The 72,089-nt window shown below is 34.3% G+C and overlaps 2 protein-coding genes across 15 annotated transcripts; both read right to left on the bottom strand.

Moving 5' to 3' along the window:
* Window positions 1-3,454: 3,454 nt before the first annotated feature.
* LOC131644740 (uncharacterized) lies at window positions 3,455-9,024 on the bottom strand. Of its 9 annotated transcripts, none has more exons than XR_009296624.1 (10): window positions 8,726-9,024; window positions 8,443-8,582; window positions 8,079-8,351; window positions 7,819-7,986; window positions 7,681-7,723; window positions 7,270-7,333; window positions 6,082-6,726; window positions 5,738-5,944; window positions 5,487-5,594; window positions 3,455-3,898 (listed from the first exon to the last, which is right to left on the bottom strand). XR_009296624.1 is itself a non-coding variant. In XM_058915321.1 (3 exons), the coding sequence occupies exons 1-3, from the start codon at window positions 6,142-6,144 to the stop codon at window positions 5,457-5,459; spliced, it is 408 nt and encodes a 135-aa protein (XP_058771304.1). In that variant the 5' UTR covers window positions 6,145-7,233; the 3' UTR covers window positions 5,048-5,456. The 9 variants fall into 9 exon arrangements, 1 of the variants encoding a protein (XP_058771304.1); XR_009296625.1 differs by lacking the exon at window positions 3,455-3,898 and having other exon boundaries at window positions 5,048-5,594; window positions 6,082-6,335; window positions 6,417-6,726; XR_009296626.1 differs by lacking the exon at window positions 3,455-3,898 and having other exon boundaries at window positions 5,042-5,594; window positions 8,443-8,609.
* A 4,728-nt stretch (window positions 9,025-13,752) lies between these two features.
* LOC131644739 (E3 ubiquitin-protein ligase ORTHRUS 2-like) lies at window positions 13,753-23,220 on the bottom strand. 6 transcript variants are annotated; one of them, XM_058915318.1, is made up of 14 exons: window positions 22,928-23,220; window positions 22,726-22,828; window positions 21,265-21,405; window positions 21,014-21,135; window positions 20,349-20,526; window positions 19,078-19,198; window positions 16,857-17,279; window positions 16,044-16,594; window positions 15,797-15,896; window positions 15,617-15,678; window positions 15,407-15,509; window positions 14,915-15,065; window positions 14,577-14,794; window positions 13,753-14,087 (listed from the first exon to the last, which is right to left on the bottom strand). In XM_058915318.1, the coding sequence occupies exons 7-14, from the start codon at window positions 17,238-17,240 to the stop codon at window positions 14,037-14,039; spliced, it is 1,620 nt and encodes a 539-aa protein (XP_058771301.1). In that variant the 5' UTR covers window positions 17,241-17,279; window positions 19,078-19,198; window positions 20,349-20,526; window positions 21,014-21,135; window positions 21,265-21,405; window positions 22,726-22,828; window positions 22,928-23,220; the 3' UTR covers window positions 13,753-14,036. The 6 variants fall into 6 exon arrangements, with proteins under 6 accessions (XP_058771301.1, XP_058771302.1, XP_058771303.1 ...); XM_058915319.1 differs by having other exon boundaries at window positions 20,349-20,517; XM_058915320.1 differs by having other exon boundaries at window positions 20,349-21,135; window positions 22,928-22,987; window positions 23,082-23,195.
* Window positions 23,221-72,089: the final 48,869 nt, after the last annotated feature.

Genomic DNA, 72,089 nt, shown 5'->3' with positions numbered 1-72,089 from the left:
CAGAAGAGTTATCTAAACCTCCTTACACTAGGAGGAAGAGGAAGATTCCCCTTATAAGGAAACTTCGACAAGAAACCCCAACCAATGTTTTATCTGCGACACCTGGTATAAAGAAATTTCAACAAAAAACCCCAACCAATGTTTCATCTGCGACACCTGCTGAGAATAGCAACGGCAAGTCCATATGGAATGATAATTTTCCATTTGGAGACGTGATCGATAACAACTTCATAACTGAAAAGGATCGTAAAGAATTTGAGAAGTGGGGATTCGAAAAGTATTTTCATGTTTTAAAAGCAGGACCCATTCAGTTAGTCTCGATTGGTCGTTGTATGGAGCAAAAAGTGAATGATTTGGAAAAGAAAAATAAGTCTTACATTGAACAAGCACTACTAGAAATACACAGTTTACCTGCGGAATTTTCTGTGGAAAATTTTCCGCAGGAATACCTGCGGATTTTCCTGCGACTTCATTAAATAAAATAAATTCTCCTGCGGATATTTCTCACATTTTTCTCTCTTCTCTCACTCTCTCTTACCTACTTCTCTCTTCACAACTTCTCTTCTAAACCAAACACACCCTTAAGGATTGTTTATCCCTATAGAAAAACCTATCACATGTGTATGTTTTTCTCTTAATCACTCGTACATTAGAAAATATCAATTTACTGAAGTGTTAATCTTCTATCTTGTGGGCTAATCAAGAAATTCATAGTCGTTTTTTTCTTCACAGATACTTCTGCCCACCAAAATATATCAAATATGACATTCAAACTTATACTTATATTTAAATTCAGAAATTTCCTACCGTGAACCGTGTGTTTACTAAAGATATGCAAACATGTGTTACTGTTACGAACAAATAAGACACTCCTCATAAGTCTTGAATGATGGTGAAGTTTAATAAAATTATTTTAATAAATAAATTTTATTTTATCTTTAAAATCAATATTACTAATTAATATAGTTTGTGCCCCATTTAGTTGGATATACATATACTACTCTCTCCGTCTCATAATAAGTGTCCAATTTGAGTTCTGCACGGTTCTTAAGAAAATGATTAGATGTATTGGTTTTAATGAAAAGATTAACATCATTTATTAAAATACCCTCATTTATTATAGGTAGTAGAGTGGTTGGAAAACGTGAAAGTTAATAAATAGGGGTATAATAGTGGAAAAAATTAATAAATGTTGTATTGGTATTCTAAAGAGACATTTATTTTGAGACATAAAAAAAGTGCAAATGAGACACTTATTATGAGACGGATGGAGTAGTTATTAGAAAAAACATAGGGAGAACTAGTAATTGTTTTACATGGATGGATGTGACTTTGAATTTATCTCATAAAGCATTTTCAATTTTAAACCGTGGATTAATTATGTGTTTTAAGTTTTGACAAGACTTAAACAGTGTATTTATTTATGTCAGAATCCAACTAGTCACTTCATTTAGATATCCTTCTCCAACAAGCTTCCTTCACTTTCTATTTTTCATTTTATCTATTCTTCATCACTTTCTTCGGTAAGAATCGTTTCAGCTTTTTTCTAGGTTGATGTTGTGCATTTTACCTTTCTCATCATGTTGTGTGCTTATCACTCTCGCTTGTTGTTGCTTTTTTTTTTTCATTTCATCGCATTTTCAAAGCCAAATATTCTAACCTCATGGTTAAATTATTGTTTGATGCTATATCGAAACAGTATTGTTTTGGATGTATTACTTTTCATTTGGTTTGTGTTATATTACTCAAGTTTTAGTATCCATCACTTATTTTTATTGGATCTGTTGAGTTTTCCTGATTATAGGAAGAGTGACTAATATTGATGATTCTTTGTTACTAGTTAAGTTACCGCTTAGGCTCCTTTTGTTTAGTGGATACAAAAACTAATTTATTTTGAGTTTTATTAGATGTGTGATTCAGGTTTTGGCATGTGCTTATTATTAGTTCAGTATGTGTTTACGGATAGTTTATCAAATGGTTACTGTTAGTTCATCATGTTGTTATTGTTAGTTCAGGACGTGGTTAATGAAAGTTTAGCATATGGATACTGATGGTTCAGCACGTGGTTACTGATAGTTCAGTAAGTGGTTACTGATAGGTCAATATGTGATTACAAATTAGAAGTTAGTTAGTAGTATGTTTTTATACAAAAGATGTAAATCTATTAACTACATTCCAATAATATTCTATCTCATTTGCTCTTTATTTTTCTCAATTTCTCAATTTGCAAATAATTTGTAATTCAAATTATCTAACTAATTTGTGTATGACTTACCGTTTGAACTAATGCGGTGTTTTACAGGGAAAATGAATCCAGAGTTCGCAGAAGAGTTATCTAAACCTCCTTACACTAGGAGGAAGAGGAAGATTCCCCTTATAAGGAAACTTCGACAAGAAACCCCAACCAATGTTTTATCTGCGACACCTGGTATAAAGAAATTTCAACAAAAAACCCCAACCAATGTTTCATCTGCGACACCTGCTGAGAATAGCAACGGCAAGTCCATATGGAATGATAATTTTCCATTTGGAGACGTGATCGATAACAACTTCATAACTGAAAAGGATCGTAAAGAATTTGAGAAGTGGGGATTCGAAAAGTATTTTCATGTTTTAAAAGCAGGACCCATTCAGTTAGTCTCGATTGGTCGTTGTATGGAGCAAAAAGTGAATGATTTGGAAAAGAAAAATAAGTCTTACATTGAACAAGCACTACTAGAAATACACAGTTTACCTGCGGAATTTTCTGTGGAAAATTTTCCGCAGGAATACCTGCGGATTTTCCTGCGACTTCATTAAATAAAATAAATTCTCCTGCGGATCCGTAATTCGCAGAAAATTCCGCAGGAATAGCTGCGAATTTTGCTGCGGAATATATATTTCGAATAAAAATCAGATTATATTAAAAACTCCGCAGGTAATTTCGCAGAAAATCTTTCTGCGGAATTTGCTGCGGATTTTATTTTGAATAATAACCAAACTACATTACATATTCCGCAGGAAAGTTTTCTGCAGATTTTGCTGCAAATTTTATTTTGTATTATATTTTAATATTTTTTGAATTAAAAATAATGTAAAATATTTTTCTTTTAAATATAATGTAATGCTTGAATTTGTATTTTAATAAATGATATGGAAATTTTGAAAAATAAAATTAAAAAAGGTTTAGAAAAATTGAAAACTTTAAAATCTTAATAAAAATTTTAAAGTTGGAATTCAACCTACTATCTACCTTGGACCAAAAATATGACCATTTTCACCCAATAACTTGGTTTTTGCTTTCAATTCACTTTAGTAATATTAGCATGAATAGATACATAGAATATTGTTTATTAATTAATTGGTATAGAATATTGTTCATTAATTAATTGGTTTTGTAAATAATATTATAATAAACAAGTAAACTACACAATACATGTAATACTCTATAATGCTGGTTTTGTAACATGATATAATTCAAAATCCCTATACAAATGTCACTAATTATTAATATCATTTTAATTTAGAAAAGCTAATATATAACTAATAAGCTTCTCCAATCCTATCTTAATGCTTCAGCCATTAACCAAAAAAAATCATTTACACCGCCCAAAAAAATAGATACCCACTCAGACACAGCCACTCACCCAAACACCCTCACTCCCTTCTCTCCGTCCAAAAAAAATCAAACACGTAAAAAAAAATCAAACACTCTCACTACGATCCCGTTTCGCAAGTCGCCGGCAACAATGGACGGCGAAGAATAACAACATGAGCTTCCCGATCTAGTAAAAGCACTCGTCAGCCACCTCACTCCCTCTGTAACACCCGACGCTGCCGCCATCACCGAATTCATCAATCGTCATCTCGCCACTGAAGCTATATCCTCTATAGCCATCTCATTGCGAATCCATCAAACCTGAGTATGTGAAATTGGTTAAGAAAACCATGTAATGGAGGAGGATACGGTAACTGACGTGCTTTGTGCTTGTCAAGGAGTTGATGTAAGTATATGAAAGTGGATAACTGTTACTTTTTTTCGGATTCAATTAGAGTTTCTAGGAAACTACCGGATGGTTCATAGGTTTTGTGAGTTAGGAGTTTTATTGACTATTCTTGACGAGTTTTTGTTGATACTGTTGATGAGAATTACTCTTTTGGCATTGGCTTGAGTTTTGCAAACAAGGTGTTTGTTGAAACTCCACAGTGAGTATACGTATGTTGATTTTGAGTATAACTTGTTTATAATTGTTATAACATGTTTGAAAATAGATATTGTTTTCTGAGAATGCATTATTTCTTGTTTGGTTGAGTACAAGTTCATCTTAACAAGCCACAACTCTGAGTCAAGGTGCTTCAAGATTGGTTTATTATTCATTTAGATGTGTATGTAATGTTTGATCAATTTTAATTTGTAGAAGATTATCCTTAGTCTTGATGTGATTTGTGCATACTCTTTCTCAATTTTATTTTTATGTACTATATAGATATTGTAACAAATGTTGACGCAACTGCTAGACCGAGATATTGGCGCTCAAATTTCGAATATTCCGGTTGATGTGATGAACGTTGTAGGCGCTGAGTCGAAGTGTTGAGCCACCAAAGTATGCATAAACATAATGAGCTCTTATCAACAATTAATTCTTTAATAATTTTATGATTTAGTCCATCGTTTACATATTTTGTTACTCATAATACATAAACATAATGGCTATGAAAACTTTTTTAACAAAATGAAAACATATTCAACTAATGAGTATAACCAATACTTATTGCCTAATAAAATCGAGATGTGTGAAAAACCCATGTCTAATCCTTGGCTGAAATCCTTTGCAATGATCAATGCTATAAAACACCACACACACACACATACACACATAACTAATTGCAGAAAATTGAATTTGAAAACATGTAATTTAGGGAAAATTTCAGAACGCAAACAATATCGAAACAAAATCGAAAAAGAGTTGATAGCTAAAATTCAGTTCGATTCTGAACCAAATCGAAAAAGAGTTGATAGCTAAAATTCAGTTCGATTCTGAACCAAATCGAAACAATAACCTGAATCAAAAACTGAAGCAACGTCAGAATAATATTGTTTTATCGTTTCATCATGGAAATGAATGCCTACAGTGAGTTTCAACTTGATTGAAGGTCTTTCCATTGAACACGACAAGTTTAACAACAAAATCAGTAAAAACCTCAACAATTGAATTATCTCACAAAACTAACTATAGTCCTTCTAACTATGACTGAGGATTGAACTGTTCTCTATACTTTAACAACTACTCTACTTAAATCATACTAACAGATAATCAGCAATTATTTTAACTGACTGAATTAAATAATCTGAACTAAACTTAAACAAAAGATGTTTAATACAGTAATTAACTTTTCCTTTAATTGCTTTTCTCTCAACTTTAACTATCTTTTCTTTTTCTCATAATTCCTTTACCAATTACTATTAAATTCCATTACTAAAAACTAAGATAGAGATGGAAATGTACCTCAACCAATGCAGCTTCCTTCCTTGACAAAGATCCAACAATAGAAGGAGAAAGACCAACATCCTTCGCTCCAGCAATTAACGCAGCTTCTGTCCATCCCAGCTTCATCTGAAAATCCACAATTTGCAGAAATGAAACAATCAAGATGCAGAAAAATGGAATAATCATTAAATTGAAAATGGAATAATCAAGATGCAGAAAAATGAAGATTAAATCGAAAAGAATAAGAGAAATAGAATCGACGCACTAACCACATGAGTGAGTGAGGCGTGAAGCAAACGAGCATGTTCGTCCTCGTACTTGGCTCTCGATTTCGAACTCTCGCGCCGTGAATCTTCATCTGATGATGATGATGATGATGATGATGTTGAAGAAGTGGAATCATAGAAGCTAGGGTTTTCGATGGTGGAAACGGGTATTGCGTCATGGATAGAGTGTGGATTAAAAAAAGGTTGATTCTCCGTCGTGGAACAGCGGGAAGAGGTTATCAATGCAAGTTTAACAACAACAAAATCAGTAAAAACCTCAACAATTGAATTATCTCACAAAACTAACAGAGTTTGAAAATAGAAATTGAAATGAAAAAGCATCTAACCAAAATCCACATGTCTTCGTAGCATCCAATAGGTTGACCATCACCGATGAGACCGAAGTACATTGACGAATGCAGTTACATAGTCCCTTCTACTGCTCATATGCTTTTTGGCTAACTCCAAACAATGTTGATTACTATAACACCAATCTGAAAGGGTAAAGCTCTCAAACACTCCCATTGCATCAAATGAACTGAAACATTTAGCCCATCAAGCGAAATATTCGAAATAGCAGCTGCAATATCTTGGTGTAGCACTTGCATCAACATTTTTTACAAGATTAAAAATGGCAATTAGAGAAACCATATAAGTGTTGAAAAGTTGCTGACATGTTTACCGAATCTTTATTGGGTCCTAGGATAGCTTTCATATGTAATAAGTTGGATGCATCTAATATCTATGCATCAAGTTAAGGGGGAATGATGACTATGATTATGCCGTTATTCGTTCATCTTCATTAGCCTCTCATAGTTCCCTTGGCTTGGATGCCAATTTGATTCTGATATTATGGAATCATGTTTCTCTTGTATGTATACTTATAAATCTCTTGTGAATATGATTAACTGAAATCTCTAAAGATGTCTTTACTTCATCTTTGTATCACATTATGTGAACATTTGACCACTCACCATGGTATCATTCAGGAACTGCCAAACAGTTAAGAGTAACATTAAACTACAAATTAAGTACATTCATTAATTTACAAAACCAACTCATAAATCAAACTTTTTAAATTTATTATAGACAACTGGGTAATAACTACCTGTAAGTTGTAACTAGATGGTGAAGAAAAATAGAGAGCTCTAGCCTAGAGAGTTCTACCCCTGGACATAATCTTTGTCCACCACCAAATGGTGTAAAACAGTAGCTTCTAGTCCCAGCTTCAATTTTCGGCACTAAAAAATATATAGCTTTTACGATTTTTTAATAAAGTCGTGTTTTTAAATTGCGGGCGAATATTAATTTTTTCCAGATATTTATTTACCACAAACATGGCAATTTGAATAGCAGAGCCCAAAGTAACACCTAAGGAAATATCGTGTAGTTATGAAATTAATTCAGCTTCACTTGAATAATATTTTTTTTCTTTCAATTCATAACTTTATAGCTTAGAAAATATGAATTTAATTATATCTTAAGATGAAAGGATTAAGTATGGAATTGAGTAACACTATAATATAAATTCTTACCAACTATAGGTAGCAAGATTATGCTGAGGAAGCTCACAGATAAACCCCATGAATCTGATGCATCCTGTTAAGAATAGTTTATGAGACGCCTATAAGTTGTTTTAAGTGTATTATAGTAAAATCTCTCTATAATCATAGCAAAACGATTTATAACTAATATAAAAACAGTTTAAACACATTTTATATTTGAGTATAGAACCTTGTTTGGTAAATATTTTAACTAACCATTTAAAGCATAACTTCTTATTATATAAGTGTTTATGTATAAGTTACTTCTTCAACAAAAGATAAAATAACCAAACTGTTTTTGTATAAGCTATAAATTGTTTTTTTAAGCTATCATGAAGAGCTTATAAAAATAAGCTGAAAACAGCATGTTGACATATTGTAAGCTCTACCAAACAACCTTACCTTACAATAAGTCAATCCAAACATGCTCCTGACTTATGCATAACTGCTTATGTGATAATTAGTCATCCAATAAGTGCTTAATTGAGTTGTTTGTTCAAAAGAATTCCAAATTAGATCTAAACAATTTAGTTGAGTTACCTCAATTGTATCCACCACATATTCAGACAATATAGCAATGAGCACGGTCATTCCAGCCAACCAAGCAAATCCACTCCAAAATCCAATCACAACCACTTCTGCTTCATTGTAACTCACCGTATAAATAAGGTTCCCAACTGATCGGCTGCATCCGTCGGTAACACCGGCCTTAAAACAGCAAAGAAACACAAAAAATAATAAAAAGTTTGAAAGAGAGCTCAAAATTAGAAAGAAAATAGAATATAGAATGAAATGAATACCTCGTGGATAACAGCAGTGAGATTAGTAGTGACTTTGTTGTTGGCGATGGTGTTTCGAGCTGTGCGTTCGTCTAAGCCGATCTTCAGAAAGAGATCGAGAGACTTCTCCTTCTCCGAGCTATCTTCCTTCGCTTTCGTTCTGAGAAGGAACAGTAGGACCAAGTCCTTTATCATCATCCACAATACTCATACAATCAACATTCCTCGATTTCGTTGAGCCGTTAACATCAACTAAATCAAATTCCTCTCTCACCGCTAACTTCGCCACAAAAGCTGAAACAAGAGAAACAATATTTCAATTTTCGACAAATAAAAAAAATAATCCAAGGAATGAAAATGTTGAGAGCGGAAGAAGAAGACTGACGAATTCGGTTGGCACATTTCATCGAACACCTTGCGAGCGAGGACAAATTCTGCATTTTTCTTCATTTCAACCGGTAAGCTCTCATCCAATTTAGCTTTATTATGTTGTATACTCACTTTAATTTTAATTCAAACCAACAACTGCACCGAAATCGAATCACAATCAAACTGTAGTAGAACCCGTAATTGAGTCGTAAAAATGCAAGAATTCAAAACGCAACCAATTATGAACAGAAACTAAATCAAATTCTAAACTGAAAAAAAGATTTGAATTAGAAACAAACCTGTACCAAAAACTTGGCTCGGATACAAAATCTGTACTGTGAAAAAGCTCTGCTCGAATCCAAACTCTGCACTGAGTCGAAACCTCTAAACTAGAACCAAAACAAAACTGAGTAGCAATTCGATTCTGAACAGAAAACCTTTGCGAACACCAAACATAACCGTGAAACTCTTTATCTGAAAAATAGATGAAATGTTTGAGCGTATTGTTGTTGTTACGCGAGGAAGATGAGAGAAAAAATAGCTTTTAGGGCTCCCTGGAGTTTTTGGAAAAAGCCCTCAGCGTTATTGTTTGTCTCTTTTCCACTTCCTTTCCTTAGATTTTTTTTTGTTTTAATTTAAATTTAAATTAAGAGGTCATATTTTAAAAGAGAAATTAGTAAATGATAGATAATTTTTGTTTTAGAGAAATATCAATTGAAGGTATTGTTTTAGTGGTAGAAAATTGTTTTAAATTGAAATATATTACTAAAATTATATTAAATAATATAATATTCTAATATATTATTAATTCACGTTAATATATATAGCTGGCAGAATACATAGTTGTCATTAGTTGATAGTGTAAAAATAATTGACAATTTCAATGCACCATCCATTTTCTCATATATATATATATATATATATATATATATATATATATATATATATATATATATATATATATATATATATATATATATATATATATATATATATATATATATATATATATATATATATATATATATTAATTAAAATATATATATATATATATATATTAATTAATATATATATATATTAATTAATATATATATATATATATATATATTTTAATTAATACCGACGAAGTTTTTTTTAAAATGGGTGTTTCCGGAGATGCATCTACGGAAGTTGGGGGGCATAAAGGAAATTTTGTTTGGTGTCTAAAAGATCAATGGGATGCATTGAGAAATCGTCAACCATGTTTGGGGGTGTTTTTCACGTAGTCGCTATTCCATATGGTGCCACCTTCTTTGTAAAAAAAAAAATTAGTTACCTGCGGTAAAATATTTTAATGTCCGATCAGCAAGTAAATTCGCAGGTAAATCCGTAAGTAACAATAAATTCTATTGAAATTTTTTTTGAAAAAAAATAGGAGGTGCAATATAGAATGGCCAAACATGATTATTGAGGTAATATTTTTGAAACATGAGTTACTTATAGATTTTTAAAAAAAAATTGGTTATTATAAAAAATCTACAATACCCATTCTCAAAATTTTCAATACCTTTTATTAATTTTATTTTTCAAATTTTTTATACCTTTTACTTCATTAAAAAATTAAAATGAAAATTTAAAAATAACACAATTCACATTAAAACATTAATTAATATAATAATATTAAATAATTAATCATTAAATATAATAATTAATTATTTAAAAAAATTTAGACAAAAATTACTATTATTTTAAGAAAATAGTTAAATTTGCAGCAAAATCCGCAGGAAACTTTCCTGCGGAATTACCTGCGGATTCTGTATTATCGTTTGGTCTTAATAAAATAATATACCTGCGGAGTTACCTGCGGATTTTGCATTAGAGTTTCGTTTTCTATTTGAAATATACAAACCGAAGCAAAATCCGCAGGTATTCCTGCGGAATTTTCTGCCAATTCTTATTCCGCAGGAATATTTACTTTGTTTAAGAAAGTCCCAGGAAAATCCGCAGGTAAACCTGCGGAATATTTTCCGCAGCAAATTCCGCAGGTAATACGTGTATTTCTAGTAGTGAGTGGCAAGTGCAAGTTTTAACGGTGCTATGTATTAAAAGTCACTCTTCCATGTCAAATATTCTGATAACTCCTTTTCACAATACCTTATATGAAAGGGGTAAAATACCTATTAATCGTTCATTTAATAATTGATACATTAACTAAAACCACAAAAAAAAACCAAAATTTTAATAATTGATACATTAACTAAAACCCCAAAAAAAAACCAAAATTTTACCTTCAATGAAACTTGAACCCGAAATAAAGCATAATTCAAGCACCTGCTACAAGTTTCTTTTGTTTAATTCTTTCCTACAAATATATTTATTACAAATTTAATTTCCAAGATTAAAAAAAAGTATATTTCAATTATTTTTCTCTTTTCATTTACACTTTTATTTTACATATTTTATATTTAATAATATTAATATCTTATTTTAATATTTACTTCATATTTAAGAAATTATTTATTTCAAAATAAATATGTCAAAATTAACAAAATATGTAAATTTTATTTGAAGTTTTACTATCAACATGTATCAAGTATAGTTAATATTTTAAATATGTGAGTTATATCATCAAATAAAATTTATACTTAATACATTTTGAATAATGTATTAATAAAATATATTCAACATGAACTTAATAACTCAAAAATATATTAGTCAACAATATATTCAACATATTGTATAGAAAGATATATGTTGTTCATTTAAGTTATACATGTTCATGTATATGAAATAAAATAAAAATTAGGCATGGATGAACTAAAAAAAAACATTATTTGTAAATTTCAAATAACAAATTTCATAAAAATTAAAATTATAAGAAACTCTATTTTAAATTTACAAATTAAAATTTCAAATTTCAAATAAGAATATATTGTATGTAGTTTAAACTTTTTATAAATTAATATATAATATACATAAACACATATTTTGTTTATTTTGATATATTAATATCATTCTTATTTTTTTAATAACTTATATTCATATTTAAACAAATTTAAAAATAAATTAAAATTACTAAAGTTATACTTTTAAACTAAATTCATAGGTTTGAACTAAAAATATAAGTGAGTGGGAGAAAAATAATTGAAATAGAAGCGTAAGTGAGAGAAGGAGAGAGATAATTAGTATAGAAGTATAATTGAAATTCTATATTTTATTATTTGGATGTGTTTTATAAATTATTTATATCTATTTTTAAATAATTTATAATTTTTTTTTATTATTTAAATGTGTTTAAATAATATCTACAAGTAATTTTAGTGTGCGTGATTTTTATTTGAAAATTTATTATCAAAATGTATCAAGATTGTAAAATATACTATATTATTAATATTTTAAAATTGTAAACACATATTTTGTTCGTTTTGATATATTTATTTTTAAATAAATAATTCTTCAATGTGAAATAAATATTAAAATAATAAGTTAATATTTCAAATAAAAGTGTAAGTGAAAGAGAGATAATTGAAATAATTAAAAAAAAAATTTTAATATTTAAAATTAATTGTGTAATAAATATATTTTTGAAAATTATTTTAACAAATGAAACAAGTAGCCTAGTGGTTAGGTGCTTGTTTAATGTATGAGTGAAAAAAATTGATTTCACAATTTCTTTTTACAGAGAAAAAACAAAAGCACCTATATGATATAAAACAAAAGTGTTATTAACCTAAAACATAATTAATATTTTATTAATTTAGTAAATATTTTCAAAAAGAATTAATTAAATCCAATAACATAAATATACTTTCTTGAAAATTAAAATATAGTCAAAATTATATAACTTTTTAAAAAGTTATATTTTAGAAATCATTTTCTTTTAAAGTTATTTACAATAATTTTAAATTTAAGTGATTTTTTTGAAATTTTTATATTATAAAAAAGTTCAAATAACAAGATAATATACTTAAAATAATATTTATAAAAAGTATATAAATTAAACTAAATTTTCATTTAAAATATTTTTTAAAAAAAATTATAAACTTTTTTCAACAAAAATATATATAAAATTTATTCAAAATAGCTTTAAATTTAATTAATTTATTATGAAAATTATTTATGTGAACTAAAATAAACAGTACAAATAATTCATTAAATTTTTTTAATATGTTGAATAGATTGAATTTATCTATAATTATAAATAAATAGATTGAATTTATCTATAATTATAAATAAATAGATTGAAGGATAAATTTTTATAGTAGTGACACTATTGGAAAGTATTTTCTTTATTTGTTTGTTTTTTATAATTATTTTTTTTAATATAAAAATTTCATCTAGATGATAAATGTACAAATTTATAAATGATATTTAATTATTTTATTATGAAAGTAATTTATTAGAATTAAAATAAATATTGAAGTAATACATTGAATTTTTAAAATATATTGGCTAGATTGAATTTAGACTAAATTACAGTTTTAATCCCATTATTTTGACCAACTCACAAAATCAATTTCTCTATTTATTTTTTAAACAATTTTGATCTCTCATGTTCTTTTTTTTTTCAAAAAGCGTTGTTTCTCTATTTATTTTTTAAACAATTTTGATCTCTCATGTTCTTTTTTTTTCAAAAAGCATTGTTGTGTACTATTTTTTAGATACGTTGCATATTTTTGTTGTGTACTATTTTTTAGATATGTGATATACTTTTATTGACTTGACATAAGAAATATTAATTTTTTATTTTCAGCGACATTTTCTTCCTTCAAACGTCTTCTTCATCTTCTTTCTTCATCTTCTTTCTCTCGGCATGTTTGATCTTCATCTTCTTTCTCTCGGCATGTTTGATCGTCTTCATTCTCTAGAAAATGGTCTTTTTTTTCTCTCTTGCTCAGAAAGAATGACACGTATAAAAATTTAGAACGAAAAATGAAATGACATCAAAAATATTTAAAAAATAAATAGGAAAACTGATTTTGTGAGATGGGCAAAATAAAAGGAAAGTATTATTTAGTCTTGAATTTATCTATAATATTGACTGCATTGAATTTATCTATAATTATAAATAGATAGACAATTATAAATAGATATACAGGAAAATAATTTTTTTTATTAGATTAATAGACCAAATTGACATCCTAGTTTTTATGCTTCAAATTCATGAAGTTCAATCTCTAAAAAATGTCATCTGGTTTTGGTTCAGGTTCAGTTTTAAGATCTTAAAAGTAGGCCTTTAAAGAATCTTATATAAAAGTATAGTTTGATAGGAAGATACTAAAATATAAAATGCATCCACTCCTTCTCAAGTTTAAAATGACACTTTGGAAAGGCAATACCAAATAAATATCAAATAAATAGCAATTCCCAAATGTAGTAAATATCTTCTCAAATAACTCGATGTCAGGACTCACCTCGGAATCAGATTAAGCGGTCCAATGACCAGATACTGGTGGTAAAAACAAACAAAAAAAATCTTCTCAAACAACAACAAGTTTAATGCAAATCCAAAATAAAACAAGACAATCAAATCCATAACCCATCCATAATTGCAAGCCATTAGTTTCCTTTCCAGTTTCACATCATCAATATGTTTCTTCACGATCCCTACAGCCTTGGCATCAGCACCAATTAAAAATCTCTCTGGAGTGATTCTATGACGCCCTTCATGTCTGTGTTAACCTATTAAAAACCATAAATAATAAGCAAAATAAGACTTTTATCTCACTAAATATTTGAAACAAAACTTGAAGCATTATCAAATGCACATATACTTCTAATAATATTAAGTACCTAGAGATATGACACAAAAAATCAAACATTATCAGATCCATATGTCACCAATATTAAGACTTCATAATAAACACTTAATTCCATATTGAATTTCATATTTTCAGATATAGGTTTAAAAATTTATTGGTAAATTTGGAATACTGGTCATTTCATAGTAAATTAGGAATACAATTAAAAGGAATTCCAACAAGGATGATAATCCATTTATTATATGGTTGGTGCAAATACAAGTCCAAATACGAATATTTATTAATCACATTATTACAAATATTCAATGCAATCCAATGGCTAAAAATAACGATAAAACTAACAATGTCGACTTCAAAGTGAAATCTTAAGGTAATCATTTATTTTAATTTAAAAGAAGTTCAGCATTACCTTTAAAATCGGAAGGTAATCTACGATGTCAGTTGAACAAGTAGGACATTTCATGATGTTTTTCTTTGTCCGCAAAGCAAATCCACTTTGAGATGCCCTCTCCCTTATATAACTTTGGCCTGAAAAGACACCTTCCAAGCAGGCTTTGCAAAAGTTGTGTGCACAAGGTGTAGTAAGAGGGGAAGCCAACACCTTGTGGCAGATAGTGCAACCAAGCTCTACAAAAACATGAACCCAATGTCACAATGTATTAACTTATTATATTGTTCTTACAACAACAACAACATCATATAATAAAAAAGAAACAAGGTGAATAGTTATCACCGAGGATCATATACCTTTCAAAAGCCTATCCTTGATTTTTAAGGACACCCTTCTTGCTTTTTCCACATCAAATTTTATTTTTGTTTCATCAATAGGATCCACAATGTTCACCGGTTTCTTACTTAGTGGTGGAGGCTTCTTCCATAGCCAACATCCTTTTTCCTCCTGAAAATTTAGACAAATGCACATACTGATAGACCTTATAAAAACTATGCAACAACTAAGTTGGGAAAAAATTTGCTTTTATTTGAATGATACACCATTTGACTGTATGACCATCAATTCACCCTTTATTTGACTTTTAGCTTCTTTTGGGATACAACCTTTAAGTATTTCAGGTGTAAACATGTAGGAAATTTTTTTTCCAAAGCCTAAACAATTGTGATTATCATGTCTTACAAAGAACAAAAATAATGTTTAAAATAATAGATAGATTTAATAAACAGGACTGAAAGAAACCATTTAAGAAATCAAAGGAAAACATATCAGTAGAAAATGCCACTTACATCAAAATCCCATGATGGATCACCCTTCCTTTCAGTAATATCAACTGCACCGTTCAACTCCTCAATTATAGGTAGTGGACAAAGACGATCTCCGGATAAATCACTTTAGGTCAACAAAATGAATTTAAGTGATCAATTTTTATACCTCTACTTGTATTATAGTAAAAATACACCATACGTAGGAAAAAATTTGAGGAACAAAAAACCAACCTTGTCCATGGAGCAGGCTCATTGTCACACCTCACAAACAGATATCTACAAACCTTATGACCCTATGACAAATATATTTCTTGTTAACAATAAAGCTCAATATTGATAATTTGTTGGGCTTCAACCAATGTACTTGGATAAATGGAATGGATAATGATTACAAACAAAAATCACACTTACTTGTTTTCCAATTTTGCGCCACCATTTTTCAATTCTATAAACCCCATCGTATCGCACTCCTGCTTTGGGAGCATAAGAGGAACGTTTCTTTTTGTGGGACCTAAACCAAATAAATGAATTTACAAACAAAATACTATATAAATTTACACAAATCTTTGTAAAAATTCATCATATTATAACATTGAAATTTAAAACTAAGCTATTAAAGAACAAATCAATTGAATTTATAATAAATAAGAAGACAAACCTTACAACGCGAATAGGATAACCTTTTTGGCAACTGAGTCTGAAAGCCTCATTCTTTCTCTCAGATTTTTTATCAAAGAACTGATTTTTGTTGGTACGTTTGCTACCACTAAGATCTCTTCCACTACTTCCACTATAAAGAAACCAATTACCATGATCTATGTCGTCAATGTAACCACCAGATAGAGCAACAGATTGAACACCATGAGAACTCTGTCCAGCAGTCCTGGCATCGTGGGGAAAATGAGCACCCCATTGCATGCATTCCATCAAACTCTCCCATGTATCACCAACAAGAACCCCCCGTTTTCTAGTTGGATCATTCTCAGCAACAATCGGTCCAAAATGATCTTTTGGAATCGTCACAAATATCTTCCCATGAGCAACACTCTCTGATCTAGCCATTTGAATGGTGGTCGCCAGTTGTACATTGATTTGTGGATCACTCGCCATCTTCGCTGGAATTTCAGTCCTACAATTCGAGCAATTGCGTTTTCCTTGCTTAACCCATTTCTCAAAACACTTCAGGCAAAAATTGTGCCCGCATGGTGTCTGAACCCCCAACAACAACAAATAAGAAATTTCAATTTCAAAAACAATAATTCTAATAGACCAAATGTTTTAACACATTTCAGTGAAGATCAAATTGTTTATATAACCTAACAAAAATAATTTTGATTGGGTCGTCTGAACGATTTGATTTCAAGATTTAAATATAATGTCACTGGAAATTGTCAAATAATCAAAACAAAAAAATATGTATATATTTTTTAATTGGTGAAGAAAAAATATAGAGAAAATGAAAGAAACTAACAGTGATAGGTCTCTCAAGCAAGGTCAAGCAGATAGAGCAGTTAAGCTTGCTATTGAATACATCAAACACCTCATTGGATTTGTTGTTGTTTTCAATAGGTTGTTTAGAAGATCCACCAATGAGTACTTGACGTTTTTTAGCCTTTTCTTCACTGGTAAGTGAAGTATCATTCTCGATGGCATGGATGGTAGAGACAAGACCACGAGCGATAGGAGTAGCAGGTGCATCAGCAACGTGGTTGTTGTCCACTGGTTGAGAACAATCAATGCATATCCAATCAAAGATTGTCAAGGGAAGGAGAGGTAAACATGGAACATGCCATGGAGTTGCACATGTTCTGCAATGAAGAATGTCAATTTCTAGAGGCGTCTGGTTGCAGATCATGCAAACACCAACAGAATCGCAGGGAAGCTGCTTGTTGCGCTGCTGTGCCATGGGGATGAAATGATTATCAATTTTACACTCTTTTTCTTTTCCCCCTCTATGTTTTAGTTGTTTTTTAATACTTCCTTCTTATCCTTTTTTTCTTATTTTTTCCCTTCTTTTTCAATGTTCAATGGCATTCATTTAACTACAAAAATATTATATATATTCATTTGTTTGACTTTATATATATATATATATATATATATATATATATATATATATATATATATATATATATATATATATATATATATATATATATATATATATATATATATATATATATATATATATATATATATATATATATATATATATAAATATATATATATATAAGTAAAAAAAAGTTGTCCATGTCCATGAACATGCTGAAAAAAAATTATTTATTTATTTTATAGAAAAAATACTTAATATAACTTTTGTAGAAATAATTTAATAATTATTCACCCATAGTGCATAGAAATTTCAACCCACATATTCAACTTTCAAACATATTTTATCAATAAATATTTATATAGTTTTTTATAAATTGTTTTAATTTCTAATAATTAAAAGATTATACAAATTAATATATAATCTTTTAATCATAAAATCTTTTTAATACTTCCTTCTTATCCTTTTTTTCTTATTTTTTCCCTTCTTTTTCAATGCTCAATGGCATTCATTTAACTACTAAAATATTATATATATATTCATTTGTTTGACTTTATATATATATATATATATATATATATATATATATATATATATATATATATATATATATATATATATATATATATAAGTAAAAAAAGTTGTCCATGTCCATGAACATGCTGAAAAAAAATTATTAATTTATTATATAGAAAAAATACTTAATATAACTTTTGTAGAAATAATTTAATAATTATTTACCCATAGTGCATAGAAATTTCAACACATTCAACTTTCAAACATATTTTATCAATAAATATTTATATAGTTTTTTATAAATTTTTTTAATTTCTAATAATTAAAAGATTATACAAATTAATATATAATCTTTTTAATACTTCCTTCTTATCCTTTTTTTCTTTTTTTTCCCCTTCTTTTTCAATGTTCAATGGCATTCATTTAACTACTAAAATATTATATATATATTCATTTGTTTGACTTTATATATATATATATATATATATATATATATATATATATATATATATATATATATATATATATATATATATATATATATATATATATATATATATATATATATATATATATATATATATATATATATATATATATAAGTAAAAAAAGTTGTCCATGTCCATGAACATGCTGAAAAAAAATTATTAATTTATTATATAGAAAAAATACTTAATATAACTTTTGTAGAAATAATTTAATAATTATTTACCCATAGTGCATAGAAATTTCAACCCACATATTCAACTTTCAAACATATTTTATCAATAAATATTTATATAGTTTTTTATAAATTGTTTTAATTTCTAATAATTAAAAGATTATACAAATTAATATATAATCTTTTAATCATAAAATGTAAACAAATATCTAAGCAAAACTCATTGAGTGACCATGTTATAAAAAAACATAAATCGTCAACCAACCGTAAATCAAAGCTTATGTGATAAAAAATGTTGTGTGGCAACACTAAAGGAGAAAAGGAACAAACAAAAAAGCAATGACATAAACCAACATAAAGGTTGGTCTCCGTCTTTTAGATTGCTTGCTTCTTCTAACTTAAATAAACATTCTTCCAACTAAGTTTCCCATAATAATCACAATAACAATAACATTGTATAATTACCTTTGTAACTAGTAACACCAAGATCCAATTATGTCTCTAAGAACTTGAACTTGATGCTTTTGTTTCTACTCTCTCTCAAGCACTTTAGGACCTACCGGTTTTGGTTCTGGCCACTAATCACCTTTATTGACAAAACATGAAGATAAGAATTCCTTGTGATTTTTAATTTTACAACATTGTAGCAAATAATGAAGGTATAGTAGAGATTTGATCCTCAAAAATAGAAATGTTAATGCGATAATTCCATAATCTCTTACTGAATTAAAGACCCAAATCAAAATATCCATTGCATCTAAAGGTAGCTTAAGAGTAGTTCAACAAGCAATGCAAACACCAACAACACAAATGTATTTAAGAAGACAATTGTATTAGGAATTCAGCATATCACCCTTTGGACCATTTTCTGTTCAGTTTAACTGCTACTTCTACACTATAATTGAATGCTTCTTATAGAACCCGTAAAATCAAGGTACCCAAACTGTATACTATTGAATGTAAAAAATGAGTTCAAAAGCTCTATAATGGTGAAAATGGAAAAAGAAAAGTAAACCAGAGATCTATGGATTCTTAAACTAGGGAGAATTCTTTCCTAAGTGTTTTCTAACAAACTTTCTCAATGACTTTAACATATTTTATGTGTAAAGTCTTCTTGTTTTACAAGTGCATATCATATAGCCTATATGAACTTGAAGCAATTGTAGAAAACAAAATTCATAGTTCAAATTTGATGGAGGACTAGTATAACTAACTGACATGAATAGACAATTAGTTGGTTAAAATCACCTAAAACATTAGCAAGCCAAGTGCAACAATGAAATATATAGAAGTTGTAATAAGTAACTAGCTAGATAGCTATGCTAGTATAAACTCAATACTCTAAAATATGATTTTCTTGTCAAACTTAATTTATTAAGTGAGTAATCAAGTGTGAACTTTTCAAACAAATTGAACATTGTTTTTTTCCTTAAAAGGATATGTAAGGAACTTATTATGAATGAATGGGCAACAAAATTACCTATTTCTAAAACACTCCAATTCAAAAGCATGCACAATTTAAGTGATAAGGCTCTTGCTTTCTAGTCCAGTATTGGATGCAAGGTCCAATTACAATGAAATTTTTAATAATTATAAGAGATCAACTAATGAGCAATAGAAATCATGGATGTATGTACTCCATGTGCCTTTAAAGTTCAACAAACAAAGGGAAGAGAAAAACTAAATAAAAAAAATGTAGAACAAAGCAGAAAACCATCTTTTATTGATTAGATTACCTAACATGAAACAACGATGGTATAGAAGGAGCCAAGAAACAACGATGGTATAGAAGGAGCCAAGAAGCAAAGGTACTAGAACTGTGCAGAAGGAACAGGCAGCATCGTGTGCAGGAACTGGAATAGTGTAGAAGGAGACAGAAGCATCGCGCCCAAGAATTGGACCATCCTAAACATTCTATCATTACAATAAATTAAGACCACCAATTAAGAAGAATATGTTGGTAAAGCATAGAGACAATTCCCCAATCTTAGTACTAAAAAATTTAAAAATGTTTGGACTGATATTTGAGTTTTTATAACATCTTAACCTTTTGCCTTGTCAGTTTACGACCAATTTTGACGTCGAAAGTTTAACTTAAGACCCTTTAGCTTGATGCAGATGCTGATACAATAAAGTTTACTTAAGACTGAAAAGTAATTATAAACAACAATAGTATAGAAGGTGTGACTATAATAACGTGATTTTCTGATCAAGATAAGCAACATAAGAAAATATCATAGATACCATGCCAACAAACATTCTATATCTAGCTGGATGTCCAGCATCTTCAATTAAATGAATAACAATAGTACACTTCTTTGCCATATCAACCAAGTCAAAACCACTCAGACAATCCACAATACTGCAATATATGAAAAAGAAGGAGCCAAAAAGCTTTTACCTCAAACCTGTGCATTGTTTTATCAAGAATTGCAACAACAATGAGAACAATCCAAACTAGTTTATCTTCAATCACAAAGAGGTCATTGCTATCATTAGCATAGCATGTGATCTTTCCCTTTCCTATTCCATTCATTGCAAACAATCAAGTGTCAGTTGTACAGAGTCACAAACAAACCTAAACACTGACAGAATAGAGGACAAAGTAAGCCGTATTAGTGACATTAAGGTACAAGATTGAGAGACACTTACAGCGAAAACTGGAGTTAGGAATTTCTCTTGAAAGAGAAAAGTATAGGCTCTTGCATTAGCCAAAGAAACCAATGCTTTCTCCTCAAGCTCTTCCACGGGAAGAGTCTTCCGAGCAGTCTCCCAGCATCTCTCAACTTCATACTGCAAGATATCATGACAATCAATCACAGTAACGGTTAGAAACCAGAATTGATAACTAGGAAAATTGACAGAAAAATGGTGTAAATGAGAAACAGTATTTTATTAATTGAATATTGAAGGAATTACATATAGGTACAACACCCAAATTTTGCCACAGCACCCAAAATTACATATAGACTTGTAAGTTTCCTACTCGTAACTAATCTCCCAAATTACATGAACGCATCCTCAATCCACTACTCAACTTTACATATTCAAGAAATGGTTCAACAGTCCTATCCTCTCACTACCACATCACCTACCGCTCACTAGAGTTTCCCTTCTTAACCCTTCTAGAATAAACTTTCCAGATCCTAGGCTCAACAGTGGTTAGGGATCAATTCTTTGTATGGGTCTGCTACGTATCTGACCAACTTATATGGCCAATACCAAATTTTTAAATGGGATTAAGTTCGAAAATACAGAAGAGAATTTAGGAGAGTGAAGGTCTGTTCATAATTAGGTGTCTGTTCAGAATATAAAGGGTATAGAATCTAACATTTAAATTTAAAAGATATAGAAAATAAAGTTGGATTAAACACTCAACAAGAACACGTGACTGTAATTTTAGTTTTAACCTATATTTGATTCTATAGCTTTAAGATTAGATTCTATTTGATTTTACTATGGGTCAAACAGTGCCAAAGAATCACTTGAAAGCAGTGCAATAGGTAGACCTAGAACCAGAAAGAGTAAATCATAAAAACAGAATCTATTTGGAGCATAATCTATAACTACCACACTTGCCTCTACACTATAAAACCCCTTCACATATAGACTTGAACTATAGTTGAAACTTGCAAGTCCAAAAGTATAAACACGACAATGAAAAGACAATAATTGAAGATACCAAAAATAAAGAAACTAGGGAAGCCATATAATCTATCATTTAAATGTTGAAGATACAAAAAATAAAGTTGGATTAAACACTCAACAAGAACATGTAATGACTATAATTTTAGTCTTAATCTATATTAGATTCTATGGCATTAAGATTAGATTCTATTGTGGTACAAGACACAGTCAAACAACACCAAAGAATAATTCGAAAGCAGTGCAATAGTCTGACCTAGAACCAGAACAATCAAACGAGAAAAACATAATCTATTTGGAGCATAATCTATGGAACATGAACCAAACTAGCACACTTGTCTATACACTAAAAACCCCCTTCACATATATCTATAGTTGAAACTTGCAGAGCTAAAAAAGTACTATATGAAAATGAGAATGAAAAGCCAATAATTGAAGGCTAAAAACAAGGTAAGACATTTTTTCTACCTCGTGACTCAAATCCTTTCCCCTTCCTCACATGATTCTTCATCAAATCTGCACCACTCGCCCAGTTATGGAATGCTGTAAAAAAATCTTCTCTTTCGAAACCCTAAACAACAGTGATAACCATCACATACAAACCCAAAGAAAAAAAATCCCCAAATCAGATTTGAATGAATAAAAGTAAATGAGAATGAGGGAAACATACTCATCTTGAACACGATGTTTGTCCATGGGGGTTTGAGAAGACATTGATGCGTTAGGGTTTCTGATTTTGGGTGATGCGGAATGTGTTTCTAATTAGGTTGGTTCAGTTAAGAGAGAAAAAAATATTTGAAGAAGAAGAAGAGAAGTGAAGTTACTATCTTTATGCATTCCATCAGATTGTTGACGGTCTCCATCGCTTCTATTCGACTATGTGACGTTCGTTCAGTTCCATAAGGACGTTTTTTCAAGTGTTACCATTGCAATTCCCACTCATTCAAAGTAAACTAGTGGGATCCTCAGATCAGCTGGTATTGATGCGGTAGGCAGACTTTTGTTTTTAAAATATAATAAAAATTTAAATATAATAAAAATTTAAATAAAATAAAATAGGCTTAAATGCACTTTTGGTCTCTGTAAGTTAGCGAGTTTTTGATTTTCGTTTATGTAAGTTATTTTTTTTGGTTTGAGTCCATATATTTCTTTTTCGTGTTCGTTTTAGTCCCTAAAGTTAAAATACACAGGAAATTTCGCAGGAAAATCTGCAATAAACCTGCAGACTTTCCTGTGGATTTTAACTTTAGGGACTAAATCTCAAGCAAAAAGTAAGATATAGGGACTCAAACCAAAAAAAATAACCTACCGGAACGAAAATCAAAAACTCGCTAACTTACATAGACCAAAAGTGCATTTAAGCCAATAAAATATAATTATTTTATCAAAATAGTTTATTATTTAAAAAATGGTGATGTCTAGAGTGGGGGCTCAATTAAGTTCTTCACCGATAATACATTTATATTATACTATTGGATATGATATATGATTCTAATTTGATAGAGACAAAGTTGGGAGCACGTGTACATCTCCTTACTCCATCATACCTCCATATCTTTCCACTTTCATGTTAGTTTTTTTAAAATAAAATTGTTTCTCCCTCACCTTCATCCCTTCCATAAAATTCTACATGCAATTATCGTATTATGTATAGAGCTTCCATAAAATTCTATCTGCAATCATGATATTTGTTGGATCACGATTTTAACAAGTTTGCCACCGAAGAAATTATCGGGTCGAGTCGCAGATCGGTACGCTTTCTTTAAGACGTTTCGCGGTACTGCCAAAATAATGCAAAGCAGCTCTTAATACCCACGACGCCTCTAGGATAAAATAACTCAGTTCTATACTATATGATTACTACTTGCACGGTAGATAATCGGTCTAGAAATACACCCTCAGATGGTTCTAACACCATTCAAATATGGTATAAATACCACTTCAGTATCTGGTATAACGATCAGTTGTAGTAATTTCTCAAACCAAGAGAAATTTCAATAATTCTCAAAAGAGAATCCAAGAAAAATTATACTTGATAATTTCTCAACTCAAACGAGGAGAAATTAACATTATTCTCTAAGGAGAATCCAAGAAAATAAGTTTTTGGTATGTTTTGGAATGAAACAAGTGACTTCCTTATATAATGAAGTAAACTAGCCAAGCTTTCTAATCTAAGCAATGTGGGACTAAGGAGTTTTTGCAACTAACATACAATGTGAGACTTGACTTAATGAACTTTTTCAATTCATCTCCCTATATTAGCAAGTAAGATTCCGATTCAACAAGAGTGGCATTATTGTCTTGAACTCTATCTCAAACATCAGACCCACACACAACCTTTTCTTAAGGTGTATTCTTATAGCTCGTGCTTTTAATGGCCCTGCACATGTATCCCGGTTTAGTGAAGGCTCTAGGAATTCTGCCTCGAAATTTCATAGGAACCGACCTCAGTTCCACAATCACATAGGTGAGTCTATCAAGAATACTCTTGTAGCCTAGGTACTCCATCATACAGAGTATAGATCTCATTAAGAGTTTCTATTATCTCATCCTCTTATTACTTCAGGATTCATGCTTCTCTTATTTACTCTAGCATGATCGCCTTATATTACTCACAACTTATTATTACCCATTGAACCTATTTCTTGGGATCTCCAATCATTTAGATCGGGTTACCATCATGAGCAACTCATTTCTATATAGGCATTAGTCCCATCTTTTTGGATGTAATATGGACTTTCTCTCTAGCTAATCCTTTTGTCAAAGGATATGCTAAGTTTTCATCAATGCGTACATGATCCACTCTTACAGCTCCTTTAGAGATACAATCTCTAACGGTGTTGTGCTTTCTTCTTATATGACGTCTTTTACCATTATAATAACGGTTCTCAATTTTTGTAATAGATGTGGTATTATCGTAGTGGATCAACACAACTGGCATAGGTTTTTCCCATAAAGGAATCTCAGCTAGCAAGCATCTTAACCAACTTGCTTCTTCACTAGCTGTGGCTAGTGTTATCATCTTAGACTCCATTGTGGACTGAGCCAGGATAGTCTGTTTCTTTGATTTCCAAGATACAACTCATTCAGTTATACTAAATATATAGCCACTAGTAGCTTTGAAATCATTGATCGGTCACCATTTTTATTAAGTTTCCGTCGTTTATCCGGCAAAAATTCATCATTTCGGTAACACATTCGGTTGTTTTATTGCTCTTATGTTAAGTTTATCATGTTTATTAATTTATAGTATTGCATAGCATTTTGTTTAAAGTTTATGTCAAAAGAGCATCTTTATGCCTTTGTTTGGTAGTGTTAGTGTTTCAGGTTGATGTGTTTGATCAGAGGAAACAATGGACGCAATTAGGGGACTTTGGAAGGCGGAGAGATGGAAGTTTATGAGGAATCAGGAAGAAAAACACGGGCACCCGTGTGAAAAAACACTGCCCATGTGGAAAAGCCAAGGGAAAGCACAAAAAGACATCAAGACAGTGGAAAAGCACGGGCACCCGTGTGAAAAAACACTGCCCGTGCTTTTGGGCCTGATGCAAAATTCCAAACCACGTGAATAAGAAAATAAACACGGGAACCCGTGTGAAAAAACACGGCCCGTGCTTTTGGGTGCGGACAGAAACTTCACTGTTTGATCTATTTTACTCTGTCTTGTATTAAGGGTACTTTGGACTTTTTGCTGACACTAAGATTGATACTGAAGCTACTTAAACGAAGTTTATGTAAGGAAAAATGGACTTTTTGGCGAGGAGAAGACACGATTGAAGATTGGAGAAAACAAGGGTTTGGGAGAGAAGAAGGTTTTCATGAACGGAAGCGATTGAAGATCAACTTTCATCTCAATTCTTGTAATGTCTCTATTTTATATTTTGTTTTCTTTGAACAATATGAGTAACTAAACCCTAATGTTAGGGGGTCTCCCTGATTTGATTCTGTAATGATTTTGAATTCTTGAGTTCATCAATAGATTTGTTTTCTTATTTAATTTAATTGTACAAGGTTTTTATGCTTTCTTTGTCGGACCAACAAGATTGATTTACGGTTAACAACCAGCTGGACAGCGGTTGTTAAGGTTTTTGTACGATTAGACTATAGTAGATATCACCTAGGACTAGGGATACCCTATAGTTACCGGTTAACTCTTGATAACATAAAGGCTTGATTTCATCATAATTCTCTAAGGACTTAGGATTTATGATGAATGTTCAAAGGTTTTCCCACTAAGGACTTAGGGGAAAATACTCTAAAGGGCGGTAATTAAAGGTTATGAACTTGTTGAAGAAATCAAAATTCAAGGTTATTACAGGGCAAATCATACACTTTACCCTAGCATGCTCTCATATTTGTTAAAACCACTTAGTCAATTTTCTGTCATTTTTATTTATTGTTAATTTATAATTGCAAATCAAAACTCTAATTATAGTTTTTGTTTAATTGAACCACTATTGAAACTCGATATTAACGTGCAGTCCTTGAGATCGATACTTTGGGATTTCCCATTATTACTATGTTGGCAGATTAGTACACTTGCTAATTTACCGATCAATCATCCGTTAAGGTGTTCCAATCTGCGTCATTGTACCCTTGTAGTACATCAGGAAATTTCTCATAATGTAGGCCAAGATCCATGATCCTTTTAAGGTACCTCGTGACTTGCTCAATAGCTTATCAGTGCTTGTTGCTCGACCTACTCGTAAATCTGCATAACAATCCTACGACATATGCAATGTCGGGTCTAGTATAATCAGTGCCATACCTAAGGCTGTTAATGATGCTCGCATATTCAGTTTGTCTCACACTTTCACCAGTGTTCTTAAACAGTTTCACACTTGGATCATAAGGTGTGCACGCAGGTTTAGAATCAAAGTATTTATATTTCTTTAAGATCTTCTCCACATAGTATGATTGATCCAAAGAAATTCCTTGCTCGGATATCGTGATCTTGATACCAAGAATCTTGTGATCTTTCATTTCAAAGTTGTAGCACAACAATGATTTCATATTATTAATTGTCTGAATGTTTGATCCAAATATGAATAAATCGTCTACATAAAGACATATGATAGTGCATATGTGATTCTCGGATTTGTAAACACATTTGTCATTTTCATTCACTTTATACCCATTCGATATAATTAAGTTATCAAACTTTTCATGCCATTATTTAGGATCTTATTCTAATTCATGCAGAGACTTGTCTAACTTACAGACCTTGCTTTCTTATCTGTATATCACAAACTCTTCCGGTTGTTCCATATAGATTTTTTCCTCTAAGTCACCATTTAAAAAAGTTGTTTTAACATTCATTTGGTGTATTATTAAGTTATAAATAGCAGCTATTGAAATAAGTACCCTAATGGATGTAATCCTAGTGATTGGAGAGAAGATGTTGAAGAAATCTATATTTTCTCTGTCTAAAACCCTTGGCTACAAGGCGAGCCTTGTATTTATCAATTGTTCCATCAGGTTTTAGTTTCATTTTCAAAAGTCATATTTCAACCGATTGATTTGCAACCAGGAGGAACGTCTACTAAGCGCCAGGTCTTGTTAGATTCTAGGGATTCTATCTCATCGTTTATAGCTTCTTGCCATAAATCTGCATCCATAGATGACAAGGCTTCTTGAATATTTACTAGATCTTCTTCTACATTATAAGACGCATAATCAGGCCCATAGTCTTTAGAAAATCTTTGTCATACCCCAAAATTTGCCTAGCTTATTTCAAAATATTTTGGTTCAAGCACTGAGAAATAAGTTTGACTATCTCTCTCCTAAGCAATCAACCCACAACTAGGGTTTTGCTTCTCTCAAAGTAAAATCAGGTTTTGACCCCTCAAGTGGACCTCATGGCCTCTCACATGCCTCAAAGGATCCTCATGCCAAGTTTCAAGCTCTGACTCACAAGTTTGATCAATCAACTGTTCAAATGGACAACAGTCGACCAATTTGACCTAAAAGTCAATTGTGGTCAAATTACAGTCAAAGTTCATGATTTTTGGTCAACATCAACATTCTAATGTTTGATTCATCATTTGATCAAAGGTTGATCATGATTCATCAAGAAAAGATCCAAAATCCACAAAAGGACAAGTTGCTAAATTAGGGTTCTTAGGTAAAAGTCAACCCAACTTTGACTGATCATATCTCTCTCATACTTTATCAGAAATTCCTCAAACAAAGCTCATTCTCAAGGAAATTCAATTATCTACAACTTTGATGTTGGGCTCAAGGTCAAGAAATGCTTCCGCATAAGAGATATGAGCCGATACATTACAGGTCCTTCTAGAAGCTCGTAAAAAGCTGTTTTTTGTCAGACGCCATATCTTCAAGATAAAATCCACAAATGGAAAAAAGGTTCCAAAGTGGATTATAGAGGACATCTTGGGATTTCCAAAAAGTCCTAGATCATCTCCATATGACAAATATTGAATGAGTTATGGCTTGCACAAGTTGGGCGATTTTTGTGAAAAATGCACAAAAGGCAAATTGGTGAATTATGATATTTTGGACTATTGGGCCAAGGCCTTGGATCTCAAACATGTCCATGAGCTGAGTAAAGACTTTTAAATCAATTATTTTATTTTTATGACATTTATCTCATTTATTTGAATTTTTATTCTTTTAAATACTAAATAAATTAAATAAAATATGAAATAATTGAATTAAATCATGAGATTTGTTTTCCAAATATATCAAGTGATCCAAATATCATATATATCCTTCAAAATTCGTGCAAAGCATGATTGGAATAAGATTGGATTCAAAAAACCAATTTTAGAAAGATTTGTATACAAATTTCCAATCAAATATTTCCCCATGATCACAAGAGATTTGCTTGAAGATTATTGACCTAATTTCTTCTATTATAAATACTTATCAAGCACAGAAGAATAGGGGACGAAAAACCTAGCTCAAGAACACCTTCCACACTTCCAAAATTCAAAGGAACTAGGGCAAGATTTTTTTCTTGAAGCAGCCCCTCTCCATCAAAACTAATCATTCAAACATCTTCCTGGAGTACGAAAGAGTAAGAATGAATCAAGAGATTCACGCGGTAGCACCTAGAACGAACGTTCCATGCACATCACATGTCATACATTCTTGATTTTTTTTATATCATGTTTTATTGCGTTCCAATTGAATCTAATGTTTTTTTTTTTGTTTCTAACATGATTTAGGAAAATTCTGGGCAATTGGTTCAAAGCATGGGTGCGTGAATCCCATAACACGTTAGGGCTCAAAACTTACCTTCGTAGTATCTCAATTTCCAGACCGTTTTAGACTAAATGGACGTCACCATCGGATTCAGGAGAAGTTTTGCTAAGCTTTGAATTTTTGTAGAACAGGAAGGAAAGTCCGCAGGAAATTCCGTGGCAAAAATTGCAGCAATTTCCGCAGGTAAATTAAGGAAGACGATGAACAGTAGGCTTAGATTCCTTGACCGTTGCGTGGCGCGTTCCGGTTCGCTGGTCAATGGAAGCCTTTTCTCTCTCTCCCTATCATTGGTTGCGCATGACATCCCAAAGACCCACTTTGACTTATTTTGTTGAATTTTAGGTTTTGTTGTTTTTTTATATTTATTAATTCAGAGTGGTTATTATTAATGAATTATTATGCAGCGTGAGTGGCCAAAGGGAGAAGGATGCAACACACCAAACCTGGGTTCGAATCCCACCCAGGCAATTTATTTTTAACAAGAGTCTGCCTCCAGATCCAACGCAGCGCGCCCACGAGGACTCACGATACACCCTCACGCATGGCCTCCAGATTACTCTACAGGCTGATCCAACGTCAAAGAATCTGCAGTCTACCATACTCCCTCGAGGGACCAACCACACTAGATTCCAGTCCAGGTTTTCTTAAAAATTATTTTTATTGTTTTTGTTTATTTTCTTTTTTCTTTTCTTCTTTTTGTTTTTGTTTTAAATCTTTCTATAAATTCTTTTTTTCCTTTTTTCAAAGTAAACTCTTTTTTTATATATATAAAATCAAACTTTTTAATTTAATTAATTTAATTATTTAAAAATTAGGTTAGTTTAATTAAAACTAGAATTAATTAATTTAGTTTGTTTTAAAGATACATTTTCAAAAAAACCTTTTGCCTTACTCTTTTTTTTTCAAAACCTTTTCTATTTTAATTTATTTTATCAAATACCTTCTGTTTGCCTTGCCGTACTGGTATTCTATTAATTATTCTATTAACTGTGGTTAACTTGCCCCCATTTTGGGGTTTGCCTTTATTATTTTTATCATTTGCCTAATTTTGTATCTGCCCCAAAGCCTTGTAATGGCTTATTGTATTCCTTCTATATTTTGCCTCTATTTCCCTGCAGGTGTTTATTGTAATAGTTTAGGTTTATAATTCTTGCCTTTATTTTTCTGCCCACAGGTGTTTATTGTAATAGCGTAGGACTTTTAAATTCTGCCTTTAATTTCTGTATTTTTTTAACTGTGTGGTTAGTAATTCTAGGGAGTGCAAGCCTTGAATTAACCTAGAATAATTAATTACAAGATAAAATAACTGAATCTAACCACGTGATTGTACCACACACACACCTTTAGGGTAACCTCTCTTGTTTCCTGTTGCCTTATTATTTGTTGTCTTGTTGCCTTATTATTTGTTGCCTTTAAAATAGTCAAGTCCCTCGATCCCGAGGATACCTAAAGCAAATGTTGCCCTCAGTTCATTCATCATCAATTCTGTCCCTCGATGTTGCCTCGGTAAATGATGATTTGTCTCAATTGCTAAGGTATCCTCGCCTGTTGCCTAAAAGATTAAATGACTATTATATCCTTTCCTTAGACTACCTGCCCTCTTTATGATAGGGACAGTCCGTGGCGAACGATAATCTCGATGACCCTTTTCAAATCCAATAAAAGGACTACCTGCCCTCATTATGGTATGGATAACCCTTTCTCATTAAAGTCTAAAAGAACAATTTTCTAACTTAAGGGTAATTGCTTTTTAATTGCTTGCTCTTTTCCAAATTCAAATCCAAATCTTTTCCAAATCAAATTCAAAAAGACTACTGTAATACGGTGAACTGACTTTTTATAATCGAAAATGTCGCGGTTAAGCAAGAGTCGCCACCGACTTTTATTTTATCCAAATTAAATTAGAAAGGCTAAAAGAACAGGAAAAACCTTTTTGAAGAAAACAGGGTTCGGGGGGTAATTATGCAAAGGGAAGGTGTAAGGCACCCTTTGCATCCATGGTTTTCCATGGGCTCTTAATTGCTTTGCTCGTTTTGAAATCAAAAGTTTAGAAATGTATAGAAGATGAAGAAACAAGGACTTTAGCTCGTAAATGAGCGTAGCCTTGAAAGTGTTTAGAAAAGAAAAAGTTGATAAAAGACATTTTAGCCAGAGCAAGGCAATTAGGGGCAATTACCTTATAATTTGAAAAAAAAGAGTTCTTTTAGCCTTTCAGGGTGAAAGGGTCTATCCATGCCATAGAGGGCAGGAAGCCTTTCATTTGGAGGTAAACGGGTCATCGAAATATCCTTCGCCATAAGACTGACCCATACCATAGAGAAGGCAAGTAGTCTAAAGGGAAGGATCAGAACAGCCTTTTTCGTAGGCAACCAGAGGATACCTCAGCCTTTTCGTAGGCAACTTCCGAGGGTCGAGATCATTTTTTAGTGTATCGAAGGCAGCATCATTAGGGACCATGATCTTTAATCGAGGCAACATGGCTGAGGTATCCTCGCATTCGAGGGACATGGCTTATTCTGCAAAAAACACGAAGGCAACAGGCAACAGGCAACAAGGCAACAGAGAGGTTACCCCAAAAGTGTGCGTGTGTGCAACAACCACGTGGTTATAATCAAATATTTATCTTGTAATTAAATGACTCTAATTCAGTTCAAGGCTTGCACTCCCTAGGATTACTAACCACGCAATAGATAATAACAGTAATAATGGGGAAGGGAAATTGTAACCAGCGGAGGAGAGGGGAATTGAAGCCAGGGGATATAATTAAACAATTAAAACAGAAAATATTAGAGTTAGGGTTTAGTGTTACCAATACGCGTAGCTTTGGCATTCGACAAACCCTGAAAATTGGAAAAGAAAGAATAAACAGAGGGGTAAGTGCATTATCGGTTCGAGGGCAAACACAGTTAACCCAGAAAGCAAAAAGATAAAGGATTTAAATAAATCAATAAAAAAACAACTTAGCTTTGCATTTGATCTGATAGGGTTGGCGGTCGGAGGAAACCTCAGAGGTAAACCTGAAAAATGGCAAAGGCAGAAGAATGAAGGCGAGACAAACCCTAATTTTAAAAGGAAACAGAATAGACTTTTTTTAAAATAAGTAGGGTACTTAGCTTTGGGTTTTTGATCAGGCGCGTAGTCGGAAGGCACTTGAAGAGTAACCCTGAAAAGGCATAGATACAAAACATTCAGTGTAGGGCATGATCTTCGTAAACCCTGATTAGGGTACGGATTTAAATAAGAAAATTACAAACGATTTAATTAATTATTGGTCTCGCGACCTAATTAATTAAATCGGGATAAAAAAAATCAAATCGAGTGCAAAAATATTTTTAGGAATTTTTTGGAATTAAAATAAAATAAACATGAATTTTTAAAGATTTAAATGTGAATTAGAATAAATAAATAAGGTAATCAAATAAATATAATTAAAATAAATAAATAATGTAAATGAAATTAGTAAATAAAATAAATAAATAAATAAAGTGAAAAAACTTAGCTTGATTCAGTGTGACTCATGGCTAGGAGTGCATGGTGTTCCAGCGTTTCTTCACCCGTTAGATCTGGAGAGGGAACAAACGGATGGCTGATCTTTGAGGGTGTTTCGTGAGGCTTTGTGGTTGTAGTGCACAGGATCTTGAGACAAGCCAATTCACAAAAATATTGTTGAGGCCTGGGGATCGAACCCAGGCTCTGTTGTTTACACCAAGCGCACATTGCCATCTATACCAGCTTCACCGAGTGATATCACTATGAAACAATAACAATATGACATAACGCAAAACGAGAAAAATTAAAAATAAAAGCTGCGCGCCTTGCTGTATCATCTTCTTCGTGAAGATTTCTGGGAATTTGCTACGATTCACCTGCCAATTCCCTGCGAAACAGAACGTAGACAATCCCTACAATTCTCTATCTCATAAAATACGCCACATAAATTCCATACAAATATATGAATCGATTGGAAATCAACATGTAAACGTGATGGTAGCATCGGTTCAGTCTAATTTCGCTTGTAATTATAATCCCCAAATCTAAACCTACGAACCCTAGCCATGGCACTTTGCCATCTCTGCATTAGAACTCAAATTAAACCATATACACACGTTCCAAACATCCAGAAGAACACAATTATACAATCAAATTGAGTTTAAAATGCATGAATGGAGTGAATCGGGTTAAGAAAAAAAATGCAAACCGTGAGTATAGAGAGAGAGGTTCCGCGCGTTTTGATCGAAGGTGACGATATGATTATGACCAGAAAGCTTCAGAGAATTGATTGGGATGCTTTGAATTGCTTGAATCGACCTAGAATCTCGACTGCAACTTCACTTTAGAGCCACGGTTTTTTTGAGTTCTCCTCTAGTTTCCTTGCTGCAAATCCTTGTCCCTCCTCTCACGCATCTGATCACCCTTTGTTATATATGAGATGGATTAGGTTACTGAAATTGGAGAAGAATCAATTGATTCCAATAATTGAGATTTTATTGAAACTTGATTGAAATTGATTATGAGATTTTGCCAAATTGGTCCAACTCTATTTTTCACACCTTTTCCACGTTTCAGATTACTCATGATATTGATTTGAATTGATTGAAAATCCAATATATGACCTTTAATTGCCAATTTATGATTTATTTGATTTTTTTTGGTATTTAAATGAATAAATACAAAAACAAAAATAGAAATCATAAAATAGGTAAGGATGGGTTTATGGGCTTCATGAGGTCATGGGCATTTTAGATTTCACATGATAGGCCCATTAGTGAAAAAATCTCTAAATTCTTTGAATTAGCACTCATGTATTCTTCAAATTTTAGCCGACCTGTGCCATCCCTAACTCCCTCAATTTTAATTCAATTAAATGTGGTCTTGGAATTTTGTATGTTGATTTGAACTTGCACAAGAGAAATAATGTGGGCAAATTTTGGGGTATGACAGCTGCCCCTGTTCAATTTTCTTAAACCTGAAGATGTAGAATGGTTTGTATACCAGTCGGAATCTGGAGGTGGAAGATGATTGAACACTAGAATACCGAGAAATTTGCCCTAGCTGAAGTAGGGACTTTTGTCGGAGATGGGCTTTAAAGATGCCACCTAGATGTTGGGACTGAAGTGTTTGAGAAGTAGTTGTTTAGAGATGGGCTTAAAGATGCCATCTGACTTGATAAGCTCGAGAGTTAGAATGTGTCATACGTTAGACTGTTTCTAGTTTGCATCCGTAGATGTCTGGAAAAACCGTGCATTAGGCTGAAGATAAATCGTGCGTTAGACTAATCTTGATTGCATCCTCAGATGTCTGGAAAAACCGTGTGTTAGGTCGGAGAATAAGTCGTGCGTCAGACTATTCAAATTGCATCCGTAGATGTCTGGAAAACCGTGCGTTAGGTCGAAGAATAAATCGTGCGTTAGACTATCTTCAATTGCATCCTCAGATGTCTGGAAAACCGTGCGTTAGGTTGATGGATAAGTCGTGCGTTAGACTACCCAATTTGCATCCGTAGATGTCTGGAAGACCGTGCGTTAGGTCGAAGAATAAATCGTGCGTTAGACTATTCTCAATTGCATCCTCAGATGTCTGGAACACCGTGCGTTAGGTTGATGGATAAGTCGTGCGTTAGACTATTCTCAATTGCATCCTCAGATGTCTGGAACACCGTGCGTTAGGTTGATGGATAAGTCGTGCGTTAGACTACCCAATTTGCATCCGTAGATGTCTGGAAGGCCGTGCGTTAGGCTTTGCTTTGAATAAGATTCGAACTTTTGTAATGTACCTGTCAGATAATATTCACTTGGTAACAATGTCAGTTTTATGCAATGTTTATGATGTATGTAATGAATGAGATGGAAAAATAAATGGAACGCTTTGTATGTTATGTATGAATTATACCCGTATTCAATGTATGAATATGCATGTGATGTATATGATGTATGACTGATGTTGTTTTGAGAAAATAAATCTCTGTATCATTGTGATTTGAATATTTGATCTTGTTTTGAGGAGGTGTAGCTGGGGACTTATGACTTCTGCTTGGGGATGAGTAGTATTTTGATGGATCCTGACTGGGGATGAAAGATATTAGTAAACCATGTTGGAGAAGAGCAAAGTGTTGGAGAACCGGTGGTGTTGAAGATGTAAACTCTGTTGGGGAGCCATGTCTTTGTTGGACGAGAGCATTTGAAGATATCTTCTTAATGATTACTCTGTGGGGATGTGATTTTGTGAACCTGGCTCTGTGGGGAGACATGGGTGTCTTGAAAGTTGCCCCCAGTATCATAGTAACTTACTACTTGATTCAGGACACGCCACTGAGTATTGATCCAGATGTTGGACTGGACTTGCATAGATTTGCCCCAACTAGTAGGAACTTTGGAAAGATTCGCCTCGCGAGGACTTCATGAGATGTGCACTATGGGCGACATGCCCCTATAAACTTAGGACGGTGCTCCTGAATGTTTTTGCTTTTGAGAGATTCTCGGAATCTTGACTTGATTGCCCCAGATTGATTGGGAAATACGTGCCATGCCCCTTGTATGCGTGGGAGACATTGCTTCTTGGAGTAATCTGTGTTGGTCGGGATAACTTTGAGTCATTAGTTACACCCTGTGCAAATTCTTTCTGATGCTAACATTTGAAATTATGTAGCAGAATATGTTTAATAATGAATTCATGAGATGCAATGCATATGTTTGTCTTGAGTTTTTGAAAAAACATTAAAACAAGAGATGTAAAAGCGTGATATTTGTGAAAACGTGATATTTGCAACAACGTGATGTTTGTAAAAGTGAAATATCAACTCAGCATTTTTTGGTAAACCTTACGGAGTCAGGATACCTTTTTGGTGACAATATGCTTTCGAACTAACCATGCTTCAATTAGGACTTTCAAGGGTTGTAACGTGGCTTGGTTCACGGTTTAAGAAACAAAGGATAAAGGCTCAAAGTTTATTTGTACCCATCCCCTTCTTCGTTATGTTCTTCAATCCTAAGCTCAGTTGATTCGACTTATGCATTCAGGCTCCAAGAGACTTTTGGATTTGCACCTTTGATAATGATGATGGTTCACAAGCAGAGATAACTTTTGAGATGGCAGTCACTTCTTCCTTTTGGTAGTCACAACTTTGAGTTGTTCAAGAATTTATTGACTTCTTTTTTCATCTTATTGATATCCCTAACTTTTGCCTGAACTGTCTCTTTTGAGCTTACAGTCAGCGGGATGCCTTGATTTTTGCCTAAGCCATCTTTTTGATTTTTGACTTAGCAGGCTTTTCTTTGTATATATGTTTTTTCCATTTTTTTCTTTTTTTGAAAGATATTGACTGCCTTGTTTGATGATTGATGAACCATCATTGTCTTTTGATTTGACATCTCCAACACTTCTTTGATGGATGAACGCTTGTGATTGAAACCTTTGTCGAAAGGTGTACTGAATGATTCTCTTAAAGTAGAATGCACAACCAAATTAACTGAGAACTACCCTGCCCCAGGTTATGATCAAGGGTTTTATTTAGAAAGAAAACTTCTACTCCTTAGGCTCAAAGGGGTTGACGAGGGATTATCATCCTTATATCTCCACTGTTTAGGAATTGAAACAATGCCTGTACATCGTCAGCATAGTCCGTTCAAAAGCATACTGTATGAGGTTACAGTATCGTTTTCGTCATCCTCCCTCAAAAGGTATACAACTTTAGCAGGAGTTGAATATCACACAACGTATGCAAAGTAGAGACATAATTTAAAATGAGTGATAGCGAAATGATTAATTCAAGACAAACATATGCAATGCACTGATGATGATTATTAAAATATATAATGTCTATCATAATTCGAATTTTTAGACAAACAGAATAGAAATTGCAAATGAAAGTAAAGCTAATGATCTTAAAAAGTTCATCCTTCTAAACGTTAATCAATCTTGTCGTGATTAGGCATAGGAGTAGTGATCACCACAGGAGTCTTGGGACGATAGAATTCAATTTCACCAGCATCGATCATGTCTTGAATCTTGTTCTTCAATGGCCAACAATCATTTGTATCATGTCCAGGACTATTGGAATGATAAGCGCACCTCGCATTGGGTTTATAGCTAGGAGCGGAGGTGTTGGGCTTCACGGGAGGATCCCTCACTGTAATTAGGTTTGCTTTCAACAAATGTTGTAACACCTGAGCTAGTGACATGTTGATCTTTGTGAACTGACGCTTAGGTGCATCTGACTTGCGTCTTTGTTGTGGAACTGGTGTAGTGATCAGAATTGTCCCCACAGATTGGTTGGGTTCATTGCGACCTTTCCGATTGTACCCAGCATTAGCCATATGAGGTTCCTCAGGTGAGTTGAAGTCAATGATCTTGTCATCAATGAGGTCTTGGATCTTGTGTTTCAACGGTCCACAATCCTCTGTATCATGACCAGGACTATTTGAATGATAAGCACATCTCGCATGATACTTATACCCAGGAGCAGGGTTAGTAGGAAGTGAATATGGAGGCAATAGAGTTATCAAGTTCTCATTGAGCAGTTGTTGCAGAGCTTGAGATAGCGGCATGGGTAACGGAGTGAATGACCGCTTAGGTTTGGACTTCCATTTATCTTGCACACCTTGCTCCCTTTGTTGGTCCTTCTCCTTCTCGGACAGAAGTGCCTTTAATTCTTCTTGCCCCTTGGCCAAGTGAAAGATTATTTTCTGGAACTGGTTGTTCTGAGCCTGAAGATTTTTGACTGATTGCTCGAGATTCATGATGCTGAAATAAACAGCGAGGAGGTGAGAAACCTGTGGTAGAAACCTGTGATGTGATGTTATGAGTGCAGGTGCAATGTTTTTCAAGGATCTTTAGGAACTTAGATAGCAACATTAGAAAGTGATTTGGTCGCGTTTTTGTTTGAAGAAATCTGATTTTTGTCTTTGAACGTCTTTCTTTGAGAATCAAGCTCACCATATCGAGTGGGTCATCGCCTCTGATTCGGGATACTTCTGAATTTGAAAGCACATGGCTAGAGGAAAATAAATCCTCTTGCCCCTTGATTAGGTACTGTGTCTTTGAATTGGAAGGTATGCGGCTAGAGAAAAATAAATCCTCTTGCCCCTTAATTAGGAAGTCAACCTTTGATAAGGGCACCTGAAATTGTGCGTCCTAAATTCCTAAGATCCTTGAAAGGGTTAGTTAAATCATGTTATGCTTATGATGTCATGATGTCATGATGTTATGCGAATGCAGTTTATTAGGCATAGTGTGGGGTAGTAAGGACAAACAAGTCCTTTTAACAAAACCTGCAAGGAAACGAAGGTTAGCAGCAAACACCAACAAGTCACGCAAGTCACACAAGTCACACAATTTTGCCTTATGGTTAGGCTTGCATGAAGTTCATAGGTATATACCCTTCTTCCTTTCATTTAGTTGGTTCAACACGTCCTAAAAAGTAACCAGGTTCTATGGTGCTCATATCCCTGATCTTTCTCGTGGGCATTGTCTCAACATAGCACTCAATTGGCCAGCCAAAAGCATCCCTTGAGTCCAATCTCAATGAGTGTAGCATCGAGTATCAACCGGCTCCAGTCAGGAATCCGAAGCCAGCCATCTCGCTACTTCTTATAAGCCAAAGTCAAGTTCAACTAAGGTTCTAAAGGCGAATTAGTGCTCATGACACCACGCGGTAGCCAAATGTCTCCTCGATCAGATTCAAGGGCCATCAGGACAAACCAAAGAGTTGCACTAACGGTGGCCACCAGTTCAACCATAACGATACATGTCGTACAGCTTTCCTGGTCTCATGCCACATACTTAAGGTACACTAGATCCGGGTGTAGGACCTTTCACACAGCAGAATTCCCAAAACAGCCTTGGAAATTAAAACAAGCAAAACAAACAATAGAAAACATTTAAAGTGAATCCTAAACTTTTAAGGTAACCCCTCTTTTATCGAAATTTATTCCCAGCAGAGTCGCCAGTTCTGTAATACGGTGAACTGACTTTTTATAATCGAAAATGTCGCGGTTAAGCAAGAGTCGCCACCGACTTTTATTTTATCCAAATTAAATTAGAAAGGCTAAAAGAACAGGAAAAACCTTTTTGAAGAAAACAGGGTTCGGGGGGTAATTATGCAAAGGGAAGGTGAAAGGCACCCTTTGCATCCATGGTTTTCCATGGGCTCTTAATTGCTTTGCTCGTTTTGAAATCAAAAGTTTAGAAATGTATAGAAGATGAAGAAACAAGGACTTTAGCTCGTAAATGAGCGTAGCCTTGAAAGTGTTTAGAAAAGAAAAAGTTGATAAAAGACATTTTAGCCAGAGCAAGGCAATTAGGGGCAATTACCTTATAATTTGAAAAAAAAAGAGTTCTTTTAGCCTTTTAGGGTGAAAGGGTCTATCCATGCCATAGAGGGCATGAAGCCTTTCATTTGGAGGTAAACGGGTCATCGAAATATCCTTCGCCATAAGACTGACCCATACCATAGAGAAGGCAGGTAGTCTAATAGGAAGGATCAGAACAGCCTTTTTCGTAGGCAACCAGAGGATACCTCAGCCTTTTCGTAGGCAACTTCCGAGGGTCGAGATCATTTTTTAGTGTATCGAAGGCAGCATCATTAGGGACCATGATCTTTAATCGAGGCAACATGGCTGAGGTATCCTCGCATTCGAGGGACATGGCTTATTCTGCAAAAAACACGAAGGCAACAGGCAACAGGCAACAAGGCAACAGAGAGGTTACCCCAAAAGTGTGCGTGTGTGCAACAACCACGTGGTTATATTCAATTATTTATCTTGTAATTAAATGACTCTAATTCAGTTCAAGGCTTGCACTCCCTAGGATTACTAACCACGCAATAGATAATAACAGTAATAATGGGGAAGGGAAATTGTAACCAGCGGAGGAGAGGGGAATTAAAGCCAGGGGATATAATTAAACAATTAAAACAAAAAATATTAGAGTTAGGGTTACCAATACGCGTAGCTTTGGCATTCGACAAACCCTGAAAATTGGAAAAGAAAGAATAAACAGAGGGGTAAGTGCATTATCGGTTCGAGGGCAAACACAGTTAACCCAGAAAGCAAAAAGATAAAGGATTTAAATAAATCAATAAAAAAAACAACTTAGCTTTGCATTTGATCTGATAGGGTTGGCGGTCGGAGGAAACCTCAGAGGTAAACCTGAAAAATGGCAAAGGCAGAAGAATGAAGGCGAGACAAACCCTAATTTTAAAAGGAAACAGAATAGACTTTTTTTAAAATAAGTAGGGTACTTAGCTTTGGGTTTTTGATCAGGCGCGTAGTCGGAAGGCACTTGAAGAGTAACCCTGAAAAGGCATAGATACAAAACATTCAGTGTAGGGCATGATCTTCGTAAACCCTGATTAGGGTACGGATTTAAATAAGAAAATTACAAACGATTTAATTAATTATTGGTCTCGCGACCTAATTAATTAAATCGGGATAAAAAAAATCAAATCGAGTGCAAAAATATTTTTAGGAATTTTTTGGAATTAAAATAAAATAAACATGAATTTTTAAAGATTTAAATGTGAATTAGAATAAATAAATAAGGTAATCAAATAAATATAATTAAAATAAATAAATAATGTAAATGAAATTAGTAAATAAAATAAATAAATAAATAAAGTGAAAAAACTTAGCTTGATTCAGTGTGACTCATGGCTAGGAGTGCATGGTGTTCCAGCGTTTCTTCACCCGTTAGATCTGGAGAGGGAACAAACGGATGGCTGATCTTTGAGGGTGTTTCGTGAGACTTTGTGGTTGTAGTGCACAGGATCTTGAGACAAGCCAATTCACAAAAATATTGTTGAGGCCTGGGGATCGAACCCAGGCTCTGTTGTTTACACCAAGCGCACATTGCCATCTATACCAGCTTCACCGAGTGATATCACTATGAAACAATAACAATATGACATAACGCAAAACGAGAAAAATTAAAAATAAAAGCTGCGCGCCTTGCTGTATCATCTTCTTCGTGAAAATTTCTGGGAATTTGCTACGATTCACCTGCCAATTCCCTGCGAAACAGAACGTAGCCAATCCCTACAATTCTCTATCTCATAAAATACGCCACATAAATTCCATACAAATATATGAATCGATTGGAAATCAACATCTAAACGTGATGGTAGCATCGGTTCAGTCTAATTTCGCTTGTAATTAGAATCCCCAAATCTAAACCTACGAACCCTAGCCATGGCACTTTGCCATCTCTGCATTAGAACTCAAATTAAACCATATACACACGTTCCAAACATCCAGAAGAACACAATTATACAATCAAATTGAGTTTAAAATGCATGAATGGAGTGAATCGGGTTAAGAAAAAAAATGCAAACCGTGAGTATAGAGAGAGAGGTTCCGCGCGTTTTGATCGAAGGTGACAATATGATTATGACCAGAAAGCTTCAGAGAATTGATTGGGATGCGTTGAATTGCTTGAATCGCCCTAGAATCTCGACTGCAACTTCACTTTAGAGCCACGGTTTTTTTGAGTTCTCCTCTAGTTTCCTTGCTGCAAATCCTTATCCCTCCTCTCACGCATCTGATCACCCTTTGTTATATATGAGATGGATTAGGTTACTGAAATTGGAGAAGAATCAATTGATTCCAATAATTGAGATTTTATTGAAACTTGATTGAAATTGATTATGAGATTTTGCCAAATTGGTCCAACTCTATTTTTCACACCTTTTCCACGTTTCAGATTACTCATGATATTGATTTGAATTGATTGAAAATCCAATATATGACCTTTAATTGCCAATTTATGATTTATTTGATTTTTTTTGGTATTTAAATGAATAAATACAAAAACAAAAATAGAAATCATAAAATAGGTAAGGATGGGTTTATGGGCTTCATGAGGTCATGGGCATTTTAGATTTCACATGATAGGCCCATTAGTGAAAAAATCTCTAAATTCTTTGAATTAGCACTCATGTATTCTTCAAATTTTAGCCGACCTGTGCCATCCCTAACTCCCTCAATTTTAATTCAATTAAATATGGTCTTGGAATTTTGTATGTTGATTTGAACTTGCACAAGAGAAATAATGTGGGCAAATTTTGGGGTATGACAACTACGCTTATTTACAAGCTAAAGTTCTTCTTCAAATCTTTTCTTATTCACACACTACAAACATTTTTGAAAATAAAAGTGAGCTAAGCAATTAAGAGCCCATGGATAACCATGGATACAAAGGGTGCTTTAAACCTTCCCTTTGTATAACCTACCCCCCGAACTTAAAATCTTTTTAAGGTCTTTTCCTGTTCTTTTAGCCTTTCTATAAATTGGATAAAATAAAAGTCGGTGGAGACTCTTGCTCACCGCAACATTGCTTGCTTAAAAATAAAAGTCAGTTCTCCCATCGAGTTACAGAACTGGCGACTCTGCTGGGGATATAATCGATAAAAAAGAGGGGTTACCTTAAAGCTTAGGATTCACTTTAAATGTTTTCAATTGTTTGCTTTATATTTGTGGGCCTGTTTGGGTTTACTTGTGTGAAAGATCCTAACCCGGATCTGAGTACCTTAGGTAAATGGCATGAGACCAAGGAGACTGCACGACGTATACTGCTGCGGATGATATGGTGGCCATCGTTAGTGTGACATATTGGTTTGTCCTGGTGTTCCTTGGGATCCGACTTGAGGAAACACTTGGCTGCTGCGTGGTGTCATTAAGCACTAATTTGCCCCTAGAACCCTAGTTGAACTTGACTTTGGCCTATTAAAAAGTAGCGAGATGGCTGGCTTTGGTTCCGACTGAAGTTGGTTGATACTCGAAGCTACACTCATATGGACTGGACTTTTAGGACATTTTCGGTCGGTGATTCGATTGCTGAACTGAAATAAGTGCCTTCGAGAAAGGTCAATGATATGAGCTCCCTAGAACCCGATTTTTATATAGGACAGGTTGAACCAACTAAACTTCAGTGGGGAAGGTACTTACCTACGGACTTCATGCAAGCCTCTAAACCTAAGGACACTTGTGTGACTTGCTTGTGTGTGCTGCTAACCTTTGATTTCCTTGCAGGTTTTTTCTTGTGGGACTCACTCGTCCTTATTACCTTACGCTTTGCCTAATGCATTACATCTTCATGACATCATGACATCATAACATAACATGATTGACTAACCCTTTCAAGGATCTTAGGGATTTAGGGAGCACAATTTCAGGTGCTCTTATCAAGGACTAAATTCTCATCAAGGGGCAAGAGGATTTAATTTCCTCTAGCCATACGTCTTCAAATTCAGAGACACAGTACATATCAAGGGGCAAGAGGACTTATGTTTCTCTAGCCGTGTACCTTCAAATTCAGAGGTATCCCGAATCAGAGGCGATGACCCACTGGATATGGCGAGCTTGATTCCCATAAAAGAACATCCAAGAATCAGAGTTCTTCAAACAAAGATGCGACCAGATCATTTTCTAACGTTGCTAACTAAATTCCTAGATCCTTGAAAACATTGCATATGCATTCATAACATTGCATCACAGGTTTCTATAACAGGTCTCTCATCCTCTCTCGCTGTTTATTTCAGCATCATGAATCTCGAGCAATCAGTCAAAGACCTTCTAACCCAAAATGTTGAGTTCCAAGCCCTGATTCTGAATTTGGCCAAGGGGCAAAACGAGCTGAAAACCCTATTGACCAAGAAGGAGAAAAAGCCTAGAAGATCTATAGGTGTACTTAACATGGGAAGGAGATTTCGAGGACCACTCAAGAAAGCTGAAGAAGTCAAGGTTTCCGAAGAGGATGACGATGAACAAAAGGACGACGCCAGTGTCAAAACTGATGCAAAAAGCAACCATGATTCTGACAACCCCTCTGAGGAAGAGGGAGACTACTACTTTGAGGGTGAGCATCCAGACGACAAATACAAGCTGCTGGAAGAACGTATGAAAGCCATGGAAATTCAGAAGGTACCTGGGCTAGATTTCGAGGAACTAGGACTCATCTCTAGAGTTGTTATCCCTCCGAAGTTCAAGACTCCCACCTTTGCTAAATACGATGGGGTCTCTTGTCCGAAATTGTACTTGAAGTCTTATGTAAGGAAGACTCAGCCTCATACTACTGATAAAAAGCTATGGATCCACTTTTTCCAAGAGAGATTATCTGGAACTCAACTCGAATGGTACTATCAACTGGAGGGTACAGATATCCGTACTTGGGAAGACTTAGTTGTTGCTTTCTATAAGCAATACCAATACAATGCTGATCTTGCGCCAACCCGCATGTAACTACAAAGCATGTCTTTGGACTCTAATGAAAGCTTCAAAGAGTATGCTCAAAAATGGAGAGACCTGGCTGGCAGAGTTCAACCTTCGTTGGCTGATAGAGAGTTGGTTGATATGTTTATGAGCACTCTGACTGGTCCTTTCTATAGTCATTTGCTGGGAAGTTCATCGTCTAGGTTCACTGAGCTTATACTGACTGGGGAACGTGTCGAGAATGGCATCCGAAGTGGTAAGATTCAAGTGGCTACATCCTCAGGTGTTACGAAGAAGAATTTCAACAGGAAGTCAGATTCCAATGCTGTGTATGGTTAGAAAAGGAGTAACCATGATCAATCTGTTAGGGCAATTCTGATCTCCACACCGGCGTCTCCACAAGGTCGTCAAAACAAGCAAGACACGCCTAGGCGTCAATTCACAAAGATCAATATGTCGCTGGCTCAAGCCTTACAACATCTACTAAAGGCAAATTTGATTACTCTGAGGGACCCTCCTAAGAATCCTAATACCTCCACTCCTAGCTATAAGCCCAATGCGAGGTGCGCATATCATTCCAATAGTCTTGGACATGACACAGATAATTGTTGGCCGTTGAAGAATAAGATCCAAGATATGATTAACGCGGGTGAAATTGAGTTCGACCCCCCTCAAATGCAAAAAAGGTTCCAAAGTGGATTGTAGAGGACATCTTGGGCTTTCCAAAAATTCCTAAATCATCTCCATATGACAAATATTGAATGAGTTATGGCTTGCACCAGTTGGGCGATTCTTGTGAAAAATGCACAAAACGCAAAGTGGTGAATTATGATATTTTGGACTATTGGGCCAAGGCCTTGGATCTCAAACATGTCCATGAGCTGAGTAAAGACTTTTAAATCAATTATTTTATTTTTATGACATTTATCTTATTTATTTGAATTTTTATTCTTTTAAATACTAAATAAATTAAGTAAAATATGAAATAATTGAATTAAATCATGAGATTTATTTTCCAAACATATCAAGTGATCCAAATATCATATATATCCTTCAAAAATCGTGTAAAGCATGATTGGAATAAGATTGGATTCAAAAAACCAATTTTAGAAAGATTTGTATACAAACTTCCAATCAAATATTTCCCCATGATCACAAGAGATTTGCTTGAAGATTATTGACCTAATTTCTTCTATTATAAATACTTATCAAGCACAGAAGAATAGGGGACGAAAGACCTAGCTCAAGAACACCTTCCACACTTCCAAAATTCAAAGGAACTAGGGCAAGATTTTTTTCTTAATGCAATCACTCTCTATCAAAACTAATCATTCAAACATCTTCCTGGAGTACGAAAGAGTAAGAATGAATCAAGAGATTCACGTGGTAGCACCTAGAACGAACGTTCCATGCACATCACATGTCATACATTCTTGATTTTTCATATACCATGTTTTATTGCATTCCAATTGAATCTAATGTTTTTTTTTTAGTTTCTAACATGATTCAGGAAAGATATGGGCAATTGGTTCAAAGCATGGGTGCGTGAATCCCATAACACCATTGTTAGGGCTCAAGACTTACCTTCGTCGTATCTCAATTTCCAGACTGTTCTAGACTAAATGGACGTCACCATCGGATTCAGGAGAAGATTTTAAGGGGGCTTGGGCATTTATCATGTTTCATTAACGTTGTTTTGCTAAGCTTTGAATTTTTGTAGAATAGGAAGGAAAATCCGCAGCAAAAATTGCAGCAATTTCCGCAGGTAAATTAAGGAAGACGATGAACAGTAGGCTTAGACTCCTTGACCGTTGCACGGTGCGTTCCGATTCGCTGGTAAACGGAAGCCTTTTCTCTCCCTCCCTATCATTGGTTGCGCATGACATCCCAGGGACCCACTTTGACTTATTTTGTTGAATTTTAGGTTTTGTTGTTTTTTTATATTTATTAATTCAGAGTGGTTATTATTAATGAATTGTTATGCAGCGTGAGTGGCCAAAGGGAGAAGGATGCAACACACCAAACCTGGGTTCGAATCCCACCCAGGCAATTTATTTTTAACAAGAATCTGCTTCCAGATCCAACGCAGCGCGCCCACGAGGACTCACGATACACCCTCACGCATAGCCTCCAGATTACTCTACAGGCTGATCCAACGTCAAAGAATCTATAGTCTACCATACTCCCTCAAAGGACCAACCACACTAGATTCTAGTCCAGGTTTTCTTAAAAATTATTTTTATTGTTTTTGTTTATTTTCTTTTCTTCTTTTTGTTTTTGTTTTAAATCTTTCTATAAATTCTTTTTTTCCTTTTTTCAAATTAAACTCTTTTTTTTTATATATATAAAATCAAACTTTTTAATTTAATTAATTTGATTATTTAAAAATTAGGTTAGTTTAATTAAAATTAGAATTAATTAATTTAGTTTGTTTTAAAGATACATTTTCAAAAAAACCTTTTGCCTTACTCTTTTTTTTCAAAACCTTTTCTATTTTAATTTATTTTATCAAATACCTTCTGTTTGCCTTGCCGTACTGGTATTCTATTAATTATTCTATTAACTGTGGTTAACTTGTCCCCCCATTTTGGGGTTTGCCTTTATTATTTTTATCATTTCCCTAATTTTGTATCTTCCCCAAAGCCTTGTAATGACTTATTGTATTCCTTCTATATTTTGCATCTATTTCCCTGCAGGTGTTTATTGTAATAGTTTAGGTTTATAATTCTTGCCTTTATTTTTCTGCCCACAGGTGTTTATTGTAATAGCGTAGGACTTTTAAATTCTGCCTTTAATTTCTGTATTTTTTAAACTGCGTGGTTAGTAATCCTAGGGAGTGCAAGCCTTGAATTAACCTAGAATAATTAATTACAAGATAAAATAACTTAATTTAATCACGTGATTGTGCCACACACACACCTTTAGGGTAACCTCTCTTGTTGTCTGTTGCCTTATTATTTGTTGCCTTGTTTCCTTGCTGCCTTATTATTTGTTGCCTTTAAAATAGTCAAGTCCCTCGATCCCAAGGATACCTAAAGCAAATGTTGCCCTCAGTTCATTCATCATCAATTATGTCCCTCGACGTTGCCTCGGTAAATGATGATTTGTCCCAATTGCTAAGGTATCCTCGCCTGTTGCCTAAAAGATTAAATGACTATTATATCCTTTCCTTAGACTACCTACCCTCTTTATGGCAGGGACAGTCCGTGGCGAACGATAATCTCGATGACCCTTTTCAAATCCAATGAAAGGACTACCTTCCCTCTTTATGGTATGTGTAGCCCTTTCTCATTAAAGTCTAAAAGAACAATTTTTCTAACTTAAGGGTAATTGCTTTTTAATTGCTTGCTCTTTTTCAAATTCAAATCCAAATCTTTTCCAAATCAAATTCAAAAAGACTACGCTTATTTACAAGATAAAGTTCTTCTTCAAATCTTTTCTTATTCACACACTACAAACATTTTTAAAAACAAAAGTGAGCTAAGAAATTAAGAGCCCATGGATAACCATGGATACAAAGGGTGCTTTAAACCTTCCCTTTGTATAACCTACCCCCCGAACTCAAAGTCTTTTTAAGGTCTTTTCTTGTTCTTTTAGCCTTTCTATAAATTGGATAAAATAAAAGTTGGTGGCGACTCTTGCACACCGCAACATTGCTTGCTTAAAAATAAAAGTCAGTTCTCCCACCGAGTTACACTCTTACTCTTTTATTCATCGAAGTTTGGTTTCTACATTGTCGTTGATTTTTGTGCTTCTTATCACATGAATATGACTCGATTTAGTGCCCCCACTATTTCTCAATTTGAAGGGAAATTCGTCTTCATAGAAATTAGCATCATTTGATTCTATGATCACTTTTGCACTTAGGTCATAAAACCTATATACCTTACTGTTTGCTGCATACCCAATGAGTACACATTCATATGTTCTACTAACGAGTTTAACTCGTTTTGGATCCAGAATTCTGACATAAGCCAGACATCCCCAAGTTCTCAAATAAGACAAGTTTGGTTGTCATTTCTTTAATATCTCATAAGGAGAGATATTACTCTTTGACTTGGGAACTTTATTCAGGACATAACAAACAGTCAATAAAATTTCCCCCCACCAGTGAGGTGCAGCACCAGAATTCATCATAATTGCAACAACAAGTTCAGTAAGAGTTCTATTCTTTCTTTCTGCTTTACCATTCATTTCAGGAGAATATGGAGCAATTGTTTCATGTACAATTCCATGTTGTTTATAAAAATAATTAAATAAACTAGAATCATACAATTTACTTATCACTACAAATTCTTACTAAATCATTTTCAAAATCTTTACAAAGTTTTTAAACTTATCAATTTCATTCACAAAAATATCATTCTTTGTGATGATGGTGTACAAATCAACCCCAATAAACTGACTAAATCTTTTCTTATTTAGAAGAAGAGAAAAAAATATAAACATGATTCTTTATAATATCGGGAGCATACATGACATCCTTCAAGATTGAAGTCTTTTCATAGGCGGACCTTGTTCCACTTCTCCAATGTTGACAACATTAATGGTGTGGACATCTCCCAACAACACTTTCTTATCTTTAGTATTCGTGTATGTTTTAAACGTAACACAATCATAACAAACACGACGAGAGATGCCTCTGTTTATCCACCAACCATCAGATCCATCAACCATGTTGATTTTAATGATCATAGGAGTAAATTTTCCATTAGCCAGGTTAACCCGTGCATTACGGGCTACACCAAGTTCAAGCATTACGGGTTACATCTCTTAGCCATATGACTTAGTTTTCCACAGTTGAAACAAAAGGAAAACGACGTCATTTCTTTGAGGTGGTGGTTGTTGCCTAGTTGGAGCAATTGGGGCCATAGAAAGGTTCTCATTCTTAATTCGGTTCACAATATTGCGGTTCTAATTTTTTAATGATTTGCCATATGGCTTCAGAACCACACAGAATTTCTTTTTGTTGTTTAAAACAACCAAGAATTTTCTTTAAAATCATGCCTCTGATATTCTTCTTCAATTTAAATAAGAATAATCAGTCTCTCAATTAAAATTTAGTTTATTTTGTAACAAAACATAATTCTTAAAAACTTTCAAACTAGGGGGCAGTTTGTCAATAATAAAAGAAATTGGAATTTTTCATATAAATACATATCTTTAGTGATGATATCATGAGTAATTATAAGAACTACATAACTTTAGATTTCCACGGACCTTTCATCTACCATCTGATACTTTACGTAGCTGCTAAAATCATTCTTCTGTTCTCCAGCTTCTTCAATGTCATACTTGTTTTTTAGAGCGTCTTAAACATATTTTGAAGTATCACAATTACTGTAATAGTCATACAGATTATTTTCAATTCCATTCAGAATGTTATAATCATTCTTTCTATAAGGTGATTTCTTTCCTACGTTGTAAATTGTTCGCTTTAATCTGTGCTGCAGATTCAACTTCAACACTCTTATGTGTTCCTTTTGAATCCTCAAATTTCTTACCATTAGTTTTTTCGATTGATCCAGAAGAAGCAACAAAATGTCCTCGCTCAGAATGTTAACTATCTTTTTTAGCATTAAGAAGAAAATCATCTTTTTTTGCCAACATTTGAAGTGACATCCCTCAAACATGAACGGTTTCTTAAAGACAGTATCCGTAGAAGTACCAATAATTTCTTTGGTAGCCATGGCAATTTGAAACGTCTTAAAATTGTTGGATCATGATTTTAACAAGTTTTCCATCAAAGAAATTACCAGGTCAAGTCGCGAATCGGTACGCTTTCTTTAAGACGTTTCGCGGTACTGCCAAAATTTTGCAAAGCAGCTCTTAATACCCACGATGCCTCCAGGATAAAATAGCCTAGCTCTATACTATACGATTACTACTTGCACGGAAGATAATCGGTCTAGAAATACACCCTTAGATGGTTCTAACACCATTCAAATATGGTATAAATACCACCTCAGTATCTGGTATAACGATCAGTTGTAGTAATTTCTCAAACCAAGAGAAATTTCAATAATTCTCAAAAGAGAATCCAAGAAAAATTATACTTGATAATTTCTCAACTCAAACGAGGATAAATTAACATTATTCTCTAAGGAGAATTCAAGAAAGTACTCAGAAAATTCAACAAGTAGAAAGAAAGGGGGAGAAGTCGGCGCTTCGAGAATTCGAAAGACGCGGAGTTATGAGAGTGAGGAAGGAAAAACTCAAAATAAGTTTTTGGCGTGTTTTGGAATGAAACAAGTGACTTCCTTATATAATGAAGTAAACTAGCCAATTTATAATCTAAGCAATGTGGGACTAAGGAGATTTTGCAACTAACATACAATGTGGGACTTGACTTAATGATCTTTTTCAATTTATCTCCCTATATTGGAATATATACATAATGTTCCAATAATATTATGTATAGAATCAAAAATAATAAATTTTGCTAAAGTGGGATTGTCTTTTATTAATAGCACATTGTCCTCTCAATTTCATCTAAGACAACAACGATATTTGGTTAAGGAATTAAAAGAACACGAACTTTCTTTTCCCAAATTGTAGCAAAGACAAAATTTTAAGGCTTAAATGCACTTTTGGTCCCTGTAAGTTAGCGAGTTTTTGATTTTCGTCCCTGTAAGTTTATTTTTTTTGGTCTAAGTCCTTATATCTTACTTTTTGCTTGCGATTTAGTCCCTCAAGCCAAAATCAGCAGGAAAATTAGCAGATTTCCTGTGGATTTTGATTTTAGGGACTAAAATGAACGCGAATGTGAAATATAGGAACTCAATCCAAAAAAATAAACTTACAGGGACGAAAATCAAAAACTCGCTAACTTATAGGGACCAAAAGTGCATTTAAGTCAAATTTTAATCTAAGGTAAAGATACAAACTCAGCCACCATATTTTGCTAAAGAATATATTTTATTTTTAAAATAGAATTTTTGTTTTGCGTAGTAGGGAACCATGACACATTTGCAATTTTTTGAAGGTAGCTAAGTAACTGTACAGTGAAAGAGATATTACCTTTATAATTTTAAAGAGATATAACAGGTGAGAGAAATAAGATATAAAAAAGAAGTAAGCATGGAATATTCATCCAATCAAAATTCTAGAAGGATTCATCAAAACTTGATACGTGGGTCAATTGGTTGTTATATTCATTCAATCACCACCATAACTGTTAGGATAATGGAAAGAGAAAAAATGGAGAAAAAAAGTGAAGTTGGGAGAGACGTGGAAGAAATATTGTGTGAAAATGTCTACATACTCTCATTTTTAATTTTATTAAATCTAAACCATTAATTTGATCTAAGGGTATAATTTTTTTAATTTCACCGATGAGGGACTTAATTGAGCCCTCACCTTAGAAGTTACCTTAATATATATATATATATATATATATATATAAATAAAAAAATTGTTTTTCCAAAATTATTTTACATCAATAATATAGGTGAAGTCTAGGGTGAGGGTTTAATCAAGTCCCTCACCGGTGAACACTCTAAAGTCACATTCATCAATAGCATTTATCAATCACAAATGACATATTGCATACAAGACAATCAATGTTATTCTCAACAACCACCAAAAACATCATATACATTTGATAAATTTAAGCATCATGTATACATATAATTACCAAAACATATGCAATTAAGAACTATCCATATAATCTTAACATTTAAGCATATCACTATAATTCAACATATTGAATTATCCACCAATTTTACAACATACATTCATCATGTAACAATCACAACAATGCATAACAATTAGCATTCATCAATTCCATGTATCACAACTAGCACATAGTACACAATACCAATACATGTTATTCCCAAATAACATTAATCCACGACATACACATATACAATTACATGTCATTTACACAACCACATAATAATTAGATTTTCTAGTGCTAACCTATTCATCATCATCACAAAAGGCATGTTGTTAGCTTTCTAACGCTTCGAACGACACACAAAATGGACTTACGGATTAAAAGTTATGACCTTCAAAAAATCTGTCAAAAATGAATGTTGTGAGCCGACGCATAGATTTTTCTGCCCCCTTCAGGTTCACTCAGGCCGGCCTATGATCGACTCATACTGGGTAATTTTTCTGCATGAGCCTACGCAAAGATCCCTTAAGTCGACGCGTGGCTGTTTTATGCAGAATTTTTCTGCGATTTTGTGTTTCTAGGTCTGTGATTCCTTGACCCCAAAACCCACTTTTTCTATTATTTTAAACAATTTTAAGCCTTTTAATACATGTATAAAACTATGGTTATTAACTACATCATCTTAACACAATTCTTATTAATCTATTGCATATTAACACATCTAAATCACTGAAATTCATCATATCATCATCAAACCCTCATAACCCAAAATTTCCCAAAACGTATGCAACACTAACACAACATCAATTCAATGTTCCAACACATTTCTAACATGCTTTAGGTTCATCTAACATCAAGTATAACTCATAATCATTCATTTGTATCAAAATCATCCAATTTACCCTACAGGTTCCAAAACCCCAAAACCTAACATACACCCAATTGGAACAAATAACCTACATAATCATTTCTATCATTCACAACTAATAATATAGGCTAAAAGGATTAGTCACTCCTTACCTTAGCCAAAGATTCTTGAATTCTCCTTCTTCCCCTGCTCTTTCACGTATCATTGGTTCTTCTCTTTTCTCCTCTTTTGTTTTCTATTTTCTTTTCTTTTCCAAATTTTCTTAATATGTGAAAAATAGAAAAACAACTAGTAAGGCCTACATTGTTAACACCTCCCTTTTACTAACCATCACACTAGGACCAATCACTTATTTTCATAATTTCCCAATAAATCACCAAAAAATCCAATTAACCCAATTAAATAATTTAAATTCTAATTAAATTAAATAATGGAAATTATGGGGTGTTACAATAACTAGAGAAGAAAATCTTCACATCGGTTATTGAGCCCAGCCCAATATAAAAGATTAGTCTGTTCCAGAACATCCTGTATAAAATCTTGGTTTAAATTGTATTTAGATCGTGTAACACCTCGGCTCGGTCTCGAGGATACCCAAGTCAAAACTCCATCTTGGATCGAGATAATTCCATACAAAATCTATGATTGGCTTATTAACTTCTCAAAGCTCTGTTCCATGTTTGGCGTGAAGACTATCCGCTTTATTCTATTGTTCGCTGTTTGGTTGGAAGTAAACATGAAACTTCATTTTTCCTTGTATAAGGGGGATCCTGGCCTTAACCTTCTAAAAGCTCTCAAGCATTATTGTATACTCTCAAGGTCTACTTTTGGGGAGAGAAGTAGGTCACTTTGTTATACAAAACCTCCATAAATCTATGGTGTTATTTCTTTTACCTTAACTTTTTTACTTACCATATATTTTCCTTACATTGCTTTTATACTACATATCCAAACACTTTTTAGAAAATGTTTATAAACTATGATTTAGAAAATAATTTTGCTTTCAACTGAGGTTTGAAAACTACTACCGTTGGAACAAGTTTGGTTCTGCAACCATCTTTGAGTTTTGATGATAACAAAGCTTATTGTGTATCAAGAATAATTTTGTACTCTATCTATGTTGTTAAGTGTGTAGATCAAAAGAAATCAAATTCTGATTATGGAGAAGTCAAGGATGGAAGAACCAGACTCTGGATAAAGCACATATTAGTCTAATCTTGGCAGAATATGAAGATTAGAAAAATCTCAAGATTGGCAGAATCTAAAGATTAACATTATCTGAAGTAAGCAGACTCTGAACTAAAGATGCACACTAAACCAAAAGAAAAAAACAAAGCGTGTTTTAATGAAGTCAAGTTTCTATATTATCAAGTCAACACTTCTGAAACTATTCATTGAGATCTACTCTGATAATGACTCTGAAGATTGACTCAATTAAAAGACTATATTATTCCAAGCCTTTGTAGTCCTAGGAATCGAAACTCTATAGACTTTGAAGTCTCATTGTCACCAAGTTCTAAAGACAGACTCGATTCTACTCAAGCTTTAACAAAATTTATGTGAAGCCTCTTTCTAGAAGATAATGACAAGATGAAGAATATGTGGCAAGTGTATAACCACAAGATCAAATACTCTTTCCACTACAATGAAAAAAATCTGAAAAAAGATGGTACTATTGTACCAACGGATATTCCCTCATTTCATCCTTTCATCCTCTACATGAGGCAAGCTAATCCACTATTGTACTATCAAGCATCTCCAATAGCTATATTTATTATGAGGATTTTCCAACTTCACCCTCCAACGGATCTATTTCATTGCCTATATAAAGAGGATTTGGAAGCTTGAAAAAGAAGTGAAAAGAGTGAAGAGACAATAGAAGAAAAATAACAAGAAGAAGAATTGCAGGGGAGAAATCACAGCTTGTTGACACTTTGTAAATAGAAAATAAAAAATAGTATCACATCAAGAAGATAAGAGCAAAGTGTTGAGAGAATATTAAGAAAAACAAAAGGAGAGAAACACTTAGAGCATTATATTTCAAATCATTTAAGTGTAATATTTTTATCTTAATTTTTTTTGTAATCTACTTATTGTAGAAGAAAATCTTTAAACACAAAACCCTTGTATTTAACCTTTTGGTTAATTTCCTTGAGTGACTATGTATTAGTCAGATATCGAGAAGTCATTGACAGGTAGTCTTTGAGTTGTAATTACTTGAGATACTAAGGTATAGTTAGAATTCTCTAAAAGACATTCACTTTGAGTCTTTGTGCTTGTAATCAAATTATTGATTAGTGAATTAAGTCTTCATTGAGAAGGCAAAATCACCTTAGCAGGTGGACTGGACTAACCCAATTCAACCCCCCATTTCTTGTGTTTTTTCTGCACCTTCAACTATAATTCACCTCCTTTTGAGTGTGGAGTCACATGTTCAACATAAAAGACATCATGTGAATTATAAACATATTAGTCATTAGAACAAGGACAACCTTATATGGTACTAGGTAGAATTGTTTGTGCAAAAGAAAAAGTTTGCAGGATACCTACAATAGTCATCAACTCACCATTGTTAGAAATCAGGATAACAATATATATGACAAGAAAGTTGATGATGGGAAGATGAATATTTACTGTATGGATGATGAAATTCAAGAGAATTAACAAGTGTACAATAATAACCATAATAAAGTTACTAACACAAACAACATGATTAAAAACAAGATCAAGTGAGAAGGAGACCAGACTATTATGTTAGTTGATGGCAAAAATGCCAAAAGAGGGGTAGGGTCTAACAATACCAATTGTAACACAAAAAGCAACTACTATCAAGACATGAAAACATGGAATCATGAGATGAGCTTTATACCAACAGAAACAATGACATACCTCTTATCATTAGCGAGGCCCATTCTGATGTCTTGGATAAAATTCACATTAACAACCACAATCTCGACCATAAAGGGAGACCCATAAAAAATAATTCCACTACCTATATTACATGCAACCTCAACAATCAAAACCAAAGCAGCAAGTCAAGCAATGCCAAGATTATGGAAGGTAAGAATAAGGAAAATTTTGAAAACGAGAGGAACCATATCCAGGTGTCGTGCGCGGAAACGACACCACCCGACAAAAGGGGTGCCAGAAGATTTCCTAGGGGTTTCTTTTGGTTATAGAAGATGCGTAACACAAAATTTTAATCTATCCTACGAGGAGGAATGAGGAAAAGAACTTAATAAACCCTAGGTTGGTAGGTGTAGGTAGCACTTGAGAGAGATCAAAGGACCGAGAGGGAAGGTATTAGCATCCTAAGTGAAGGTGTTTTCATGTTGGCTGCATTAATGGTAAAACATACCTGGTTGATATTGTATTATGTAGGTTGCATATGTGTGAAGCTAATACAGGTTTTGTAGTGAATGTCATGATCGATGTCATGACATCCGTGTGTGACAGCAGGAGCTGTTATTTTTTATTAAATGGGTTTCCTGAATTATCTCATCTATTAGTTTAGGAAACCTTTTATTGAGTGTTGAATATTTCGTCCAGAAGATCCTGCTGGCAACACATTTTGTAACAGACAGATGGCGTGTGAATTAGGTTAACTTGGTTAACTCTAATTTGTTTCTTAAAAAGCCCAAGGCCCAAGACTGCATATAAAAGGACTGCAATCCTATTTTGGAATGCAGACAGAAGATTTTGTATTGTGAAGAACTGTTGTTCTGTAGCTGTCTCGTGTGATCCAAGCAATTGTCCTTGATGATTGCGTTGGAATAGTTTGTGTTTGTTTAATGTCACTTTAAGCTTTTAAGTACGAGTGTGTGTCTCTTGATTGGAGCTTTTAAGCAGATCAAGGTATGTTTTTGAAGAGTGTCTTCTATCTGTAATTGTTATTTGTTTATGTTTAATCACTGCTGTGATTGAGGGGGAGTGGAATGGAGATATTCCATATCTAGGGAGAACCTAGGTAGAAGGGTCATTGGGTAGTGATTAAGTGAGAAGTTGTAAACGGGGGAGTTTAGCTTTGAATTGATACTACTAATAGTGGACTTCATCCCTGGCTTGGTAGCCCCCAGAGTAGGTTGTTTGAACCGAACTGGGTAAACAATTTTGTGTGTTCTTTATTGTTTTTATGTTGTTCTGTTATTACTATCTGTGCCGCGTAATTGTGGATGTCATAACATCCAGTTTGACATCGAGCGTGTGCTACTAGAATTTTCAAGTGGTATCAGAGCAGGTACCCTGCCTGTTTACATCTGGGTGAGATCTAGGGATAACAAAATTATGATACTATGGAGAAGGAACTGTTAGTGTTTGGAAACAAACTACCTATCCTGGATGGCTCTAACTATGACTACTGGAAACCTCGTATGGTAGCGGTCATTAAGTCAGTGGACAGCAAGACCTGGAGAGCTGTTGAAAGCGGATGGAAACATCCTAAGAAAATTTTGGAAGGTGGAACCACTGTTCTAATTCCTAAAACTCAATGGAGCAAATCTGAAGAAGAGTTAGCTTTGGGCAATTCCAAGGCCATAAGTGCACTGTTCAATGGTATTGACAAGAACATATTCAGACTTGTGCAACACTGTGAGCTGGCTAAAGAAGCTTGGGATATTCTTAAAACGGCACATGAAGGCACGTCCAAGGTAAAGATGTCGAGACTTCAAATACTTACCACCAAGTTTGAAAATCTCAAGATAAAAGATTATGAAACCATTTATGAATTTTACATGAATGTCCGCGAGATTTCAAACAACTCAGCAGCCTTAGGAGAAAAAGTGACTGAAGAAAAACTGGTAAGGAAGATCCTCAGATCACTGCCTAAGCGATTTGATATGAAGGTAACTGCCTGTAATACGGTGAACTGACTTTATCGAAATGTTGCGGATAGCAAGAGTCACCACCGACTTTTATTTTATCCAAAACATCAGAAAGGCTAAAAGAACAGAAAAAACTTCTTTTTTAAAGAAACAAGGTTCGGGGGGTAATTTATGCAAAGGGAAGGTGTAAGGCACCCTTTGCATCCATAGTTTTCCATGGGCTCTTAATTGCTTTGCTCGTTTTGAAAAGAAATGTAGAAGAAGAAACAAGGACTTTAGCTCGTAAATGAGCGTAGCCTTGAAAGTATTTTAGAAAAAGATGTAATAAAAATATTTTTTAGAGCAAGGCGATTAGGAGCAATTACCTGGTAAGATGAAAAATGTTCTTTAGCCTTTCAGGGTGAAAGGGTCTATCCTTGCCATAAGGGGGCAGGAAGTCTTTCGTTTGGATGTTTACGGGTCATCGAATTATCGTTCGCCATAAGACTGTCCCATGCCATAGAGGGGCAGGTAGTCTAAGGGAAAGATCAGAATAGCCTTCTTCGTTAGGCAACCAGAGGATACCTCAGCACTTCGTAGGCAACTTTGAGGGACGAGGTCATATTTGGCGAATCGAAGGCAGCATCATTAGGGACTTATGACCTTGAGAATGAACTGAGGGCAACATTACTGAGGTATCCTCGTATTCGAGGGACAAGGCTATTCTGCAAAAAAAAACACAAGGCAACAGGAAACAAGAGGGGTACCATAAAAGGTGCGTGGGTGCAGCAATCATGTGATTAATTCAGATATTTATCTTGTAAAAATTAAATGATTCTAAGTTCAATTTCAAGGTTATCACTCCCTAGGATTACTAACCACACAATAATATGGGGAAGGGGAAAAAGAAACCAGCGGATCAACAGTGCAATAGGTCTGAACAAGTAATAATTAAAGAGATTAGATAAGTTTTAGGGTTACCGACTATTCGAGCTTTGACGGTTGGCTAACCCTGAAAATTACAGAAAAAGAACACAAACACAATGGGGTGAGTGCATTATCAAATCATTGACAGTTAAAGCTAACCCTGATTTGATAAAAAAAAGGCAAAAGAAAATTAAAAGTAAATATAGAATAGGACTTATCTTTTGATCTGATATGGTTCGTAGTCGGCGGTAGCCTCGAGGTTAACCCTGAAAAATTGGCAAAAATAGACCGAAAAAGAAGTGAGTGCAAAAGAGTTCATTGACTTTCGAGGTTTAACCCTAATAATAATTTTATAAGGCAAACAAATATTCAAATAAAGATAAAGTCGGGACTTAGCTTCGTAATAGGCGTGGCGCACAGTCAGGAGGTGCCTGATAATGACCCTAAAAAAAACTACACAACAAAGAGAGAATTTTAGTGTAGGTGTGATCTTCGTAAACCCTGATTAGGGTACGAATTAAATAAAATTAACAGAACAAATAAAATTAATTTAATTAATTATTGGTTTTTCAACCTAATTAATTAAATCGGTAAAGAAAAACAAGTTTCAATTAAACACATGACCTCAATATATTTTTGTCATTTAATAAAAATCATTTACCTAATTAAACAGATAATTTACACAAATAAAATCAAGTTTAAACAAATGAAATAAAATTATTTAATAATAATTCAATCAAATAAAAATATTAGGGTTTTTTATGAGAAAAGAAAAAAAGAAATTTTTAAAGGAACTTTTTCTTAAAAAAAAAGATTTTTTTAAAAAGGATTATAAAATAAACAACTAAAAACAAGTTGTATAATCAAATAAATAAATAAGATAAAAATAAATAATAGAAAAAATTGGAGAGAGGGACTTAGCTGGAATCTGATGCAGCTCGCCTCTGAGGTGTATGGTGGACCCTTAATCCTGATGCGTTGGATTTGCTGGATGCTGGATCTGATGGTGGTCGCGCGAGGATGTACGCTGATCCTTTGCTGTGAGTGCATACGGGATCTGCAAGAGAAATAAGTGAAAAAAAACTTTGCAAGGGCCAGGGATCGAACCCAGGACCCTTCGATCATACGAACGCACGCCTTCCACTCTTCCATGCTATCCATGTTGTAACCCCAAGTACAACAAAACAAGATATTTTGCAAGCAATATGCAAAGGGTCCCTGCGCGCCAGAATTTCAAACTGGCCAATCGAGTGACGACACCTCGTCGTCTTCCCCAAATATAACCTGTAACAAATCTTTTACACCGCCTTTTGTCTCCAAGCTATAAAAACGTATAGCTATTACACCTGTCAATGGTTAGAAACCTCTACAAACACCAAAAACAAGAAGTATGGCCATATCCTTGTTCGCCATGGCCACACGAACCTCTTGACACCAATATAAAGTCCTAATTCGGGCTGAATTGAGGAACCCTAATTCAAGAACTCATAAACCCTAACATGGAGAATGGCTATATACGCACGTAATCGTTAAATTAAATGTCTAGAAACAATCTAAAGATCATTGCAAACGTATGTATGCGATTAAAACATGATGAGAATGCATCAATCTTAGTAAACGAAATCAACAAAAAAACGAGTGCAAACCGTGATGTGTATGTGACGATTCTGCGTGCTTTGCTTGTTGGTAATGGATGGGATAACTCCAAGAGACGTCCAGGAACGCGTATGGATCTTCAAAACTCCTTGATTCGGTGCCAATCTTCAAGAACGAAAGTGGAATTTTTCTGACTTTTGAGTGCTCGGATTGGGATCTCTTTTGGCTACCAAAAAACCTCCTTGTGATCTGCCCTTGCTCACTACTTATATTAGTGTAAAATAGGTCAACAAATTTGAGGTGAATCTCTTTAAATCTTTACTCGAGGTTTTTGAGAAATTTGATTTGTAAAACCTTCTAAAATAGGCCAATTTCAATCCAATCATTTTCAATCTTCTTTCCATGAATTTGAATAAAATATATTGTCTAATTGATGATTGGATATGATTGAAATTAAAAGAAAATCCAATCTTTTCAATTTTCTTCAAATATTGATTAAATATATGATTTAAATAAATAAAAAAAATCAAAAAAAATCACATATTCATAATATTTTCGTGGCCTTAAGATTGAAGCTTCTAGATGACTTGTGTAGCAAGATTGAATCAAAAAAGCTTGGGCCTATTTGCAAAGAAATCCATTTTAGAGCCTTTTACTTCACATTTTTTCCTCAAAAATTGTCCAACTTTGACAAGGCATATCTCCCTCAATTTTTAAGATATGGAGGAGTTCTAGGACTTTTTGGAAACCTCAAGATGTCCTCTACAAGCCACTTTGGAAGCTTTTTCTATTTGAAGAATTTATCTTGATGATATGGGCTTTGACAAAAAGCTGCTTTTGGTTGACTTTCAAAAAGGACCTATAATCTTTTGATCCATATCTCTCAAATGAAGCATTTTTGGACTTGTCATGTGAGAGACAAAATTGTAGAGAATCCAATTTCCTTCACAATGAGCTTTGGATGTAAACTTTCTGATGTTCCATGTAGTAGTTATGGTTGGTCAAAGTTCAGTTGACTTTCTCCTATGAAAACCCTAATTTAGAAACTTTTGGAATTGTTGATTTCTGATCTTGCCTTGATGAACCATGATCAATTATTGATCAAATTGTGAATGATACTTCAATATGAGTATGTTGACAAAAAATCAGGAGTTTTGACTGTACTTTGACCACAATTGACTTTTAGGTCAACCTAGTCGACTGTTGATTTTCTGAACAATTGAGTGATCAATCTTTTGAATTGAGACCTGAAGTTTGTCATGGAGATAATGTGGGTATCATAGACCAGATAGGATGCCTTGGAGCCTTTGGTTCATTGATTTTCCCTCAGAACAACAAAACCCTAATTCTCTGAGCCTTGTTTAGGAGAGGGTGTCTTGGAGTTTTGTACCTTGATTTTGAATTTGAATAGGAGAAATAGTATGGGAAAATTTTGGGGTATGACAGTTGCCTCTGTTCAATTGTCTTAAACCTGAAGATGTAGAGTGGTTTGTACGCCAGTCGGTATCGAAAGGTGGAAGATGATTGAAGATGCCATCCAGGTGTTTGGAGAAGATGTATGATTGAGATGGGCTTGAAGATGCCATCCAACTTGATAGGCTTGAGAGTCAGAATACGTCGTATGTTAGGCCATTTCCGAGGAATAGACTTAGGTTGAGTCGTACGTTAGACTGGGTCTAGTTTGCATCAGCAGATGTCTGGAAAACCGTGCGTTAGGTCGAAGGACGAGTCGTGCGTTAGACTAATCCGATTTGCATCCGTAGATGTCTGGAAAACTGTGCGTTAGGTCGATGGATGAGTCGTGCGTTAGACTAATCCAATTTGCATCCGTAGATGTCTGGAAAACCATACGTTAGGTCGAAGGATGAGTCATGCGTTAGACTAATCCAATTTGCATCCATAGATGTCTGGAAGACCGTGCGTTAGGTCGAAGGACGAGTCGTGCGTTAGACTAATCCGATTTGCATTCGTAGATGTCTGGAAGACAGTGCGTTAGGTCGAAGGACGAGTCGTGCGTTAGACTAATCCGATTTGCATCCGTAGATGTCTGGAAAACCGTGCGTTAGGTCGAAGGATGAGTCGTGCGTTAGACTAATCCAATTTGCATCCGTAGATGTCTGGAAAACCGTGCGTTAGGTCGAAGGATGAGTCGTGCGTTAGACTAATCCAATTTGCATCCGTAGATGTCTGGAAAACCGTGCGTTAGGTTGAAGGATAAGTCGTGCGTTAGACTTATCCAATTTGCATGCGTAGATGTCTGGAAGGCCGTGCGTTAGGCTGAAAGATAAGTCGTGCGTTAGACTAATCCAATTTACATCCGTAGATGTCTGGAAGGCCGTGCGTTAGGCTGAAAGATAAGTCGTGCGTTAGACTAATCCAATTTGCATCCGTAGATGTCTGGAAGGCCGTGCGTTAGGCTTTGCTTTGAATAAGATTCGAATCTTTATAATGTACCTGTCACATATTGTCAGTTTTTATGCAATATTTATGATGCATGTAATGAATGAGATGGAGTCCTCAAAATAAATGGGGCACTTCGTATGTTATGTATGAATTATAACCGTATGCAGTTTATGAATATGTATGTGATGTATATGATGTATGACTGATGCTATTTGGAGTATTCTGAGAAAATAAATCTCTGTAGTGTTACGATTTTGATGTTTGATCTTGTCTTGAAGATGCTCAGCTGGGAATTTATGATTCTTGCTTGGGGATGATCAGTAACTTGATGTACCCTGATTGGGGATTAGAGATATTAATAAACCATGTTGGAGAAGAGCAAAGTGTTGGAGAACCGGTAGTGTTGAAGATGTAAACTCTGTTGGGGAGCCATGTCTTTGTCGGGACGAGAACATTTGAAGATATCTCCTTAATAATTACTCTGTGGGGATATGATCTTGTGAACCCGGCTCTGTGGGGAGACATGGGTGTCTTTAAAGTTGTCCCCAATATTACCATTCCTGGGTTTGATTAGGACACACCACAGAGTATTGGTCAAGATGTCAAATTGGACTTGCATAGATTTGCCCCTGTTAGTAGGAACTTTGAAAAGATTCGCCTCGCAAGGACTTTATGAGATGTGCATTATGGGCGACATGCCCCTAGTAATCGTAGGCTCAAGACAATGTCCTATGTTGGTTGAGAAGTAACTTCAGATCTGCTTGGATGCATGCCTCTGATTGTTTTGGCATCCTTGAGGTATTCTTGAAATCTTGACTTGATTGCCCCAGATTGATCGGGAAATAGTTTGAAATCCACTTGGGATGTATGCCTTTGACTTTTTGGCATTTGAGAGATTCTTCGAATCCTGACTTGATTGCCCCAGATTGATTGGGTAAAGCGTGCCATGCCCCTTGTATACGTAGGAGACATTGCTTCTCAGAGTAATCTTGTCTGTCGGGATAACTTTCAGTCATTAGTTGTACCCTGTGCAAGTTCTTTCTGATGCTAACATTTGAAATTATGTAGCAGAATATGTTTAATAATGAATTCATGAGATGCAATGCATACGTTTGTCTTGAGTTTTTGAAAAAACATTAAAACGAGAGATGTAAAAGCGCGATATTTGTAAAAACGTGATGTTTGTAACAACGTGATGTTTGTAAAATCATGATGTTTGTAAAAACGAGATATCAACATAGCATTTATGGCAAACCTTAAGGAGTCAGGATACCTTTGTTGCGACAGTATGCTTTCGAACTAACCATGCTTCAGTTAGGACTTTCAAGGGTTGTAGCGTGGCTTGGTTCACGGTTTAAGAAACAAAGGGTAATAGCTCAAAAATTTATTTATACCCATCCCCTTCTTCGTGATGTTCTTCATTCCTATGCTCAGTTAACTTTACGTTTCAGCTTTAGCACAGCTTGAAGTATTAACATTGATATTTGATGGTGGTTGAAGCACCATAAGTTTATTTGGACAGTCATTCGTCCTTCTTTGTAATTCTTTTTCTTTTGTCGAGGATTTTTTAGTGACCTCTTTTTGACCTTGATTTTGTTATCCCTAACTCTTTCATGAACTGTTTATTTTGTGACTACATTCAGCGGGATGTTTTGACTTTTCGATAAGTCTCCTTCGTAGGTTTTGACTTGATAGCCTTTTCTTTTTGATGGACATTGACTGCCTAACTTAATGATTATGGGAACCTATCATTATTTGTATAAACAACAACTAGTACGATTGAGTTAACTGAGTAACTACCCTGCCCCAGGTTATGATTAAAGGTTTTAAATTGCACAAGAAAGAAAATTTCTACTCCTTAGGCTCAAAGGAGTTGTCGAGGGATTAACATCCTTATATCTCCACTGTTTAGGAATTGAAACAATGCTTGTACATCGTCAGCATAGTCTGTTCAAAAGCATACTGTATGATGGTTGCGGTATCATTTTCGTCATCCTCCCTCAAAAGGTATACAGCTTTAGCAGGAGTTGAGTATCATAAAACATATGCAAAGTAAAGATACAGTTTAAATGAGTGATAGCGAAATAATTTATTCAAGACAAACATATGCAATACACTGATGATGATTATTAAAACAGATAATGTCTATCATAATTCAAATGTTTAAACAAATAGAATAGAAATTGCGCATGAAAGTAAATCTAATGATCTAAAAGTTCATCCTTCTAGACATTTAATCGATCTTGTCGTGATTAGGCATAGGAGCAGTGATCACTACAGGAGTTTTTGGATGGTTGAATTCAATTTCACCAGCATCGATCATGTCTTGAATCTTGTTCTTCAATGTCCAGCAGCTATTTGTATCATGACCAGGACTATCAGAGTGGTATGCACACCTCACATTAGGATTATAGCTACGAGCAGAAGTACTAGGATTCTTAGGGGAATCCTTTAAAGTGATCAACTTTGACTTCAACAGGTGTTGTAATGCTTGAGCCAGTGACATATTGATCTTTGTGAACTGACGCTTAGGTGCATCTGACTTGCGTCCTTGTTGTGGAACTGGTGTAGAGATCAGAATTGTCCCCACAGATTGGTTGTGTTCATTACGACCTTTCTGATTGTACACAGCTTTAGCCATGTAGGGCTTCTCAGGTGAGTTGAAGTCAATGATCTTGTCGTCAATTAAATCTTGGATCTTATGCTTCAATGGTCCACAATCCTCTGTATCATGACCAGGACTATCCGAATGATAGGCACATCTCGCATGATACTTGTACCCAGGAGTGGGATTGGTAGGAAATGAATATGGAGGCAATAGAGTTATCAAGTTTTGATTGAGCAGTTGTTGCAAAACTCGAGACAGCGGCATGTGCAACGGAGTAAATACTCGCTTAGGTTTGGATCTCTAATTATCTTTACTACCTTGATGCTTATGTTGATTCTCCTCCTTCTCGATCAGAAGTGCCTTTAATTCTTCTCGCCCCTTGGCCAAGTTAAGGATCAAAACTTAGAATTCAGCATTCTGAGCTTGGAGATTTTTGATAGATTGTTCAAGATCCATGATGCTGAAATAAACAGCGAGGAGGTGAGAAACCTGTGGTAGAGACCTGTGATGCGATGTTATGAATGCAGATGCAGTGCTTTCAAGGATTTTTAGGAATTTAGTTAGCAACAATAGAGAATGATTAGTCACAGCTTCGTCGTCTGAAGAATCTGACTTTCGTTTTTGAACGTCCTTCTTTGAGAATCATGCTCACCATATCGAGTGGGTCATAACCTCTGACTCGGAATACCTCTGAATTTGAGGATACATGGCTAGAGGAAAATAAATCCTCTTTCCCCTTGGTAGGTGCTAAGCCTTTAAATTGGAAGGTATGTGGCTAGAGGAAAGTAAATCCTCTTGCCCCTTGATTAGGGATTCAGTCTTTGATAAGGTACCTAAAATTGTGCGCCCTAAATCCCTAAGATCCTTGAAAGGGTTAGTTAAATCATGTTATGCTTATGATGTCATGATGTCATGATGTTATGCGGATGCAGTTCATTAGGCATAGTGTGAGATAGTAAGGACAAACAAGTCCCTTTTAACAAAACCTGCCAGGAAACGAAGGTTAGTAGCAAACACAAACAAATCACACAAGTCACACAATTTCCTTAGGCTTGTCTTGCATGGAGTTTAGATCATGTGAGATACCCTTCCCCAAAGGTATTTCTAAGGATAATAAGGATGATATCAGCAACGGGTTCTATGAGTTATTCAGAATTGTCAGCCCTTCTAAAGCACCCTCGGACATGATACATTCGCATCATGCAATGATACTTTGAGAAAGAACTTATCTGAATTGTAGTAACGGGTAGCGACTAGTTCTCAACATTTGTCAAGAGTAGTCCCCCCACTACGTTCCTAAAGGCCAAGATGGGTTAAAGGTGACTAAAGGTCCTTGAGCTCCGGCGCACCCACAGGCACATACATAGACCTCCCTCATTTGAGAAAGGTGTGCATACAGCTATGGAGTCCTAACTCAAGCGTGAACTTCATATTGACTCATCTCCCACATATGTGAAAGAGGTCGCCATGACTATGCCACTCCTATCTTAAGTGTACTTGAATCCGGGTATAGGATTCGTCCTTCATTTAATTCCCAAGCAACCTTTAAAATAAAGCAAGCAAAGACAACATTTAAGTGATCCTAAACTTTAAGGTAACCCCTCTTTTATTCGAAAGCGTCCCCAGCAGAGTCGCCAGTTCTGTAATATGGTGAACTGACTTTATCGAAATGTTGCGGATAGCAAGAGTCGCCACCGACTTTTATTTTATCCAAAACATCAGAAAGGCTAAAAGAACAGAAAAAACCCCTTTTTTAAAGAAACAAGGTTCGGGGGGTAATTTATGCAAAGGGAAGGTGTAAGGCACCCTTTGTATCCATGGTTTTCCATGGGCTATTAATTGCTTTGCTCGTTTTGAAAAGAAATGTAGAAGAATAAACAAGGACTTTAGCTCGTAAATGAGCGTAGCCTTGAAAGTATTTTAGAAAAAGATGTAATAAAAAGATTTTTTAGAGTAAGGCAATTAGGAGAAATTACTTGGTTAGATGAAAAATGTTCTTTATCCTTTCAGGGTGAAAGGGTCTATCCTTGCCATAAGGGGGAAGAAAGTCTTTCGTTTGGATGTTTACGGGTCATCGAATTATCGTTCGCCATAAGACTGTCCCATGCCATAGAGGGGCAGGTACTCTAAGGGAAAGATCAGAATAGCCTTCTTCGTTAGGCAACCTGAGGATACCTCAGCACTTCGTAGGCAACTTTGAGGGACGAGGTCATATTTGGCGAATCGAAGGCAACATCATTAGGGACTTATGACCTTGAGAATGAACTGAGGGCAACATTACTGAGGTATCCTCGTATTCGAGGGACAAGGCTATTCTGCAAAAAAACACAAGGCAACAGGCAACAGGCAACAAGAGGGGTATCATAAAAGGTGCGTGGGTGCAGCAATCATGTGATTAATTCAGATATTTATCTTGTAAAAATTAAATGATTCTAAGTTCAATTTCAAGGTTATCACTCCCTAGGATTACTAACCACACAATAATATGGGGAAGGGGAAAAAAACCAACGGATCAGCAGTGCAATAGGTCTGAACAAGTAATAATTAAAGAGATTAGATAAGTTTTAGGGTTACCGACTATTCGAGCTTTGACGGTTGGCTAACCCTGAAAATTACAGAAAAAGAACACAAACACAATGGGGTGAGTGCATTATCAATTCATTGACAGTTAAAGCTAACCCTAATTTGATAAAAAAAGGCAAAAGAAAATTAAAAGTAAATACAGAATAGGACTTATCTTTTGATCTGATATGGTTCGTAGTCAGGGGTAGCCTCGAGGTTAACCCTGAAAAATTGGCAAAAATAGACAGAAAAAGAAGTGAGTGCAAAAGAGTTCATTGACTTTCGAGGTTTAACCCTAATAATAATTTTATAAGGCAAACAAATATTCAAATAAAGATAAAGTCGGGACTTAGCTTCGTAATAGACGTGGTGCACAGTCAGGAGGTGCCTGATAATTACCGTGAAAAAAACTGCACAACAAAGAGAGAATTTTAGTGTAGGTGTGATCTTCGTAAACCCTGATTAGGGTACGAATTAAATAAAATTAACAGAACAAATAAAATTAATTTAATTAATTATTGGTTTTTCAACCTAATTAATTAAATCGGTAAAGAAAAATAAGTTTCGATTAAACACATGACCTCAATATATTTTTGTCATTTAATAAAAATCATTTACCTAATTAAACATATAATTTACACAAATAAAATCAAGTTTAAACAAATGAAATAAAATTATTTAATAATAATTCAATCAAATAAAAATATTAGGGTTTTTTATGAGAAAAGAAAAAAAGAAATTTTTAAAGGAACTTTTTCTTAAAAAAAAAGATTTTTTTTTAAAAGGATTATAAAATAAATAACTAAAAACAAGTTGTATAATCAAATAAATAAATAAGATAAAAATAAATAATAGAAAAAATTAGAGAGAGGGACTTAGCTGGAATCTAGTGCAGCTCGCCTCTGAGGTGTATGGTGGACCCTTAATCCTGATGCGTTGGATTTGCTGGATGCTGGATCTGATGGTGGTCGCGTGAGGATGTACGCTAATCCTTTTCTGTGAGTGCATACGGGATCTGCAAGAGAAATAAGTGGAAAAAAACTTTGCAAGGGCTAGGGATCGAACCCTGGACCCTTCGATCATACGAACGCACGCCTTCCACTCTTCCACGCTATCCATGTTGTAACCCCAAGTACAACAAAACAATATACTTTGCAAGCAATATGCAAAGGGTCCCTGCGCTTCAGAATTTCAAACTGGCCAATCGAGTGACGACACCTCGTCGTCTTCCCCAAATACAACCTGTAACAAATCTTTTACACCGCCTTTTGTCTCCAAGCTATAAAAACGTATAGCTATTACACCTGTCAATGGTTAGAAACCTCTACAAACACCAAAAACAAGAAGTAAGGCCATATCCTTGTTCGCCATGGCCACACGAACCTCTTGACACCAATATAAAGTCCTAATTCGGGCTGAATTGAGGAACCCTAATTCAAGAACTCATAAACCCTAACATGGAGAATGGCTATATACGCACGTAATCGTTAAATTAAATGTCTAGAAACAATCTAAAGATCATTCCAAACTTATGTATGCGATTAAAACATGATGAGAATGCATCAATCTTAGTAAACGAAATCAACAAAAAACGAGTGCAAACCGTGATATGTATGTGACGATTCTGCGTGCTTTGCTTGTTGGTAATGGCTGGGATAGCTCCAAGAGACGTCCAGGAACGCGTATGGATCTTCAAAACTCCTTGATTCGGTGCCAATCTTCAAGAACGAAAGTGGAATTTTTCTGACTTTTGAGTGCTCGGATTGGGATCTCTTTTGGCTACCAAAAAACCTCCTTGTGATCTGCCCTTGCTCACTACTTATATTAGTGTAAAATAGGTCAACAAATTTGAGGTGAATCTCTTTAAATCTTTACTTGAGGTTTTTGAGAAATTTGATTTGTAAAACCTTCTAAAATAGGCCAATTTCAATCCAATCTTTTCCAATCTTCTTTCCATGAATTTGAATAAAATATATTGTCTAATTGATGATTGGATATGAATGAAATTAAAAGAAAATCCAATCTTTTCAATTTTCTTCAAATATTGATTAAATATATGATTTAAATAAATAAAAAATCAAATAAAATCACATATTCATAATATTTTCGTGGCCTTAAAATTGAAGCTTCTAGATGACTTGTGTAGCAAGATTGGATCAAAAAAGCTTGGGCCTATTTGCAAAGAAATCCATATCTCTCAAATGAAGCATTTTTGGACTTGGCATGTGAGATACAAAAGTGTAGAGAATCCAATTTCCTTCAAAATGAGCTATGGGTGTAAAATTTCTGATGTTCCATGTAGGAGTTATGGCTGGTCAAAGTTCAGTTGACTTTCTCCTATGAAAACCCTAATTTAGAAACTTTTGGAATTGTTGATTTCTGATCTTGCCTTGATGAACCATGATCAATTCTTGATCAAATGGTGAATGATACTTCAATATGAGTATGTTGACAAAAAATCAGGAGTTTTGACTGTACTTTGACCACAGTTGACTTTTAGGTCAACCCAGTCGACTGTTGATTTTCTGAACAATTGAGTGATCAATCTTTTGAAATGAGACCTGAAGTTTGTCATGGAGATAATGTGGGTATCATAGACCATATGGGATGCCTTGGAGCCTTTGGTTCATTGATTTTCCCTCAGAATAACAAAACCCTAATTCTCTGAGCCTTGTTTAGGAGAGGGTGTCTTGGAGTTTTGTACCTTGATTTTGAATTTGAATAGGAGAAATAGTATGGGCAAATTTTGGGCTATGACACTGCCATAGAGGAAGCTCAAGACATCAGCAACATGAAGCTGGACGAACTTATTGGTTCTCTACAAACCTTTGAGTCAAGCATCTGTGAGCCTGTTGAAAAGAAGAACAAAAGCATCGCTTTTGTCACCAACACAGGTGATATTTCAAAAGAAAGCAATTGTGGAAGTGATGAGAATTTATCAGACGCCATAGCCATGCTTGGAAAACAATTCAACAGATTTATTAAAAGAGTTGATCAGAAGTCTAGACCAAATGTCAAGAACACTTCCAACGACATCAGTCAGACCTATGACTCAAGCAAAAGATTCAAAGCTGAGGAGAAGCCCAATCTAGGGAAAGGGGTGCAGTGTCATGGATGTGAAGGATTCAGACACATTAGAGCTGAATGTCCTACTTACCACAAGGAGCAAAAGAAAGGACTGATTGTTACTTGGTCTGATGAAGACTCAGATTCAGAAGAAGAAACTGCAAGACATGTCACAGTTTCAACAAGAATCTATGAATCTGATGATGATTCCAGTGATGATGAGCTAACCTTTGATGAACTAGCTGCCTCATACAAGAAGTTGTCTATGAAGAATGCTGAAGTCTACAAACAAGTGGAGAAGCAAGAGATAATCATAAGAGAGCTAGAAACTGAGAAGAATAAACATCTTGCAACCATAGACTTCCTCAGTAGTGAAGTAAGCATGTTGAACCACAAACTTGATCAAATGACCAAGTCATTCAAAATGCTGAACAATGGATCTGAAAATCTAGAAGAAACTCTGGAATCTGGACAAAGAACAGGAGACATGTCTGGAGTGGGATTTGTGGATAAAGAGGAACTCATCTCTGGATCCAGGAGAGCAAAGTCCAAGACCTGTGTGACCGACCAAATGTCAGCACCAATGTCACAACTTCAAGACAACAGAAGAAGGAGGCATTCAAAGAAGAAATTCCAAAAATGGAAGTGTCATCACTGTGGGAGATTTGGTCACATAAAACCATTCTGCTTCAGACTAGTTGGATATCCAGACCACACTCATCTAGCCAAACATGAATGTAACACCTACAACAGAAAGCAACGATGGGCAACTAAGAATCTTGCTCTGGTAGCACACACTTATCTAAGGATGCCAACAAAAGAAGATTGGTACCTTGACAGTGGTTGTTCAAATCATATGACCGGGAGGAAGAACTCTCTAGGAGATCTCAAATTGGAAGGAAACAACTATGTAACTATGGGTGATGGAGAAATAAGAGAAGTCAAAGGTGTTGGGAAG

This window comes from Vicia villosa, linkage group LG1 (assembly GCF_029867415.1).
Source record: "Vicia villosa cultivar HV-30 ecotype Madison, WI linkage group LG1, Vvil1.0, whole genome shotgun sequence".
NCBI lineage: Eukaryota > Viridiplantae > Streptophyta > Magnoliopsida > Fabales > Fabaceae > Vicia > Vicia villosa.
The sequence above is the reverse complement of the archived record's forward strand: the minus strand, read 5'-3'. Positions and strand labels throughout refer to the sequence as shown.

What these genes read in the sequence shown, in the direction of transcription:
- LOC131644740 (XM_058915321.1), bottom strand. Translation starts at nt 6,144, where the DNA reads ATGTACTTCGGTCTCATCGGTGATGGTCAACCTATTGGATGCTACGAA. An exon ending in ACGAAGACATGTGGATTTTG is followed by an intron (nt 5,945 to 6,081) that starts GTTAGATGCTTT and finishes TCCACGACGGAG; the next exon opens with AATCAACCTTTTTTTAATCC. An exon ending in ACGCCTCACTCACTCATGTG is followed by an intron (nt 5,595 to 5,737) that starts GTTAGTGCGTCG and finishes GTGGATTTTCAG; the next exon opens with ATGAAGCTGGGATGGACAGA.
- LOC131644739 (XM_058915315.1), bottom strand. Translation starts at nt 17,291, where the DNA reads ATGGCACAGCAGCGCAACAAGCAGCTTCCCTGCGATTCTGTTGGTGTT. An exon ending in GGCGCAAAATTGGAAAACAA is followed by an intron (nt 15,679 to 15,796) that starts GTAAGTGTGATT and finishes TATTTGTCATAG; the next exon opens with GGTCATAAGGTTTGTAGATA. An exon ending in CAAGGATAGGCTTTTGAAAG is followed by an intron (nt 14,795 to 14,914) that starts GTATATGATCCT and finishes ATGTTTTTGTAG; the next exon opens with AGCTTGGTTGCACTATCTGC.